The 72,089-nt window shown below is 37.1% G+C and overlaps 2 long non-coding RNA genes across 3 annotated transcripts in view; both read left to right on the plus strand.

Moving 5' to 3' along the window:
* The first annotated feature begins 10,066 nt into the window (after positions 1–10,066).
* Positions 10,067–32,812, plus strand: LOC121674295. The gene is made up of 2 exons (XR_006019518.1): positions 10,067–10,107; positions 32,736–32,812. It is a non-coding gene; the product is annotated as an uncharacterized LOC121674295 (long non-coding RNA).
* Positions 32,813–69,929: 37,117 nt separating this feature from the next.
* Positions 69,930–72,089, plus strand: part of LOC121674313 — a 29,126-nt gene continuing 26,966 nt past the window's right edge. For both annotated transcript variants that reach the window (XR_006019542.1, XR_006019543.1), the window contains exon 1: positions 69,930–70,029. This is a non-coding gene — a long non-coding RNA (uncharacterized LOC121674313). The remainder of the gene's footprint in view (positions 70,030–72,089) is intronic.

Raw genomic sequence — 72,089 nt, forward strand, 5'->3', positions numbered from 1 at the left:
GTGGGATAAGAAAGCATCAATGTCTGCACAAATGAGAAAAGGTGTACATGCTGTGAGCACACAATGTAAACCTGCAAAGAAATGGTCCCAAATATATTGAAAACTAGAATATTCAGCTATTTTCTCCCAGCACTTTACTCCTAATAAATCACCAAGAGGTTATAGTTACTAAGCAACCAATACCTGTTAATTTATTGTGCAAGATCATGAATTCCTGCTGACTTGTAAGGAGGACTAAGAATTGAAGGATGCAACTTGGGGAGAGGGAGGAAGAAAAACTGTTTTGAAATGAGATTTTTTTCTAAAATGTCACACTGGTACTAAAGGAAGCAGCCAATTCACATTCTTTTTGCATTGTATTGCAGTGAAAATGTACTCATTCAGGGAGGCCCCAGTGATTACAAAAAGCCTCGAGGGAATTGAAAGCGGGGTGGGGAGGGGTGTTTATCTCTACTTACTCAATGTCTTCTGTAGCCTGGGACTCTGGGTGGGTTCATGTTCCTCTGGTATCATAAAGTGAGAAAAACAGAGCAGGGAAGGTGGGAATCATGCTGTGGCTGAACAAGACATTTACTGGATTAAGCTGGTTTGACACCATTTACTGACTGGGGACTTTGCCTGTAAGATTATCAAAATTCACTTGAACCACAGGGATTTGCTGATGAAAGGTGGAAATAGGTGGATAATATGACATTTCATGGCTTCATGACATAGCCCTTGTACTGAAGTTCCCAAAATGTCATTTGAATGGTGAAGCTTGAATTTAGTGTCTCCTCATTTTAGAGATAAAAGGAAAGATGCTGTGCAGTGTGAAAGTCAGATTTGATGCAAATTATGAGCTGGAAGCACAGAAAAGTCAATGGCAAACTGAATAATAGATCACATTGCAATCCAAAACCAACTGAGAACTGGTTGCAACAAGGAAGAAAATTATTTCATTAGCAACAATATTTTTCTCTAAAGAAAATACATAAATATAGTCTCTCTTATTATGCCATAATAATAATGATAATGATAATAATAATAATAACAATAATAAAAACCACTTAGCCAGTAGTTAAAATAAGCAATTATTCCCATAATAGAATTGGGACAAAGTCTTTTCTTTATTTCCAATCTTCCAAAAACATGTGCAGATAATTTCAAATTCCTTTCAACTTTCTCTAGTGCTCAGTGGAAAACAAATATTGACCACTTTCCTCGAAATTACTATAAATTATGGAGATATTCAAGGCAAGGCTTGATGGGGCTATGAGTAACATGGTCTAGTGGAAGGTGTCCCTGCTGTCAGAGACTGAAATGATTCATGCCTTAAACATTATTATGAAGGAGTTTTGCCCGTTATAGCAAAAACTGTATAAAAATATTATCCATTGAATTCTATGTTTTTTGGGGGGACCCTCACCACCAAGAAGACCAGCTGGAGAGGATCAATGGAACATCGTTGGGATCCACGGAGTGGTGATATTTTCTTTAATCTCTCTGTCACTCTCTTTCTGTCCCCCTGCCTCTTTTCTATTTCTTTCTTTTTCTCTCTTTTTTCTCTCTCTCCCTCTCATATTTGCTATCAAATAAAATCCATTCTATTGTCTTTGGCATATGGTCTTATTTGCACCGTAATTTGGGCAGAGGCATTTCTAATAACTTTAAAAACCAGTCAGTAACACCTGCCCATGGCAGGGGGTTGGAACCAGATGATCTTTAAAGACCCTTCTGACCTAAACCATTCTATAATTTATCCATGAGTTGTGTTGGTTATCAGAGCATTTGGTCCTAACTCATGTTTTATCTGAAGTTTTTCAACTATTTAAACTTTATTTTTAAGTGATTTGTGAGTCCTTACAGCAAGCTTGGCAGTGGGCAAGGCTTGTTAAAAGAAATAGTAGAAAATTCTAAGTGAAAACTTCACCGCTTGTCTGTCAAAGACACCTGGAATTTCCATGGCAGGGTTAAAAAGGAAATATGGCCTGCTATACAGTCTCCTGAGGTGCAGAAATAATCTCACACAGCATCTCAGAACTGGCAATGGGCTCCTGTTTAACCTGAGCTAATGTGCTCCTGGAAGGAAATGATTCCCAAGTGTTGCCCATAGAGACTGCAGCAATTATTGGGTGAATGCAATGTCTATCAGGAGCACAAAACACATCCACACACCACAGACTGAGAGATCTGCTTCTCATGGCACAGGAAGCTCCCAAGACCTGTTTTTCAGATAGCTTTCTTGGTTCACCTCTTGGGATAAGAATGCAAATTCTTTCCTTTCCATCAGAATAATGTTATCACCAAAGATTTGTATAGAAAATGTCTGACTTATAGCAATATCCATATAAATGAGATTTATCTGAGCTCTGAAACTAATATTGGAACTGAAGCTCTATTGACCCTCTATTTCTGTGTAAACATTGAAAGAAATTCAAGACTTATAAAAAGAAGGTAAAATGATACAATGTCAGACTAACTGGCCTTAGGAACGAGACATAAAGTGCAATCTAAAGAATTATATTGGTGAGGCTCTATATTCTTTTTGGGGTAAAAGAAAACCCCATATAGAAGTGTCACATAACAGAGTTTTTTCTAAAGGAATTAAAATAATGAATTAGAACTACATGCTGAGGAGCTGGAAACATTGTTTAGGAAAAAACTTTTTCTTTTTTCCAAGGGGAACACATTGTTCCAGCAACTGTTTTCTTTTAGAATGGGACAAAAAATTATTTTGAAAATGTGGACTTTATTGTGGTGGAAAAGTTAATTTTTATGCAATGGTAATTGGGCCACTTGTCACTGACTTCAAAGCAGGGTTTATTGACCACAGGGTGATCCAAAATGTGTTCAGATAATCTTCATTTTTATTTGACTAATACACTGTCATAGGTTAGCAAGCATAGTCCCGGAAGGGACGTCCTTGCTAAGGGGTGCTTACAGTTTCCTCTGGGAACTGATAGAACCTATCAGCTGGCCAGTTTGAATATGGACAATTCTCTAAGCCACTTAAAGTTGTGATCACCTCTGTGATCCACATTTAAGAATAGGCAAACTCCCCCTCCAGGCTCTCTCGTTTCCGGCGCTGGCACAGGTGGCTGCAGGCCCCGTGTGGGGGCCAGCGGGCCCGGCCAGGCCCTGCCTGGGCCAGGCCGGGCCGGGCCACGGCCATCCTGGAGCCATGGACCTGTTCCAGCCGTGGAACCCCCCCCACTGCCTTGCCGTGGGCAGCCGGAGCGGCTCGGCTCTCCCCCCCTCTCCACTGCGATAAGAAAAATTCAACATTCCAGCTGCAAAGCTGCAAGGCCGAGGTGAGAGTAACCCTTTTATTGCTGTGAAGAGCTGAAAACCTGAGGGAAGAGAGAGAGGAGATGCTTAAAGCTGAAATTCTGTTGTGAAGCTATGATATATCAGAGTATCCTGTTGTAATTTCATGAAGATATGGGGGGGTGGAGTGTTCAGCTCGTAAGCAAAAGCACCTGCGCTGAGATAGGCAGATGCTGACACAGGTGTAATTTCATGAGAAGTTTGGACAGGGAGAGATGAACCAGATGAGGACTTTTGCTCCAAACGGGAAAGGAGAAAACCTCAGTCCGTAGAGATGAACCAGATGAGGACTTTTGCTCCAAATGGGAAAGGAGAAAACCTCAGTTCCTAGAGATGCTCCCAGAGATAGTCCTAACGATGAAGATGATGAAGACCCTTTGCTCCCAGGGAAGGAGAAGGGCCTCTGTTTTTGTTTCTGAACGGCTCAACCTTAAAATTGTACCCCAAAAATCTTCAAGAGTGGACCCTCGAAAGCAGTTGCGGGAAAAGCTGCAAGTCGGGGGAAAGGACTCACACGCAGGCAGAGACTCCTCTTCCTAAATGGACTGAACAATATTTGGAAGTGGGCGGCTGTCTCGTTGTGATAATGTTTTCATAGCATGAGCAAGAAGAGACTTCTCTTTCTAAATGGACTGAACAAGGTTATTATGGAAGTGGTAAACAGACTGAACATCTTAAGGGTTGTCTTTTCACATTGTCAGTGGGAGAAGGGAGGAAGGTGGGGGGGAGGAGGAGAGTTCTGAAGGTGGTATAATTTTTTTTCTTCTTTTAGGTCTGTTAATAAACTTCTTCATATTCTTTCAAGTTTGGTGCCTGTTTTGCATTTCTCCTAATTCTTATCTCACAGCAGATAAACAGTAATGAGTATTTTGGACCAAACCACTACATACACAAAAGCATTTTTCTTGTGGCTTTAGCATAAGCGTAAAGTTGTCTTACATAAAGTACCTTCTTCCAGTTTTACCTTGCTTAAATGCATATTAAATAAAGCTGACTGTAAGAAAAAAATGATAAAACAGCATATAATCCAGCAATCAACACAAGAATATCTAATCACGATTACCCAGATAAGCAGTTTAAATTCAGTTGTTATTGCTATAATTCAATCCTACATTGGCAATTGCATGGGAAAAATTCAAATTAGGCTACAAGGATGTTATTGGGAAAAAAAGTTATTTGAATTTTAAAGACTTGTAACAATTTGTAATTATTACCCATAATTACAAAATATTTGTACTTACAGGAAAATTTTCAATGGAGAACAGTTAATGTTGATTTTTAAAGTTATGGATTGTATGGAGCTGCACACAGACATATATCACATAAAACTATCATAAGAAGTCATAGGTTAAAAATGGAATTCTTTCGTTCCTATTATACTTGTGGGTTTTAGTACTTCAAAGTAAAACTTTGTTAGTTCCTAGGGGAAGATGCTTAATCTGTTGAAAGCAAACAAAATTTCTTTCAGAAAGCCTAATATTGCATATGTGAATAGTCAAGGGTAAATTTAATGACAAATTAAGACTGCATTATGTTGCACAAGATTTAAGGAAATAGTTTCTGAGCCACCGTCAGTTTTCTCAGGTGTGGCTACCAACATTTCACTGGGAAAATGATAGACTTTAGGTTTCCCAATGACTTCAAAAAGCAAAAGTTCATTTTGTTTGGTGGGCTTGTTTTTTTTTTTAAGCAAATCCCAAACAACAGCTTAAGTATCAAATTTTACTTTAGTCTACTAAGAATTAGGCTTTTAAATGAAGTTAAATATTTTAAAAATCTGAATTTTAAAACAAGATAGGTGAGATTCAATTTTCGATAGAAATGCCTAAATTTATATTGTGTATCCACGTATAACAGCCTAAGTTCTTGCTATGTCTCTGGTGATATTCAACTAACAATTGACACAAAACATGCATATGATTCAAAATTAACTCATAGTGGCATGTTTCCATTGATCTTAAATGAAGCATGAATTTTTTTTTTTTTTTTGGTAGACTCAAATCTGAAATAAAAGCAGTTAAAGTTTTCATTCAAATCAGAAAAGCTAAAAACTAGGGAAAATGGCTTTGCCCTATATGTTTCTTGTATACATAATGGATATACATACATCTCCTGATATGACTTTACATTCTGGGTTTACAGGTGGTTTACACTGGTTTACATTCTGTATTGCTGGCCTTTCAGTAATGGTTCTTTCATTACTCCCTAGTACAGGTTACTTCCCTTGTTTATAAAAATAACAGTGCAACACTAAAACATACCACAGTTTCTAAAAAGAACATTAACTTTATGCTATTCTGTCACTAGCTTCAGATGCTTGTGAAATCCATGGTTTGCAGCCTTGGAAATACTGTCACTGTTGGTTCTTTGGAAGATCCTAAATTTCTATTGCCTTGTTCTTATCACTTTTAAAATTCTTTCCCTGTATCTCTTCTGGATCTTTTCTGGTGCTTTTTGTTTGTTTCTTAATAAGGCAGACAGTACTAGAGAATTATTTAGGTTGGAAAAGACTTCTGAGATCATTGAGTCCAACCTATGTCCAATCATTACCTTGCCAACTAGATAATGGTACTCAGTGCCATATCCAGTCTTTTCATCAACACCTCCAGGGATGGTGAGTCCACCATCTCCCTGGGCAGCCCATTCCAGCCTTTCCTTTTTCTGTGAAGAAATTACTTCTGATGTCCAACCTGAACCTCCCCTGGCATTTCCTCTTATCCTGTCACTAGTTACCTGGGAGAAGAGGCCACTCCCCACCTGGCTACAGACCCCTTTTAGGGAGTTGTAGAGAGTGAAAAGGTCCTCCCTGAGCCTCCTTTTATCCAGGTTAAACAACCCCAGTTCCCTCAGCTGTTCCTTGTGACTTGTCCCAGCTCCGTTCCCCTTCTCCAGACATGCTCCAGCACCTCAACGTCTTTCTCGTAGTGAGGGGCCCAGAACTGGATACAGGACTCAAGGTGTGGCTTCACCAGTACTGAGTACAGAGGGACAATCACTGCCCTGGTCTTGCTGGCCACACTACTGCTGATAAAAGACACCTTCCCTTACTTCACTGAAATTAATTAATACCCTGAAACACAAAGGATTAGCAAAATAGTTCATGTGGTCTGATGATAGCTTATTTAAGATGCAACACCTTACTACATTTACTTTCCCTCCATTGTTCTAGGTACTAAATGATCATTCAGTCATTGAATTCATTGAAATGATCATTCAGGGAGATTGACTGAATTGGCCTGGGTTATTCAGAAAGATAGGGTTTCTGCTAGTACTGTGGTACTGCTTAAGAAGCCATAGTCACTTGCAAGTTTTAAATTAATTGTATTATGCAGGAGGCTTTTTTAACAGGACAAGTGAAAAAAAAGTTAGTGCAAAACAGTACAGAAGGAGCAATACCTCCTGACACTGCTGTCACAAATTTTTACATTTGTAGATACAGGTTTCTACTGACATTTTAGATGTCCCAGGGTATTCCACCTGGCTGCCAGATGTTGTTCTAAAGATAATGAGGCTCTTGGTTCTCTATCACATTTTCCTCTATGCTGAGGTCTGAAAGAAGCTAGAACATCTGAACAAGCACTAAACACCTGTGAGAACCCACAGTGCAGAGAAAATTTCTCTGCCCATTTTGAAGGTTTTTTACCCCCCTGAACAACACTGTTTTTGACCTCTGTCCTTGGAAAAAATTGCCTACTCTTAGAGAAGAACTAGAAACTACGCTAGTGTATATTAGGTGATAGACTACTATGTAAGACTGTCACAGGGTGAAAAATTTAGGGGTTTTGGGTTTGTTAATGTAGTAAATACATAAAAGCAAAAAACATCAAAATGGAGGGTTGTTGTTGTTCTCCAAACCTCCTCCTCCTCCTCCTCCTCCTCCTAGTAGTACTACTAGTGCTAGTACTCCGTATTCTGCAGTAAAAGTAGTTTGGGATGATTGGACAAAGAATTCCGCAGTTCCTGGCTGTGTTACTAAATAATTGGTAGAAAAGTAAAAATAATGTACTTTTTTAGTAACCATTGGTTGATTTACCTTTAAAAAGGCCATGTAATCTTGGTAATTCAGCTTTCTCCTGCATTCTCTGCTTTGTGCTATGTCTGGATCATGCTAGTTACTCTTTTTCTCTGATAAGACTTAATAAACAACTATCAAGAAGCAGCGAAGGCTGAGAGTCCCGTTTGTCTCTGGAACTCCTAGCGAGGACTTTAATGATCTCTGCCACCAGGAGAGGCATAATTACAGCACGATCAGTGTCAAACACCTATATTTAAGGAGATAAGTTGTTCCTGTGTATATTAATACCCTCCTTTTTAACAGATAGATAGATACCGTATCGCATAGCAAAGTCTATTCTCGCAGTCTCTTAGCGGGGGGGCCCCCCCCCCCCCCATAAAAAACATAAGTAACTTGGACCTCCTGTGAGCTTAGCTAAAGATAGTTCCCAAAATTGCAAAGACAAACTGTGGCAAAAGAGATCATCTGTTGCTCTTCCAAGTGAAAAGGCAATGCTGGAAGAATCAGAATGTTGCTCCTATCATGGGTTTAAATACCTCAGAGCATCATTTCTCACCACAGTTTGGTCTTCTGATAAAAGTCATTTTATTTCAATACAAGAAGGCCAGTAAGATCTACAGATATAAAGTAGTCACAAATCTGAGTTTTCTTCTCCTGAATGGTGTTTTCTGGTGTCTTCAAAGTAATTCTCATAACAATCTCATTTGGGAATAATGAAAAGAAACAAATGGAATGTGGTACTTTATCCAAATTGCCAAAGCCAAATACATTGGTATTTGCAGTTCTGCTTTGCACTTATCTCTGTGTTAGCTTTGTGTTATGACCTGATTTTAGAAGGAATTGTTTCCTGAAGCTCATATGGTGAGAGCTCATTAAATATAAATATAATAAATCTTAATAATTGCTAATAAAGAGGTAACATTAATTATCCCTTCCCAGGACTGGCTGGTAAGATCAGAAAGACTTACCAGATACATCTTTTAGATTTCATCCTGCATTGCATCACACCTGTTTTCAATTGTTACAACAAAATTGCCACCCATTCCATTATCTACTGCCCAAATATCAGGAAAGAACAAGCCTCTCCATGTAATATTCAGATCTATGAGAAGACAAAGTAAATTAAATCCTGTCACTGTGCTAGTAGCATCTTGACTTCTAAGGAGATCATTACTGCATCAAATTTGAAAATATCATGCATATATTTCTGGGTGATTAGTGATACCCATGTCAGCACTGCTGCAGCAGAGAGCCTCATAGCTCAGGAAATTGGGGAAACACCACTGCACATCATTTTTATGTATAAATTCTATTATATATGCAAGGCAGAAAATTTACTGTTTTTTCTCCAAAATGTATGTACTTTTCCCAAAACATTGCATTGGAAGAGCAGCTAAAGAGCAGCTAAATACTGACCTTATCTTTATAAAACTCTCCTAATTACCTACTCTTCCATGTAGCTATGAAAATTTGCCAAGAATGTGCGCTTTTTTTGGTGTGCATATCTTTCTATCAATATATTTACTATCATGTGTTGCAAGTCTAACAATGTTCAAGACTTACCAGGCTGCTTGGAGCTGCTTGTTTATTCATCAGGGTAAAATTTAAATATGCTATTTCTAATACTTCTTCTCTGCTGCATCCTCTGGAACTTATTAGTTTTGTATTTCTGAGATGTTTCCTGAAAAAAGAGATAGACATATGACACTGCAGAAATGTTCTGTGCTTTCTTTCCAGCTAAATACATACTATTTGCGAATAATTGGGACAGTATGGCAGAGATCACTTTGTAACTCTGGCTTGAGAAAATAAGAGCTATATATAAGAGAAGTTCTAAGGGTTTCAGTGGCATTTTAAGATATTTTTCCGTGGTGGTGGTGTGTGCATGGATGGTATTTTTTTGAATTGAGATGTCCAGAAAGTATGTTAATTTGCAATAATGGCTCAGAGAAACAGTCTCTGATTTCAGCTTTGACTGCAACCATTTCATAATTAATTTGGCACTGACTTGCTTCTGCTCTTTTCATTGTCATGTCAACTATCTGAACATTTAAATGTCCAGAGAAGGTTTTACAGGCAATTCTTCTCAGTGAAGCTTATCTGCTCAGTGAATCTCAGGCTTATCAGCTAAAATGCTCCCACTACATTTTTACATGAAATGCAATATTGTTTACAACAGCTCTTCCTCGGAATCATCATCAGCAGAAAAAAAATTCTATCTGGGCAAGGATCTGAAAATACCCATTATAGTCAGGACAATGCGTCCATAGGCAGTTGTTTGTGATCAGGTGTCTTCCGGTGACTTTATGATGTGTATCCCATATCGCTGCCCTATGCCCAGAACCTATGCCCAGAAATTAATTTTTGTACCTTTCTATGCCTTTAGACTGAGACCGAGAGCGGGAAGGAAAAGCTGAGCAAAACTTTTTCAAAGAAGTTTGCAGCTTGTTCAAGGTCACACAGAGATAGAGACTTTTATTTTCAGCTGCGGCAGGAGAGCGGGAGGGAAGAGAAGCACTCGGCTTGCTTTTCTTTCCAGCCAGCTTTCGGCAGTTTTTTTTCTCAGCTCTTTTTTTCCTTCAGAGAGTTGAACCTTTGTTTTCCTGGGACTTCATTTTTTCCCTTTTCTCTCTGCTGGATGGTTTTAACATCAGAATGCATTGGGAGGACTTTCCACCGAGGCCTTGGCCCTGGAGGTGGGCCCACCACCCTGTCCCAGCTCCAAGGAGGGGGAGAGAGAGATCTACGGAAGGACTCTGAAATTTTCCCAGGTTTCTCCCAGCAGGGTGAGGGGTTTTATTATTTAGCATTATTATCCTTTTCTCGTGTATGTGTTAAATAAATAGTTTTTATCTCTTTCCCTTTCCTTCGAGGAAAATTTATTTTTCCCAAACCTGGTGGGGGAGGGGTGGTTGTGCCCTCTCTCAGAGGATATATTTCTAAATTTGACCAAGCCGGAACATCAGGGAAAATTAAATTCTGCACATAATATAGCTTCAAAATTTGTACCTATGAATTTTTGCCTGACAGCAAGTTCCTCACAGATCAGAATTGAAATTCTTCATGTTCCTTAAGATGTATTACTGCTCTAGAGCTGCTGCCTGACAACACAGATTGAGACCCCAAATTACTTTATCTTCTTACTCTAATTCTTACTCCTGTAATCAAAGGAAAACAACATTTTACATAGCCTATATGAACAGTCACATTTAAAAAACCAAACTGAATATTAAACATTTGAATGTCAGATGCTCAGAACAAATGTTTGTTTTCAGTCCAAAGATTAAAAAAAATAAAAGGCCATGCCAAATTCAAGTAACTTCAAAAATATTTCATAACATTCCACTAACAGAATGAGGCATTTAATTTTAATTTTATGCATAACCACATGTGTATTGAGCAAGACTGAATCTACCTAAATATATAAAAAGAAAAAAACGTGGCATTAGGGATTTTGAGACAAAATTATGGAGCCCATGTAAATTTTTCTTTCAGTTCTGTATGCATAACATTTCAAGTCTATCTGTATAATTTATAGTATATACCCTGGTTTTAATTTATCTAAACACAAGGTCTGTTTCATAAACATCAAAGATAATGAAAATGCCTTTTAAATTAATCTGTTGGAATCTATATGTTTATTCCACATTAACTTCCTTTATTTGTAAACCTCACACATGAGAAATGACCCCTCCTGTGCTGTCTCTGCTTAATGTCAAAGCTGTAGGGAATAATGCTTATAACACTAGCTGCATTCTCTCACTGATGTCTGGCAATTAACGCTGCATCTGGAATCAGAAAACTTCAAAATGTCTTTCATTACTACCTGTCTGGGTGGCAGGGAGGAAATGAAAAGAAGTTTTTTATTCTTGTCACATCTAGTAGCAGGATTTACTAGAAGCACACCTTGTTCCAGTTACATGGAGTAAGATTACACCAAAGCTGCTGATCTGTTTCCAGAGGAATTGTTACAATTCCTGAGAGAAATAGCCAGGAGTAATAGAATTTTAGTAGAAATGGATCTGTTAACAGCTAGGAAAAAAATTGCTACAGCCAGATAGACCTGTGGTGTCATACTTAAAATTTCAAGCATGGTCGATAAATTAAGACTGAGAGGAGGCAAAACATATTGAAAGAAAGTTCTACTAATTCAAAACTTAACTCCCTGTGATTTGCCCCATCTTGTGCTTTCGCTGATAGTTCCCATCATGTGGCTGTTAGACCAGGGAATGAACCTCTCTTTTAAATCACTTTATGCTCAAGCCCCGGTGTATCTTAGCTAATCCACTCAATGAGGTAGGAGATATTTCATACTTCCCTGCTGCAGCTTGGCAGAAAGCATTTTACCTGCTGGGACCAAATCTGAAGACTTGAGGCATTGAGAAAAGCTAAAAAAGAAAAAAGAGGGTGCTTGGATGTCGCTTGGATGAAGCACTTGAGTTATCACTATCCAGATCATCAGGGAAATGTTGAATCTGTTTTCTCTGGTAGTTAATGTCTTTCGGGTTTACACAAGTAGCCCTGGCATTTGAGGTGTTAAAACAATACCTCTAATCCAAAAGACATGTTGCTGTGGTGGTGATAGCATGCGTTTGGTAGGCCAAGAGATTGTCTACTTCTCCAGGTAAATATTTTCAGTTCTAACTAGTGCTCATAAAAAAAAAAACCCTGAAGATTACATTTTTCTGCATATTAATGTCTAAACACAAATAACATGCCTCAGTTATATTGTTTGGTGAAAGGAAAGGGAAGTAACAGTTATCCCTTGTGCTCTTGAAAAATGGACATAGACATTTCCCAAAATACCTCATTTAGCTTCATATAGAACATAGCACACTATGAAGGAAGGTATGGGTTAATCCCAAACCACAGGCGAGTTCACTAGGATGAGTATAGAAATTTCTAGTTTGAAGACAGTGAGTCACTCTGACTGATGTGCCCACAGAGTTGCAAACATGTAAAGCCAGGAGTGTTGCCTCAAACCTTGTGCCAAAATGGATGTGCTGCCACAGTCTGTGCACACGAGATTTGTTATTGACTGAGTTATATCCACAAACATGGAAGACCTGAGTTTCTGATACAGCTGATGATCAATCTTTACATCAAAGAAGTCTAGATAGATAGGTATAGATATAGATTAGATATAGATATAGATGATAGATATAGATGGATAGAGACAAGAAAATGGGGCTAATTTTCAAAGAGATGCCTAAATTTTGGTGGAATTCAAGAGGAAATCAGTAATGTATGGTTGATGTACACAAGAGCACTGATGATTCTAGAGCTCAAAGCTACTTTCATCTTTAAAATTGCAGGGATTAATGGTACTTCAAATCAAAATATGAAATAACTTCGTTTCCAAGATTCTGGGCTTGGGTGAGGATGTTTGCTTTATTTTGTGTTTGAAATTGTGCTTAGATTTGCCATAACATGATTTTTTTTTTTTTTAAATTGAAATAGTACAAGTCCCATAGTTAAAAGCAATACAAATGTTAAAATGGAAAAAAAAAAACAACCAGATGACAGATTTCTGGATCCCTGAGCATCCCCAACCACTGTTCTGCTGATAAAATATCCACACCCTACTGAGTGGACATGAGCTCCGTAAACAGATATTCTTAAAGAGAAAAGGAAATGTTGCATAGCTGACTTATTTTGTTGCAGTTCTGCTCTGACTGACAGTTAGGGGTTTAAAGGGTGGTTGCCATGACCAGAACACCCAGCCCCACCTTAAGTGCAGCTAAATCCAATAGAAACTCTCAACTTTACTCTTTTGCCCTAGAGACAGCTACAGGTCAATAGTTACTTTCTGAGTTATTTGCGGCTAATCAGAAAAGCATGTGCAGATGTTGAAAGATTGAATTTATATCTCTGGGAGTGATTCAGGTACTTTTAAAAATATATTCCTTTTTAAAAATTATTATTATTATTTAAAATGGCACTAAGACTTTGGCAAATCTTTCTGACTTCTGAATGAAATTTAAGTGTTTGTTGACTTTCTGTGGTCTAAACAGAAGCATCTTGAGGCAAAAGGAACAAACCAGGATATTTATTATTTAGCCAATCAATACTGCTGTACTTTTCTACAACTTTGTTGTAATAAAATGTGTTGCCTTATAAATATAACAGACATTGCCTTGCTCGTTTGCCAAAGCTAGGATGTACTTCAGTTTGAAAATAGATTCCTTTACTTTCTTATAGAAATGCCTGCTTTTAGAGAAGGCAAATCAAGTTACAAACATGTTCAGTCTAAATAATTCAGAAATTATCGTAGGCAGCCCTTAACCATACTCCAGGAGGAAATACCTTCTGTATATTGAAATGCCATTTCTCTCTGACCCTTACAGCAGAATTCAGTCATGCCTTTTTTTTGTTTAACTAAGGGAGTCCTAAGTGGTTGCAGTAGTACAGGGTGTATTCATTCTGCCACAAAAAGTCATTGAGGAGTGCATTTAGCCAGCTTGAAGTCTTGGGGAGGGTGAGGGGCAGAAAAAGCCCAAGCTGTGCTTTGAACACAAATGCTGAAAACTTTGTCAGCGTTTTAGAATTAAGTTTCAACTATTCATATGTTAAGACTTTAGGGAGATGAATTAGGACAGCTGAGAAACTGATTACAGCCTCATGTTGCATTTTTTCACTTTGCTGTTCATGTAGCCAAGTTGACACAGCCCCTACTGAAATACTTCTATCTCATGATACATGTATCAAAACCGAATAGATAGGATGGTTGATTTTGTGCCTTTCTTGTTCTGCCACATGCTTTTACTTTGAACCACATGTCATTAATAGAGCTAATGGGATTTTGGCATGAAGCCAAAGGGGTGAGAGAGGAGAGGGGGGTGGGGGGAGATGGATGGGAGCGAGATGAACTACTGAGAGAAGCACTGCTGCCTTTCTTTACACTAAAGCAATGTCAGGTTTATTAGGCTTCCCTTTAGTCCTTCCTGACAGGACTGGAGGCACTTCTCTATACTTGTATGTCTCATGCATTCATGAGCCTCTTTGACACTATTGCATCTTTTGTTAGAGCTGAAAATGCAGATCATTGCTCTACCCTTCCTTCAGCTGCCATATGGCATTGTGGAAAGGAGCCCACAAAGGAAGGAGAGGGAAATGAAAAAAAAAAAGGGAGGAGGGGGAAGAAGAAATGAAACTACCAGCAGATGAAATTGATTTATTTTCACCATTAGGGAGTAGGGGGATGGAAGCCTTTTGGAATATGAAACCTTCTCCCAGAGCAGGCAGGCAGGCTGCCTGCATGACAGCCCGGGTAGATGTTAAAAAATAACATGGCTTGAAAATAGAAGCACCATTGTTTTGCTTAACTACTGTAACAAATTTATATGAAATGGAATGCATAATCTAAACTGCCAAAGTTGCAGACTTCTATTTTTCCCCCCGCCTGAAAGAGGTAAAATCCATGTAAACCCAAATGCTCCATAGGTGTAACAGTCTGGCATCACTGTGTATTTTTCTAAAAACTCTCAAAATATCTTTGGTGTACTCTGCATCTTGCAGTGCTAAACCCTTCCTAAAGTAGCAATTAGAGCACTTTATATAATTGCTTTAAAAACAAACCAAAAATGTATTGGAGAGAAAGAAGCTTCGTATTTCAATTCTTTGGTTAGTTTTCTGTGGGGTCCTTGCTTTATGAAACACTAAATAAAATGTTTGAAAGAAAAACAGTACTGCATATGCTGTGTATTAGCTGAACTTGATACTCTTGCTTACTCCACCAGGTTTACATTCCCTTCTTATATAAAAGCACAACTCAGACTGGATACAAGCAAATTGTGTTTTTATAAATAGGTTTTACAATAATCAAAATTTAAAACATTACTTAGATTAATCTAAACATTTTAAAGAATTTGCTTCCCTTGTTCCCGTTGATCTTTTGATTTTAAAGTGGATATCAGTAAAGAGGTGGCTTTAAAAATTTCCATTGTGTCAGAAAAATTTGTCTATATTTTCTGAAGTTTGCTCAGAAGATTCTGTTCAAGAAGTTATACAGTATTAATTTAAAATTATGGATGTAAGTTTGCTCCTTTGCTTTCAGTAATCTCAAGACCAGATAAGTGACTAAGAATCTTGCTTAATCAAGAATTAGATGCACAGATTCTACAGTTAGTTCACTCATATTTGGAACAGTGTTTTCGTTTAGTTGTTTGGAAGGTCCTTTTTGATGCAACAGTTTACCTCTGTACTGAGTTCTGCTCTTCTGGATGTGTGATATGTGCTGCTTCTTGGGTGAATATTTTTTTGTGTGTGTATGAAAATATTCCTGATGAAAATAATACACTATTCAATCTGTTCTGATGCCTTAGGTTTTAACTTTCATATTTTTCAAATCCTGTACTGCCTAGTGTGTAACTCTGAAGTTTCCTATAGCCTGTTAACTTCCGCTCTCTCATGCTAGGTAGACATAACAAAGCCTCTCCAGGCCTGCTCTCCAAGGACACTCAGACCATCCTAAGCCCAAAATGTAAACCAAAGCCTCTAAAAGGAGGGGCAAGCTTGAGGAAATTACATCATTAACTGAAGCTTTAATTGGAGAATTAACCCTGATATGCAAATTAACCAAACTTATAAAGGTGTGAAGAACTCGTGACCTGTCATCCATCTTGGGGTCCATCTTAGCAGTAGCCTCTGGCTCCCCAGGGTATACCTTTGAAGGCCTTCCAAATAAATAGCTACCTTTATTCCCTTATTCTTGTCTAGTCTCTGTTTTCATGTGGCCTCTCAAGGCATCAGTTCTGTTTATTAATGTCCAACCACAGACGTTTCAAGGAAACAATGCCTGTGACATGTATTGGCAGCTGTACATGTTGTATTCCTTCATAACTTAGACATTTAAGATTATTTGCAAGAAAGAGGTTCAATTGCTGTCTCTACATAGCTGTGCTGAAAGTACTAGTTTTTCTAGTCTCTACTTGCAAAATGGAGTTTTTCCATTCCTTCTTTCCTGAATGTATAAGGTCCTCAGCCCTGTCAATGACAGGAAAAAAGACATAGGCAAGCATCTGCCTTGCAGTCATATACTGGAGTCTTTCCAGGTCTCTGTTCCCCTCTTCCATTGAAATGTCTATCCAAGCCCCACTGCACTTCCAGCTTACAGAATTTCTATGGGTGGAAAGCTAATAATGTCAGGATGTAGTGAAGAAGTGGACATATATTGCATATGAGTGAGCCAATTGCTGGATATGTTGACTGGGGGCCTTGGAGTCTCTGAGCAGGTGCGAGCCTTGTCTTTACATTTTATACCACAATTAGGTGAAGAGGTCTTTTTGGAACACTTCCACTTTAAATTACTAGTGCTTGTTAGTTAACTTATGGATGCCTAAGAAGTGTGATGAGGAACAGACAGTCTTTTGGTTTTGGCTAAGGCACTGAATCAAGTCACAGAATCACTAAGATTTTATTACCTGGGGTGACACTGATTCTAAGGCCTTCTTACTAAAATAATGTTTACACTGTAGAATTGACCAGAGTGTTGGAGACAGATTTGATTGCTTTGAAGCTTGGAGCTGTGTTATTCGTAACTCACACACACTCTGTCAGCAGCAAAGTACTCATGAATATTTTCTCATATAGATGGATTTTATTGCAAACTTCTACAATATCAGACAGGAACTGGCTTATTCATCACATTTTTATTGAATAATACTTTTTTCATTTGGTAGAACAAGGAACATATTGTGACTATCAGGAATAATCCATACCTTGGTAATTATGCATGGTAAGTATTCACTGGCTTTTGTTACTGATCTGAAAGCATTCATGAGTGAAAGAACAAACTCTATGGTAAATGTTAGTCATAAAAATAATTTACTACTAGTAACATTTACAAGTCTTTCTGCATCATCAATAAGTTCAGAAATTATTTTGTCTATAGTCCTCCTCCATTCAAAGTTTTATTTGATGTTCCTTATGGCTGAGGGAGCAGGACTGAAAGAGGAGACAGTGTGGACAAGGTTGAACATATGCTTATAATATTCTGTATGGGAAGACTGGGCATGGTCCCAGCTTAAAGCAACTGCTTTTGATTTTGTTAAAACTTTCTTTTGTGTCAGTTTTCTTCAGAAACAATGAAGCTGCCAGCTTCATGGATAAAGCACAAAACACTAGGAGGTAAAATTTCGAGCAACCTCCTCCAGACTCGAGAGTTCCCTTCAAAATGCATGACAAGTTTGGTTACACATTTCACTTTTTTCAAAACAGAACATAAAGCTCTTGTCATTGGTTTAATCTTCAGTTTAATATCACAGTAAAAATCCCTCACCCTTTCCTTTACATGCTCTTTTCTTTCAACCCAGTTAAAAAGAAAAGAGCATGAAAACACCAGTCCCACCAGTAATTTTAGAGAAAGAAGGGACTACACAAATCCTACCTGTATCTCTCTGGTACGAAAATATTCATTTGTAGTATACTTAAGTGCTGTCTGCATGGTTAATTCGAAACACCAGTTCTCAAAATGCATCTCAGGATGAAGATATTGTGCCCATCTGAAGACCACACATTGACTAAAATAAAATATCCAGATTTTGGGGGAGAAATTTAAAACTCATAGTCCTTACCTGGAGGAAAATTCTCACAAATTAATTTTATACTAAGCAAAATGATGAGTAGTCAAAACTTTTCTATTGGGAACATACAGTTAACACTTTGGATTGGCAAGCAAACACAACTTGATCACGACTATCTGGTTAAAGCACTCCAGACACGAGAAAGGGGGAGAGAGTAAGGATTTTTGAATACCAGACTTTCCTGATGGAATGTTTTTTGCATTAATCACTGGAAGAAACACAAAACCTGAACTGAGGAGAGAGGGGAATGTAAGACCTGTTCTCAGAAAAGTTTCCTAGACGTTCATGCTCCACTTAACTATTTCTCTTATGCAAAGGGATACAACCACAACAGGAGAAATAAAGATCACCTCCTTGCAGCAATTATAGATATTCCTTGGAGGTAGGGGTTTGAGTTCTGCAGGTTGAAGAGAACACTGTGTTCAGGGCTTTTGACCCCCCTGGAATAATTTAGCAAATGAATAAAACAAAAGTGGATGTAAGTGTAGGAACAGGAAAAACACCTCTACTACGATTTCTGATAGTGATATTTTAAAGAAACCAACTCCTGTAATTTTCAAGAGTGGTACAAGACAAAGAATATTGAGGCACTGCCCTTCTAGTGACATGTCAGACCACATAAATTTTCTGTCATCTAGACCTTTTTAGTTCACCTAATCACAGTAACTTTGGTGTTGGTTTTACAATTTTACTGACAGACTATCACAAAAAAAAAAAAAATTATATTATGTTGCTGATAAACATTTATGCTACTGTCTACAGGAAGACAGATACCATTCCAACTCCTCTTATGTGCCTTTGTATCTTATTGAGGTGTCATAACTTTTTATACCCATTTCAGTGAGTTGAAGGACTGATGTGCAAAATCAAGATGTTCTCTTGTAAAACTGGAGCTCTGAGTACAGATGTGCTCTGAATAGGTAAAATGTACAGATTATGTAGAATTATTTAGGCTTAATCAAATCAAATGAAACTAAAGCATTTCAGAAGATGTTAACAAAGCAAGATCTAAGAAAACCTTATAATTTTTGCTTATAAACACTTGGTGTTATGAATGTAAAGGCTTAATTTGAAATCCTATTACTCCTGAATGGGATGTAGAAAAATGGATCCAGGAATTATTGTCTGGTTTATTGTAAATCTCTGTCTAGTGTACACAGAAAGGGAGAAAAGTATATGTGCGTGGAGGGGGAATGAGACTAAATGAGTTTTGAATCAATAAGCTTTGGATAGATCCTCCAGTGGGTAAATATAGCATGTATTTAAAAGTAGAATGATTACACCAGCAATGTCCTGGGTAGAGACTCCTGTTTTTATTTATCTTTCAATTTTGACTATTGTACCTCTTTACGTAAAGTTTATTTCCTCAATGAGCAACTCTCATCTTCTTTTTTCACTTCTGCTAGTTTGTTTGCTTTTTTACATATTAATATACTAAGCCGCCACAGAAAGTACTTTGGAAGTGGAGATCTAGTGAACCACAGGGTTATTTTTCACTAGATGCTATTTCCTTATGTTTGGCCACTACACTGTTTTTACTGGATGTTAACAGGAAATCTAGTCCTGTATACCTGACAAGGGGACAAAACAGTCTCAATGTCACTTAAGTAACTGGCCCATGACACTTCAAAACTCCCCCATTCTAGCAGAAGTTGTAAGGATTCCATGTTGCAGACTGTTGGAAAGTTCCTAAAAAACCTCAGAAAATGTAAAGTTTAAGAGTGTTATGAAAGGCTAGTTCTTAAGAAGCATATCTGTTCAAATGCATTTTACAAGGCAGGTCAAAATGTGTATTCTGCACTTTAAATAATTTCTTCTCCTTGGCTTGAATGAGAAGATAAAACTTTCTTGAGCTTCTCCTTCAGGCCTACAGTGAGAGGACAGGATGTGTCTGGGAAGGTGGCATGTCTGGCCCACCGACAGATGACTAGCCAGTATCAGCAAGCAGGAACATGATTTGACCTTTGCTTCTGATGCAACTGTTACATCAAAAGATTAACCAGGAAGAAAACGACCATTCAAGGCAGGTTTCTGACTTAGCTTCAAATTTATCCCCCTTTTCTCCTTTGCTGGCTGAGGGATTTGTGGTCATAACTGAAACATACTTTAAAAGTCTTGCCGTTTTAATCTTTTGAGAATTCTGACATTGAATAGACCTGGAAAATTTAAATAAAAAAAGGATGAGAATATATCCTGTACCAGCTAAACCTCTGGTAGATACTAGATCACAAAGCAGTAGGAGAAATGGAAAAAAAAAAAAAAACCTCATATCTTTTATGATCTGTAAATGCCCTAGAGTGGAGAGTGTTGATAAAAGAAATCAGTGTTATAAAAGAAACCAATGCTTGAAAAAATGTAGAGGTTTTTACTATAATAAATGAAAAAGCCACACAACAAAACCAATGAACTTTCCATCTTAAAACTGGCCAAAAGACTTTATCACTCAAATAACAGCATTTTGTTGCTTATGATCAGTAGGCTCCATGCCCTTTTTTTCTCTCTCCACTGTGCCATTAACTAGGAAAAGTCACCCTAGTTAGTCAGCCAAAAGGCTGAACCAGTGGACAGCATAAGGAATCTACAAGAGGAATAATGTCCTTACACCATTTATTTGTATACCCCAGTTATGAAATTTTTGCCTTCAGGCTAGTAACTTGCCACACTAAGTGTGAAATTATTGGTATATCCTTTTCTTTTGCTCATAGAATGTCTCTTTTTGAGATCATGCCATATACCTGTGTTTGCATATTTTCCACGTAACTGGTATTGCTAAAAATATTGTCAGTAGTGTTGTAGATTAGAACAGCAAATATACAGTGCAGCCATGTAGATGCTCACAGCTTTGAAAATCAAACCCCCTTGATTAAAATGTGTAGGAAAAAATCATGAAAGTCTGTCAAGAACTAGTAGGAAATATATGTCTACGACTCAAATTTAGGAAGTCCATCGTCTTTAAAACCTTTGAAATGGGCATCGTATCCTCAGGGAACATTGTTCTATTGTTGATAAGCATCTGCTCCTGACCACTGCCAGAGACACATGCATGTGCAGATGGAGCTTTGGGTAACTTATAATTTTGAGGAGTTACTTTAAGTATTTGTGGTGGTGTTTTGGTGGTGCTTTATTGTTGGCTGTTATTCTTTTCCTGAGACTTTAATAACCCAGGATACTGGTCACTAACTAAAGTGAAATCATGCACCAGTCCATTCAAAATTTTTCTACCACAGCAAAACATGCAGAAAAAGACGTTTTATGCACGGGGGAGTCACATTCACTGTCAAAAAAGCTTTTCGTTTGAGAGCTTTGTTGAAATACAAAACATCCACCAAGATACTGCAAATGTCAAAAATTATCTTTAAAAAATTTTCATGACAGTTTCCTAGGTCTACATCTGTAGTAGGAATATGTGTGTTTTAAGGAAGGTTATAATTTTTAGTGCATAATTAAAATATACATGGATTATTTTAAAAGTTTCAGATTTTTTTTTATTAAGGATATTCAAAATATTAGCTGCATTACCTAAACAAAAGGCCTTATCAACCAATTGTGACAGGATTCCTGAAAATACGAAAGAAATGGAATACATTTAATACATCTTAAGAAAAAAACTTACTAAAAATTATGTTTCTTTTTTTCTTTCTTTCATGAATATCCCTCTGTTTTCAATGTTACTGGTGCAAAATTATTTGCCATTGAATATTAGCCCCTGTATACTGTGTATTTGGTCTCAAGTCCCTTCCTTATGCTGAAACAAAAGCCTTAGATTTAGCTTTGAGCATACATACATCTGTAGAATAAAAATGCTTTTGTACCTGAAAAGAGGAGCAAAATGGGAGATTCAATCACTATAAATTTATGCTTTGTACAACCTAGAGAAAGAAACTACTTCCAAGAATAACACTTTCAAAGCTAGTTTTGCTTTACGTACATACCAATGGTGGAATTATTGTGATCCTGCTGTAATGTCTTGTGAGAAAACATGTGAGATAATGCAACAACCATGAAATTAAAATGGACTACTTCTGTAGGGCAGACCATTATTACATGGTGTCTTATTTCTCAGAGGGTCCATTATCTCTTCATCAGCAGAAAAATCAGGCTCTGCAATGAAGGGCCACAGACTGAGCATTAGAGGAGGCAAAACAGTAGAGGAAAGGCCATGGGAGAATAGAATGTGCCACTGTCACATCTCACCAGCCTTTATTTAGTGAACTGAATTTTGAAATTCAGCAGTTTTAAAAAATTGTGTCATTTATAAGTGCCAACTGCTGAAGAAGATAAGGGAAGAAGGTAACCTGTCTAAAACTCAAAAAAACCCCAGCCACCAAACTTCTATACCTGAAAGTAGTTTATTTTCCAGCACAGCCCTTGAATTTTAATGAAACATTTGGGGAAACTTGTAAATGAAAATGGAAATGTTGCTTTCTGAGAAGCTGGCCTGGCACAACATGTGAATTATTTAGAGACAACTTATATTGTTTCTTCTTTTAAAGAGCTAAGAAAATGTTTGTGGGTTGGTTTGTTTTTTTTTTTCTTGTTGCATTAGTCTTAATTGGTTTTATTTCCTCATCACTTAATTCCAAATTCTTAATTCCAAAATCTCTTCAAAACACAATAGCTGTGCCTCATAGTAATTAAATAACAGTACCTAACATAATAGTATTAATGAATTTTTACCTGCTCAACTGCAACTCAGGAGAGGAAAATTAAACTTCTTGATAATCCTGATTGCATCACAAGATGTGAAAGGGCCTGGATTACAATGTGTCAATTCTAAAATCTTGCCTCAGACATAACCTCAAATACCCAAAATACCTCAAAAGACAAAACATGCAAAACTAAAGAGCTATTAGTCCAAGAAGCAAAGTCTGTAACTGCATCAGTATCTAGATTTTTTAAAAAAATTACTTATTATTTGCTTAAGATTATTGGACTTTAGGCCCAATTCTAAACAACTTCCTCAATGATGTTTTAATAGTTAAGTAGAAAAAGAATCTACATATCTGGGATATTGCCCAATTTTAAAAATTTCTATTGGTTTAAAAACAGACTTTAGCTCTTGTTATTTTCCAGACATTTAAAAGAAATCTAATCCTACAACAACTAGGCTTTCTCTTATTTTTAATTTACATTATTATTAATATTTTGATGAAATATATATATATAGGCACATACACACCATAAATGAATGGAATTTCTCCAAATGTTGAAGGTAACTAAGGATATTATGACCAGGAGGCTGTATTCCAAATAATACTTAACAATTGAAGTATTTTGCAAAAAATTAATATGTTATCAGTAAAATTAAAGGCATCACAGACCTTTATGTACCTTATACTTGCTCCATTGGTAAAAACCATTGGAGAAAGGTTTAAAATATATTTAAATTACAGAATTACAAAATCATTTAAATTGGAAAAAAACCCTGAGGTCTTTGAGTCCACCTTTGACTGATCACCACTTTGTCAACTTGACCCTGGCACTGAGTGCCATGTCCAGTCATTTCTTGAACACTTCCAGGGATGGTGACTCCACCATCTCCCCAGGCAATCAATTCCAATGCTTAGCAATTCTTTTCATGAAGAAATTCCTCATGCCATCCAGGCTGAACCTTTCCTGGTGCAGTTTAAGGATTTGTTCTTTTGTCCTGGAGTCAGCTCCCTCCTGGCCACCACCTCCTTTCCAGAAGTCGTAGAGAGTGATAAGGTCCCCACTGAGCCTCATTTTTCCCAGGCTAAACACCCCTAGCTCCCTCAGCTGCTCCTCATCAGACTTGTGCTCCAGACTGTTCCCCAGCTCCACTGCCCTTCTCTGGATGCACTCCAGACCCTCAATGTCCTCCCAGAACTGGACACAGCAGTTGAGGTGTGCTGAGTACAGGGGGACTCACTGTGTGGGTCCTTCTGGCCACACTGTTCCTGGTCCAGGCCAGGATGCCATTGGCCTTCTTGACCACCTGGGCACACTGCTGGCTCATGTTCAGCTGCTGTTGACCAGCACCCCCAGGTCCTTTTCCACCGGGCAACTTTCCAGCCATTCTTCCCCAGCTGGTAGCACTGCCTAGGGTTATTGTGGCCAAAGTGCAGGACCTGGCACTTGACTTTGTCAAACCTCATACAGCTGGCCTTGGGCCATCCATCCTTCCTGTCCAGATCCCTCTGCAGAGCCTTTCTGCCTCCCAGCAGATCACTCCCACCAAGCTTGGCGTTGTCCATGTATTTACTTGATCCCCTCAGCTAAATCATCAGTAAAGATCTTATTAAACAGGACTGGTCCCAGCACTGATCTCTGGGGGACACCACCAGTGACTGGCTGCCAACTGGGTGCAGCACTGTTCACCACCACTCTCTGGGGCTGGCTGTCCAGCCAGTTCTTAACTCAGTGAAAAGAACACCTGTCCAAGGCATGGGCTGCCAGCTTTCCCAGGAATATGCTGTGGGATACAGTGTCAAAAGCTTTGCTGAAATCCAGGTAGACACATCTGCAGCCTTCCCCACATCCACCAGGTGGGTCATCCAGTCATAAAGGGAGATCAGGTTGGCCAGGCAGAACCTGCTTTTCCTAAAACTGTGCAGGCTTTGCCTAATCTCATTGTTTTGCTCTATGTGCCAAGTGATTGCACTCAAGATCTATTCCATAACCTTGATGGGCACTGAGGTCAGGCTGGCAGACCTGTTGTCCTCTGGATCCTCCTTCTGGCTCTTCTTGTTGGCCAACCCGCTCATGTGGGACCTCCCCAGTTAGCCAGGACTTCCAGGGATGGAGAACTTCCATGACTGAGCTGTGCTTAAAGGAACGCAGAAGAAACATGAGTAGAGGTAGACTCCACTGACTCCTCCTGTTGGCTTTATTGTGTTACCCACACACAGGGAAATTTGAGACCAAAAGTACACTAGTCACCTCTACTCCCTGTATTGCTTCTGCCAGTTTCATGCAGAAGTCTTAGGTGGTGCTTGGCTCTAATGTTTAGGCAAATAAGGTGAGTTCTCGAAGTAAATCAGCAAGCTTTTTTTGCTCGTGTAACTTCTCACCCTAGATAAAGGACTGTGAAGTATAGCTTTCAAAGCAATAGCACTTGCAGAATCCTCAAGTGGCCTAGTAACTGGAACTCTGGGATGTTCTTCAGTGAGAGATGGAGCTGGAGAAATACTGTATATATCCTCAAGTTTATAGAGTCCCTCAGGTTTCTATAAGCACTGGGTGATATCCTGTCATTTTTGTAGCTATAAAATTATAGCAAGAGTATCTATTTATTTGTTTTTTAGCAACTGAGCATAGAACTGTTGGGTTTAAGTGCTTTTTTTTTCCTGCTTATAGAAGAATTATAGCAAGGCAAGACAGAAACATAACGTCCATTCTTCAGAATACATACAATAAGAAAAAATAAAAGTGCACTAATTTGGGATTTTATTAAATAAGGTTTTCTGGTAGAATAACATTGTAATGATGTTTTTAACTGAAGATTTAAAGATTAATGCTTTTTGTTAAATTATGTCCTGATAAGATTATTTCTCGCACATACTGAAAGATCAGTCTCTCATTTTAGTGAGTAAATTGCCTTATACCACCTGCATACCCCACAGCTTTCTTCTTCATGTTTCCTTTCTATTTTCATATCCATGGGAATGGAATCTGCTCTTCATATTCAGCAAATATGCCTCCTGCTGCTGCCTCTGCTGCCTTAGATTTAGACCTGAGTTACCATGTCTTTTGCAATGATGTTGAACCATCAAGAGTGTTTTTTGCAGTCTGGAGATTCTGGCACAATCCTCCCAAAATAGGTCATCTCACTGTCTTCTTTCCAACTCATTTCTGACTGGATTTTTGGGTTCACATAGACCCATTTAAATGTACTTATGATAGAATACATCAGGATAACTCTGCTCAACTCAGAGAAGTTTAGATTCATGCAAAGATGATCAGAATAGCAGGAATACATGAGCTAATGCCAAGTTGGGGGAATTTTTTTCCTATGTTTGACAAGGATGCTCTACTTCTATGACATTTCTAACTAATTATTCCTGTTATAATGCAGATAACATTCCTTGTTCTTTTAAGTTTTTATAGGTCAGAGATGTTTATCTCCAGTACCCTGGGACAATGCATGCAGAATAACTGTCTATTTGATTTTTAATGCACTTAGTAGTTACAGTGTCACTAAAACCTACCTACAGAGGATCAGAACAAAGTCTGAGTTTTCAGTGAATCAGAGTTATATTTTTCTAGTGTCAAGGAAGAGAAATGATTGCTCTGTTTTAGATATACTAAAGGAAGATTATAGTTTCAGAACTGCTGTCTCCAGCTGTCTCCCATTTCTAGTCTGTTTTGTTCCTTATCATCTTTACATTCTGAATGTTTTGCTCTCTTGCTTTCAATTTAAACATGGTGCAGACGTCTTACAGCATATTGTTGGATGTGAGGCTTTAAACTGACAAATTTTCTCTTTTCATATCCTCTCCAACCCTTTCATTGGATTTCATGCTTTACCTTTGCAAATATTTGTGAAGATCATAAAGAGATCAGGGAGAGGAATGTTCCAGACAAATGAGACTAGTAAATTTTTTCAGCTTGTGATTTGTTCTTGGTGTAGTCACCATTTATTTCACATAAAGTAAGAAAGTCTGGGCATTATGAAGCTTACATGGAAACCAAGATATATAATATCAGGTGTTGTGAACGAGGCTGAGACTTTTGAAAGGAAAAGTCAACTCGTTTATTTATTAACTGCTGAGAGCGGGAACCCAGGATAAGCCCAGGCTCCGCACAACAAGCCAGAATAAAACAATACACAAAAAAAGACAGCGAGACCCACTGGGTGCTCCCTTGGACCCCAAGCTCTGCAGGAGGACCCCCCCTGGGTGCAGGTAGCTTTTAAAGTCTTTGGTGCCACCGGACTGGTGCATTTCTTAATCCTCGTGCTGATTGGTCCCTTTCCTGTTCGCTGGTTGGTCTATACCTCTGTGCATTCCTAACCAATCATTTTCTAACAAGTCCACTTCATTGGTTGGCTCGTTCTCCAATCACAGTCTAGGGCATCATCCTCATCCCTTGTACCCTACGAAGCAATGCACTAGAAAGTTCCTTCTATTAAACCCATTGGGTCCTTGTTAGATCCCCATCCAGTGGTTACATTCCAGCATTACACCCGTACAGTCTTACAACTTCCCTTCAATTAACATGTCCATCTATTCCACCCTCAACTCCCCTCTTTTATATCTCATTTAAACAGTAATAACCAACACCCTGAAACCAATTCATTTATTACATCAGGAAACTCGGTACTGGTGAAGTTACCAAACAATGAATGTGATGAAAAGTGACCACCGGGTGATAGAGGGCAGGAAATTAAAACCATCGACACCCCAATTGGTATCATGTTCAGTATGATGCTGTAAAAGAGGACTGATGTGATAACACAAGAAAATCAGTGCAATCATTACATTTGAATCTAAACCTACCTCTGCCTCTTGAACAAGTTTTTACTAAATGTTTTCTTTCCTGAAATGTTTGAATGACGTATGATTGTTAATCTAATAGTCAACATGTATATTTTCCTTATAAGAGTTACAAACACAGAGATAATGAAATAAAAGGTTATTTTGTCAGAAAATGGAGGTATTGGAAACTGTAGAAAATAGGATATGTAGGCTGGAGTCTCAAGTTTAACACATTCATTTCACACAAGATTTTCTATAACACGGAACCAAAGCAGTCAGAGTGCAGCACTGCAAAATTCCCAGTGGGTAGGGGAATGATCACAAAGCTGGTAAAGGTGACTGTGTCAGAAGCTCTTGTATCTCAGGGATGAAAAGAGATTACAAAAGGAAAAAAACACACTGAGGAGCATGGTACTGCATGGAAGATCCAGGGCTGTACAGCAAGAGATGGCCTCAGAAAACTAAGAGTGTAAGAGTTACAGATTCAAATTCATATTTCAGTTCTTTTTCTTATTCTTGTATTAAGGAAGGCAAAATTATCTCTACAAAAAAATGTTATTGCTTATTTTGGAGGATTTCTTTTAAGCCAAAACTTTTTTAATGTTCAAAGTTGTAGAAAAAATTATATTTTGTATGTTTAAAAAAAATATAGTTAATCCCAACTGCAAACTGTAAATATATATCTCTTAAAATTAAAAAGGCCACCAAGAGAGGTTATTCAGAATGGAGATACGGGCAAAATTTCTATATTCTATAGTATATGAGAAAGTGCATAGGCAGAAAATAAGCTGTTACAGAGGGAAATGAACTAAGGTTTAAAAACCTTAGGCATTAAAAAGTGTTCTTGAAGCACTTCTTTACACTAATGATGAATGTGGGGATAAAGTAAAACCTATCCTTAGATCTGCAGTGAAGTAGACATATGACATATCACAGAATTTCAGAAATACATACCATTTTTGCAGTTTAAATAAAGTGACAATTCACCAAGGAGAATGGGAAAAGCAGTTCAGCTGCTGTCTCAATAACTGTAAGAAACTGGCAGCTAAAAAGAGAGAATCTATTTAACAGTTACACCATTAACCAGTAAACCAATCGTGGTTAGTCACCATGCAAAATGCCCTTGACTTATGTAGCCACCTCAAGGTATGTGCTGCCATATATTGACCAATAGTAGGCTTACATGGGGTGGTATTACACTGGGAAATCGAAAAACGGAACCTGCATGGATAGGCTCAGACAGAAATGAGAAAACAATCCAAGGTCTAAAACTAATACCCCATGTCCCTTTGCTTAGAGACAAAGGAATCTTAAAAGGAACCTTGAACCTTAAAAACCCCACCAAACAGCAATCTACAAAGAAAGCAGAGACAAATCTAAAAAAAACAAAACAAAAAGAGGATGGATTGAAGTTACGTTTTTTGTATTCCTTTATGTTCCATGCACAAACTTCACGGGACTGCTAGTCTTGCAGTTCCTTACTGTACAACAAATTTCCATAACTATAAAGAACACCTTTGGTGTTTAAAACCAATAATAACAGTACTTCTAAGTTTAAACCTCTTTTAGTTACAAATAGACAGCAGATCATTCCTTCCAAGAAAATACAGTTATGTGGAAAAGTTATCAAAGTCAGGCTGCTATATGCTTATACTGTGTTTGCACGTGTATGCATTAATGTTTTGAAGAATTTTATTATTTTAAGAAGGACCGCCTTTTGAACAGGAACTACATGAGCCTATTTTCTATACCGTTTAATATTTTGTGATGAAAAAAGTACAGTGATTTTTTTTTCTTCTGCTGTGTAAATGGGGCTTTTAGGGGACCATGACTCCAATCAGAGACTATGAATATCTGTGGACAGAAAATTGGACCAGCTGTTGCCCTTGCCTGATACTTTTTACATATTCTTTAAGGTGCTGGTTGGGAGGAGGGGTGGCAGAAAATGGAACACAGAAGACAAGAAACAGAAGTTGTAACTGGAAAAAGACCCAGAATTGGCTACAGCAGCTCTCCACCAGCTGCCGTTACAATGTGCATTGTGTACATTTGCACGGTGTAGAATCTAATTCAGTTTTACAGTCGGAAAAGAATATGAGGCAATCACCAAGCATCCATCACCAAACAGCATGATAAATAAGCTGTTATTTGGATCATGTATTCAACCCAGTCAAGAGATTTGGACTGCAAAAAAAAGGCAAACAGAAAAGACAGGACCAAAAAAACCCCTTCCATAAAGTAAAACAGAAAAACAAAGAAGTATCTTCCCTGCTTCTTTTGGCCTTGAACACTGGCAACTATAAAGAAATAATATATGATTATAGTTTATGAGCTTAATCTGAGACCTGAAACTGCACTAATGTGAAGTAAAAGAGAAAAGCAACACTTTTATGAGGGTTCTTTGACAAGTTTCCAGGAAGGTTCTTAATGTTTAGAACAGTGAAGTATTTTCTTATTGGCAATACTTTGAAAATCATCTTGCATTTAAGTAAAGATAGAAAGGGACAGAAATGTCTAAAGAAAATAAGTCTATATTTCAAAGTAACCTCTGATCATTACATTGATACACTTTGGCCAATTTGATACACCGCTGGCCAATTTTTAGTGATATTTAGCTCTTGAGGGATTCAGGGAGGTTGCTGGTTAAGTGTTTCAAAACTGCTTATAAAATGAACTCCTAAAGGATATAGGATATGCTTAAGCATTTTATATTTGCTTTGTGGTATCCCTTTGTTTGCAGACACTTAAACAAAGCTTTACTAATCCAATCCTATGCATGCATAGAGTGGCCAGACTAACTTTTAAAGGGCTAAACAATCCACTCTTTTAATATACCCTTATGGAATTTTCAAATAATCTGTTTACTCCAAAAGGCTCCAATGCATTTTAATATCTTGCACTTGACAGCCTAGCTGAGGGTTCAGTCCCAAAACTGATTAAATAAAAAATCACTAGATTTGACTTTAGGCACATGACTTACGCATACTTTTAGCAGGTCACAAATTTTAAGTAAGAAACATTAACCTCTTTCACTCTTATTTAAATTAACACATGAAATAGTCATGTGCTCTGAGCTTCTTAAAAAAGCATATGATTAATCACAATTAATCTGTTGCAGAATAATGTCAGAGCCCTGAGGATGCTAATGGGATTTACTGTCCCTGACTAGCCTCACCTGGGATGCTTGGACTATGAGCTGAGGAGCCCCATTTAAGCTCAGCCTATGATCTCTACCCCTGCATTTTAGAGGGTCTCTGGGCTGTTCTATGCCTAGCTTTTCTCGTGTGAGTCTCTCAGGCAGAAAATATATCTTGTCTCTGGCTTCATCTCCTTCCCTTCCTGGATGCTGTGAATGGCCTTGCTCCATTCCTTGCTGTCCTGTTCCTGCTGTGTCCTCACAGATGGTTTGTTAGAAGTCACTTACTATCTCTGCAACCAAATATACAAGTTATTTTTGGAGCAGACATGGGGATCTTAGATAATTTCAGAACTTGTAACAGCTTGTTTGTTTTTTCTTTGTTTTGGTGTTGATATAAGGATGAGAAGGCTGGTGGGCAGGGGTGGAAGATGGAGAGATGCTTTAAACTATTCCCAGAGCATGTGGGTTTGCTACCAACTGTCTTCTCTTTCTAAATATTTGCAAATACTGGTATTTTTACTTCAGTAGCCAGAACAAAAAAGTCAGAAGCCTTTTTGAAGGGTGGTGGGAAGCTTTCTGACCCAAAATAATTTCTTTATCTTGAAGTGTTCAATAACTGTTTTAGAAAAAGTTCTATTTTTAAAAAATAGTGCAGCTGAAAATTAAAAGGATCACTCTGAGGAAAAAAATACTTTAGCTGTCAAAATATAAATATTCTTGGGTTTGCATGGAAGCATTTTTTGAACTGAAATAGTGCACCAATTTGAATTTAACAGAGATTTTCTTCTTCTGAGGCTGCACTCTTCAGCAAACTTGCAATATTTACTGTTGCTTTCAGTGCTTTGTTGGGCATGATTAGAATGCACTCTGTTCACTTTTAAAAGAAGCCACAAAATACTGAGAGTTCTCCATTATTGCGAGTCTGAGACAAAGTAAATATATCAGGTGCTTCAAGGATTGTGTTTTTTTATAAGATGTTTATAAGATCATGCCGATGGTGAATGTGGCTCTGAGGTTTACAATGGAGGTTGTATATCCTTATCCACACTTCACATTAAGTTATTTGGGTATAATATCTCAGGGCTTTGCCTGTATGAACTTATGTCCAGCTACCCCATTGCAGACTCTGAAGCCTTTTATACAGAGGCTTTATATAAAGCTAAAATAATTATTTAAATTCTTATATTAAAAAAGAAGGCACTGAGGTAGTGAATATACAAATCCATCTCTTGGTCTCATACCATTTGGGCCCCAAATCCCAATCCTTTCCTTGTTCTATTGAACCGGGTCTTAAGTACCCCAGCATTTCCTGTCCTACCTGTCCTCTATTATGCCCTTTTTCTCATCCTCATTCCAGCACCTCCCCACACAAACTTGCCCACCTCAGACTTCCTTCTCACCAGCCCTCTTGTGAGCTCATAAATCTCCCCTCACTCTTCAGCACTTCCTTCCCATATTTTTGTCCCGTATTTCCTCCCATGCTAATCAAATCAGTTTACAGTTTCCAAGCCTGCTCAAGTTACATGCTTCCCTCTGCTCTTGGGGGCTGTATGCAGATGTTATTCCTTCAGATTTTGCTAGCAACACTTCTTCCCGTGGCCTTTGTAGCCAGCCAAATTCTCCATTTCCAGGATCTCAGAAAGCATAACCATTTTCTCTCCTGGGTTTTCAGAAATCCAGGTGTGTTTCATATACAAAATTCAAGACAGAACTCCGAGGGTAGTGATGGGTAAAATTTTAGTCAGAAGTGGATCTACAAAACTTTAAAGCCAGTGAATCTTTTAATTATTTATTGTATAAAATTTGCGAATGAGTTGGGGTTTATGTTTTAACAATAATTTGGAAACAAGATAAAACAAGTTTGTTAATAAATTACTTTTAATTAAAACCCCATTTTTTTTGTAGCTAGTTTGCCATTCTAATGAATATTGCTGCTGTCAAACCTGTTCAATAGAATAGATTCATTAAATAAAAAAATAAGCTTTATGGAAATGTGAAAGCCCCATCCTGGTCTGTCACATTACTAACTCTTCCAATAGTAAGAACTACATTGAGAAATACTACAGAATATTTACTACTAAAGGCTATCTCAGCCATGCTGGTTGAGGCTTTTTCTAGGGCATAACTACTGTAGTACATACTCAGCAAAAAGCTATGAAAAAGCTATTTCCCCAAAATTTCTGCTATGGTGTTTTGAAAAGACTCGGGAAAACTTGAATTGTATGAAATTACATTTTATTTATCTGTATTTCTAGCCTTACAGAAATGAAGCTCACGGTGTATGTGCCCCTTCTGCACTCCCCACACGACAATCCCTATCGACGCGGATATGTACGTGCATCTCGGACCATGGAATCGCAGTCCGCGTATAGGGGAGACACCTGCTGGTGCCCGGCTGGATGGCACCTCACTGCCTGCTACAGGGATTGCTGGAAAGCGAGGAGAAGGAAAGGGAGAACAAATTAGCCTGTAAAATGGGCTTTACCACCTTTTTACCACGAAAAATGGAGGGGTTTTTTTAGTAGGCTGGGTGCTGAGAAAAATTTTGCTTTTTTTTTTTTTTTTTGGGATGACAACCTCTCTGGCACTTGATATAATCAAATCACAAAATTAACTTAATTATATGATGGAAGAAGAAGTAATTAGACTGAAATTAGATGTGCATTCAGTGAAATCCAAGGCACATATATTTTAGAGGCAAGTGCTTGTTGTGGTTTCAGCCCAGGCAGCCACTCACTCACTCCCCACAAGAAGGATCAGGGAGAAAATGCAGAAGGGTAAAAGCAAGAAAACTCATGGGTTGTGATAAAGAGAGTTTAATAGGGAAAGCAAAAGCAATGCACACAAGAAAAGAAAAACAAGGCATTAATTCACTGCTTCCCCTGGGCAGACAGGTATTCAGCCATCTCCAGGAGAGCAAGGCTTCATCATGCCCAACGGTGACATGGGAAGACAAACTCCATCACTCCAAATTTCCCCTGCTTCCTCCTTCCCCCCTCTTTATATACTGAGCATGATGTCACATGGTCTGGAATATCCCTTTGGTCATTTGGGGTCACCTGTCCTGGCTGTGTCTCCTCCCACCCTCCCAGGCCCCCTCAGCTTCCTCACCAGCATGGCCGACACAAAAAGCAGAAAAGGCCTTGGCTCTGTGTAAGCCCTGCTCAGCAACAGCAAAAACATCTCTGTATTATCAACCCTGTGTTCAGCACAAATCCAAAACACAGCCTCATAGCAGGCCCTGGGAAGGAAATTAACTCTACTCCAGCCAAAACCAGCAAACAGGGTTAGGAAAGAATGTAATGCAGAGATTAACACTTGAGGCATCCTAAACTTGTATGCTAGGAGCAGCTAATAAGAGAATTCAGAAGTGGCAAAACATTTCTTGCTTAAACTCTGCATGAAGATATGCTAATGAAAAACCTAAGAGTGATTGTACAGTATTCAAATTAAATATTTTTGCCAAAGCAATAATGTCCATCTAGTAATGATTCCAAGTAAATGTGTGAACTACATCAAAATTAAGGGTATTTTTACAGAACATTAGAGGATCAGCTAAAGCAGGTAATTTTTTCAGGCGTCATGCAGACATGACATGTCCAGGGGAACATAGCAAGAGAATTACTGCAGAGACATTCTGTACAAACAAAAAGGAGGTAACTAAACTGTCTTTGGCAAAGAATGATACAGTCACCAAAAATATAAATGGATCCAAACAGTACCTATTTAAAATTCATGGAAAAACATGCTAATCAAGGGCTATTAAACAGTCATCTATGTAACAAAAAAATAAATATTCAGAATCGTTATTTCTCGGCAGCATCAGTAGAACAGGAGAAACTAATAAGATTCGTTATCAATTGCTAGACCTGAATGGTGTTCACACAGAAGTTCTACAGCTGATGATATATCCCAAAGAAAGTACTCTTCTTCCTCTATAGCACAAGGTCCTCTTTCATGACCAAGCTGTTTGTCTAGCAGTGTGCATGGTTAAAGGGTGTTTAGGTCAAAGCCTGCCCTCTGTAGACCTCCTGAATATGCCTACATTCAGTTGTTCGTTTCTGCCTTAGCATCTGGCAGCAAGATGCTTATTCTGTTGTCCCCACCATCACATCTGCACTCACTCATTCAGTAAAAGGATCCCTTTGTGGAATAAGCAACAAAAATGAGCACCTCTTATATTAGACTGGACTGAAAGTTTTGGAACAGGCCTTCAATATTCTCTATCTGTTCTTTCATTCAGTCCTAAGAATAAGATTTAGAGGTAAATGAAGCTTCATTTATGAAACTTTGCACATTAGCATTTCTCAAAATCTCTAACTTTGTTATACATCTACAAAGGATTCTAAGCATTCTAAGCCTCTTTCAGCAATACTTAAATATTTTTGTTACTGAATATTTGGTTTAATGTGTCATGAAAATTACACAGTGAATGTTTATGATTGATAATAGAGCCTTTATACTTTATTAAAACACATTCTGACCTGCAAATAAGATAAAGAAAATCCAAGCTTATAAAAGAAGAGCTCTCCTTTCCCCCAGCCTGGATCTTATGTAGTGCTCAGTTAATTAACACATGCTCTTTCTTTTTATCTTGAGGTTCTAGTTAGTAACTACCAATATCTTATGAAAAAAAAGGCATACAGCAGTAGCTAAGGAAGCCCAGGAGAGTCAAGGCTTCTGGAAGCCCAAATAAAGTTGACAATGAAATGAAAAAACATCTCTTTACTTCTCCAGGTGGTGGCAGAAGCTTAAGAAGTAATTTTGCTTTGCAGAACAACTCCGTCCCCTCACGTTATATTTATTCACAGGAAAGGTTGTTTCTCAGACTTGAAAATATCTCTACCATTCCCTTCCTAAAAGCCCACTAAGAATACAACATAGAGCACTCATGATAAAAGCTGTGTTAAGTCCCCTGACTTACTATTCATTTTCAATCATGCTATTTTTGAAGAATTGTAACAATTTAGATTAATTAAAGGAAGTAGCCTGTGAATAACTTGAAATGGAGGAGGGAAAGAATAGGGAAAAAGAGGGAAATTCCTTTAGGTGTTAAGGGATTCATTTATCAAGAAATGTTTTGTCTTTTATGTTAGTACATGTAATAACTTCATGGCAAAATTGCTTCAAAGGCGCATGCATAAAGCAGTTTCAAGATAAACCTTGTCTCATTAAAATTTTTCAAGTTTTAAAGGCAAGAGTTAATAAATTATGCAATGTATGCATAACATACAAACAAGATTTTGCTGATAAAAGATATTTGAAAAGACTTTAAAAGGCACACAGGTCTGCACCAGCTCCTATTGACTTCTCATATGATTTAACATGCATTAAATCTCTAAAAGAGGGAAGAATTTTTAAGATTATTAATACAGATACTTCATAAATCTGTTCACATTTGTGAACTTTGCTATGTTTTGAGACAGCTGGCATAATTTCCAGAACTCTTCATCTTAGCAGTGCTGAATGGAACTTAATATGAATATTGAAAATTCCTCTTCTCTAAGGAAAACCCATTATTTTTTTAGGCAAAAAAACCCCAAACCAATATTATCTATATTATTCTTCTCTGCATGAAAAACCTTTTTTTTTTTTTCTTACTATAAACTCTTTATTGTTGATGCATATTTCCTGCTGTGTAAGTGTAAATTCCAGTTTGGGGGCAAATAGTTCAAGAAGCAGGAGATGAACTCTTAATCACCTCTGCATTTTCTGTCTGCTACAGTATGTGAATATTAGCTAATTCAGCATTATTTAAGATAATGTAGCAGGAAGTTTATGCTTGATGTTTGAACTAGTTTCAAATTACCCTGATAAAAGGAATTCATCAGACTTAGCCAGCAAAAATCCAATGCTTTATATTTGTTTTCCCCAGGAATAAATTTAAAAAAGAAAACTACCCAAAACAAAACAAACCAAAACGATCAAAAAAAGTCCCCAAACCCAAACAAGCTCTCCCTTCCAAACAAAAAACCAAACAAAGAAACACCCTAATTTCCTTCCCCTTCTTCTTAGATTTTCACTGTAACTCTTACATTATGTAAAGAGTGTTCTTCAATTACAACCTCTATTGCACTACCAGAAATGATGCTGACAGCTGGCTAGGTTTGCACCAGTATCACAAATAAGTAACAGGGTATGAAAATAAATTGCTATTCATCTTGCAAAAAGATCAGCCACCAGTGAAGATTTCAATCTATGTACTGTAGAAATTTTACTTATTTATTTTCGACATTATACCATAGAAGAACAAGAAGTAATATAAAAGGGGGTAGCTGTGTGGGTATTTAGGAGTACTTCACAGGAACAAGACAGAATATAACATCCAATCATTCTCAATAGGTATAAGCTGATTTTTATCTAAGTCAGGGAAGAAGAAATTTAATTAATAGAAATTCAAAACTAAGCAGATCTGAAAGTCTGTTAACTAAATCAATAAGGAGAAAAGGGATATTTAAGTATAGAAATTACTTTTTCCCATTTTTCTAATACATCCAGCTGAAAAAGATATTTTTCACAGGGCATTTTCTGCATATTGATTTGAAGTTAATCTGTATTCTGTTTTGTAGCAATACAGAGATTGTGGTAAAAGTGAAAAATTTTTATAACATCATTTCTACCCTGACAGTTATTTTGTGATCATTAATTACATGCCTTTGAAGTAAATTCCAGCCTGATAGGCACATTTTAAAAGTTACCTGAACAATTGCAGGAAGTAAATTTTGTTGTCCTTGATTGCAAAAATGACAGAACTGGCTAAGAGGGAACCAATTAGTGTGAATAGGAACAGGATATGAGAAAGGTTTATTGTTGTAGAAATGTTAACTTTTTTTGTAGCTCCTTTTTCTGTAAAAATCAAACAAACACTTTTTTGTTCTGAAATCAGAGAAATTCTAGTCTGAGTACATAAAAAGTATATCCCTTCTTTGCTACTCGTTTGTGAAGAAAGTTTCTAGTTACAGAAAATATAAACTTTAAACCCATTTTGTTCTAATCAGAAAGTTTATACTCATTTTAACCTTATATTTTTATGCCACCCAATAAGAGAAGTTTTTCATATGATATACTAAGAATTAGGTCGCTTTATTAGAAACATCAGTAAGTTCAAGATCTGAAGTCTTGAATCAGTCTGAAAGCCCTTTATAATATTCTGCTCAGATTCAGAAATAAAATATCAATGGCATTTGTATTCCTGCCTGGGACAGTTTTTACAAAAAACCCAAATGTTCAGATGCTACAACATAACCACTTTTTGTGTATAGTGGAACCAAAGGTACCACCACTGTTACGTACCTTGAATAAGGGCATCTGTATAGCACTGTAATAAGACTGGAAAGAGCATGTTACCTTTTACAATATCTATTATTTCTATAAATGGTCATTTTTCCTTATGTAAAAAACTGCAGAAATAGGACATTTTGTTCCTTTTGCATGAAATGAAGAATGTGATAGACGTATTAATAGCATTTCTTTTTTTTGTCTGAAAAGGAAAGAAAAAAGTCAGCATCTGGATTCAACAATATAATCAAGGAACTCTATTCTCAGCATGTATAAACTGGTATCATACTGAGTCCTAGACGAACCTATTGCTTAAGATCACCTTTCCAAGAAAGTGACTATGAATCTTTCCATACTAAAAGAGGAGAGAAAGGCAAGGAATGTATCGACTACAAAAGATATCTTACAATCTTTTAGTAATAATCAGCATGTTTTTCTTTGCTATACATCTGTTACTATTTGTGTACACTTTTTCTGGAATGCTTGTTTTTTTCACCTCTCCTCACTGTTTAATGTGCAGACTTCTCAGAAAATTCCATGTTCACTGAAAGATCTTTTAGTACAACCTGCATATTATGTTCAGTAAACTTACGAAGCTTTGAAAATGAGAAATTTCAATTATGCAATTGATAAGCAAAATTACAGAAGGCAAACTTCTAGAGAAGTTTCACCAAAACATAAAAAAGAGAATACCTTAAGTAAAATTGCATCAATAATAAGGGGGTTAAAAAACCCCCAAAACACCCTGGAAAGCCTATCAAAATGTCAAAAAATGGGAACCACATCAAAATTTCATTTTAAAAAACCATAATTTAAGAAGAAAACCAAAAAGAATTTGATTAGTAAATTCTTAAGGGAATTATTCTGATTTTTCAACATTTCAGAAGCGCAAATTTCTTTATATCTATTAATCTGTGTCATAGTAATAATAAAGCATATTTTAAATTGCAGAAAATATCCAGGTTTTTCTTTTGTTCAAGGAGGATAAACAAAAATTACTATATAAGAAAGATTATCTCAATAATAGACACTTACGATTTTTATTTCTACTTTCATTACTATATCCCACACCAAAAACATACAATCTCTTGCATATTAAGTAGCTCTTCAATGTTTACATATCAGAATTACCTTTTTTGTATTTACTTAAATAAAGAGAAAAATATTTTGGAAGGTGCAAGCTGCCATTCCTAGTTTCAAAACAAAATGTTGTTCACAGAATAAAATATTTTGGCTATGACTATGAAATAAAAACATACAAAACAATACAGCATTTTCAAGAAGAATGTCCCTCAAGCCCATATGTGAGACTGAGATAACTCCAGCATTTCTAGCACTTGAAGGTACAAATTAGCTTTGCTTTCTGCTCACCATTTTACCCAGTATTTTATACTGCCTAATGGTCGCATGGAAACGGCTCTTCTTCATGCCAGGAATTATTAAAGAGATTATGTTTAGAATGGATTTGTACCCTATAGAACACCTTGCTTAAGCAGCTAAATGCTATGCTGAAGTTGGATATCCCGTGGGAACACATGTAGCCACTGCCTCAGAGTGTTACTGGAGTCAAGTATTTTGTAATGTGTCTGCTTTTGAACAGATTTTCTTGTTGGCTTTGACAAGGTCTGAAATCTTTGACAGCATGGTTGCCTGCAGCTTTATAACTGCTTCAGTCATACTCCCACATCTCAGTTTTGTTATCTAATTTCAGGGAGTGATATGAGACCAAGTTGAGAGAGAGGATTAATGTCTGTCAATTTCATAATCTCATCCACTTATTTAGAAGACGTCTTTATTCTCTTGGCTAGAAGTAAGGGGCATATGGGCAACCTGTGTCGCCAGTTCAGAACACGTTCTAAAGAGTTTGGCTGTTTATTTGTAGCCTTCACTGTAAAAGCTGTGCTGTTCCAGATAAAGCAATTGTTGGACTGTATAATCCGGCACTCTCATGAGTGCCATAATTGCTGATGCAACAAGATACCATGGATTAAAGCCTTAACTGGTGGGTGATGTTCTTGCTTAAAGAGAAGAAATGTTTAGTTTCAAGGACTATAACATTTGCTTGATGCTGTCTTTTGTAGAGACCTTGGGAAGGATTTTCATTAACATATTTTGTGCTCTGACATTAAAATAAGCATTACCTGCGCCTTTCAAAAGCAATTCTCAGTCCACTGCTCTACCAACCTATCTCCACCTCTGCCTTGTTTTTAATGAGTGTTAAAAACATGTGCCAGTTATGGCTTCTGTATACAAGAAGATCAATGCAGAGTTTGCTCCATCCAACAGTGGCTCTAGCCACTTGTAACCAGTTGAGTAAATTAATTTCAACTCAATGTGTGCCCAAATTATGACACCTTTGCTATGCCTTCTTTTACTTTCCTGCAACAGAGAAGTTCTGGAAAGGTGAGCCAAGACCCTTTTCTTCATTTACAACACATTGTAGATTTGTTCACAAATCTGATTGTCAAACTGTGTTCATTTGTAATGTTGAAACCTGATGCAGGATGTCTTTGATCCCAGGATGATGTTAAGATCATTTTCATAAGCAATATTTTTATTCACAGCTGTTAGTGCCTAAACAGAAAGTCAGAAGCAAACTGACCATTCTGGAAATTATAATAATAGAGAGTTTTTGAGCTTCTGAGGGGTGAGGAACAAAAAAATAAAATCAAACAATTGCTGTGGTAATTTTGCAAAGTAGGCAACTAAATGTAGAAATGACAGAAGTCAAATCCAGCTACAAAATATTTAGAACCTATCTTTTGTATGCAGACTGGTTTGAATACTGTTAGCAAATTACAAAGACTTTTACTCTCAGCAACATAGTTAACTTTAAAATCAAGAAAGATTTTAGCTATAAGAAAAGCAAATATCATTCATGTTTCAGGAAAACAATTAACCAATCTGTTCTTTGAGTGTTTTATAGTGGATCCATCATAATGGAGTACTTGCAGTATATGACTGCACATGTGGGTATTTCACAGAGTCTGCCCATGTTTGAAAGTGTCCTACATGGCAAATGGGGACTTAACATTTGGCTTTAGGTAAGACACATCATGCGTAGGAAGTAACTTAAATGTCAGAATGAGTGTAGTCTTGAGCTTTTAAAGGATTTAGAGGGTAAGATGGCATCCTTGGAGGTTTCTTTTCCTTTTGTGCATTGGGAAAGTGTTTGAGATACGCTGTGATTCAGCCATACACTGCAGACTACGTGCTCTGGAACAGGATAGCTCCACAAGGGCTAATTCTTGCAAATGCTGCATCATGAAACAAGAACTACCTTAGCAAGTGTGTCTTTTGTACTGTGCCACTGCAAGAAAACACACCATATAAATAGTTCTGAAATTTGGTATTAATGACATAGTGTAAGTCACTTTCAAAACCCAACAAAAATAGGTACCTCTAGAGATCTTTTTTATTATGTATTTTGCAAGATTTTCAGGGATTTTTCACAAGATCAATAGTGTTAGGCATGGAAAATAGGAATAATTGATTTCTGCACCTGCAATGAAGAGGACACTGTACATATTCTCTATGTCACATATTACTATATTGACACCAGATGGAGAGGTAGAGCAGGTATGTATGACAAGCATACAGAACACTTATTCTGGGATTTGTTCCCTTGCCTCACATTTTCTCATTTCTAACATAAGATGTTAAATATATGAAACTGTCACATATATGATTAATGGAACCCTATTTGTCTTCCACAAAGAGATTATTCAAAACGTATATAGAACAAAGAACCATATATCTTCACCAATGTTAGAAAAATCTCCTTCAGGTAATGAACACTTTGAGAGCCATTTAGAAAAGAAAAGCTTTAGAACTTTGCTCAGTCATCAAAATTGGGTATTTTTATAACATTGAAATAATGGCCAAAGTTAGGCAGGGTTACATAACAACGTGCTTGTGAAGAGTTTTCTGGCTTCATGCCTGACCGTCTCTTTAGGCTGTTTGCCTAAATCTCTCTGGCTTTTTAAAGCAAACCGTTTCAATGTAGGTTTCTCTTACTACATGATTTACAGAGCAACCACTCAGTATAACATTAGGGAATCCAGAGCCTCAGGATCCACGATGTAAGGAAAACTTAAAAGTCAAGGCTGGACATTCCGATTTGCTTAATGAAATATGCTTTTGTCTTAGGGCAAATGTTTGAAAGCTCCAGTGGTTCTCTGACTTATATCCTGAACTGAATAAAAACAAAGTCTCAAATGTAAAAATTCTGTAAGAAACAACATGCTATAGTCTAAATGAGTTTCACAACACTGTACCTGTTAATGAAGGAAAGACCTTGGTAACTGGAGTATTCCACATAACTGAACCTTTAGTTATAGATAAGTATTGTATTCCTTTAAGTATAAGAATTTCTTTATTTTATATATGGTCCAATTAATTAATTAATTAATTTTTTTCCTTAGACCCCTGCTTTATTTTTTGTAAACTATAAACAGAGAGAGAAGTAGGATTCCTGTGTAGAAGTAAAAAACTATGATGCTTCAGGAGAGTTTTGATCAGATGTTTACTTGATCAGAATTGTGTGCATAAATGTATGTCTAGTTAATCCAAACCCAAATATAAAGTTGTTCTCTGCATGTAGCCACTGTGTTTCTTGGTCTGGACTGCTAAAAAGGCAGGGAAATAAGGTATCTGCCTCTGGCCATCATGCTGAACAGAACATTCTCAAAGGTTTTAATCTCTATAAGCTATGTCTCTGGTGAGATAAACAGCATGTTCTTTGACAATTTTTATACTTCAGAATTACTATTGTAGTAATTTTCCTAAAATTTCTGTGTTGTTGTGGTCATCTATTTTGGGACATTATAAACAGTACCTGCTGATTTATGCCAAAGGCCAGCAGAAAAACACTACCATCCTTTTACTCAGGCAACCCTTTTCAGCTGTTCCAAAAATCCCATGGAAGTACAGGCTTCCAAGTACACAATATTACTTCTGCTTCTTGGCCTGCCCAAGTTCTAGTTACTCTCCTTCAGCTGCTCCTCCCTCAAAAGGCTCATTAAAAGTCCTGTTGTTAGTCATTAAATTTGCAGTGAGACATCTGAGATAAATGCTGGGCACATATGGTCCTTGGAAGCCTTTACATACTCTAAGTACATATGCTTTCCTTTTTAAAGTTTTTAAATAACTGTCAGTATCAACATTTTGGGATGAAGAAAAATATGCAAATCACTGTATTGAGTACATCTAGCTTGTCCTTTGTGACAGGTCAAAGTCAGTAAAGGGAATTGCACATGAAAGCTTTTATTTTTACTTCATAAAACAAGCAAATAAGCAAAGATACTTCCTCTGTGAAAGCTTTTCTTTCATAAATGTTTTTAAAGGAAAGTAATGTTTTTCTTCCTGTAGGCTGGGTACTAGCCCCAGTTTGATCTGTCATAAAGGCAAATAAACAGAGGATTACTAGTTCCTAAAGAGAGATTTCTCTGCCTCTCCAGATTCTTCAAAATTAGTAACATCTTTCCTGCTCATATGCCAGACCTCTGGGCAGTATTTGCAGCTGTCCTGGAGATGGCATTTCCCAGCCCATAAAACTGCTTCACCTACAGTACTCTAGAGATGAGAACGTCTGTCTGGGCTTGGTCCCTAACCCAGATGAATTGGTTTTCACAACCCTCCAAACCAAGCTATTACAGTGAAGGTTTTGTTTTGTTTTGTTTTGCTTTGCTTTTTTTTTTTTTGTATTGTTTTGCTTTGTTGGGTTTTTTTAACAGAATTAGACATCCTAAAATTATGACATGCTGTTCTCTACTTCACTGGAGATGGTATACATTGAAATAGACTGCAGTGACACATGGCATCTCAAGCATCAAGCATTGCCAATATACCACGCCTTTCATCTTGTTCACAAAGCTCTTTAGACGGAACATTTCTGGACCTTGCTCTTTAAGGAAGCATATTTTTGGGACATGTGTTGAAGATTTATTTTAGGTTTTGAATCTGCTCTGAATTTAATACCTTTTATAGAGGAATTATAGAATGATAACAGACAGTAGGAAGATTAACTTTCAGGAGCCAAACTTGGTATCTTGCAGGTATCAAAGAGTTGTGGACTGGCCAAGGACGTGGTGCATTTGTCTACCTGCGCTCCACATTTCAAAACTCTTTGCTGCCTGAGGAGTGAAAAATGGGGTGTCCATAGACCTAAAGCATCACATGCCACCTCAGTTTCTGCTTTGAGAGCCCAAGGTTGTACACAGAAATACTGCGATATTTCACCTGATTTTTTCCCATTTATTTCACCATACATCTTATCAGAATTTCTCTAACGACCATGGCTGATTATTAGGAAACTTTTCTCTGTTCTAATTCACCAGTGGTAAAAAATAGGTGTGTATGTATTGGGAGACACTGAGTTTAAATAGTCCCCAAGAAAAGCAGTACACAAAGGTTAAGAGGACGTTAACTTAATTCCTCCAATGCCTTTCATGTTTCTGACTTAAAACTGTCAGTGATTTAATCGCAACAGAAAAAAAAAAGAACATCATTCTATAAAACCAAAAGACATCTAAAGTAGGGAACAGAAAAAGTTTCAAACTCCTAGCACATTATATGACTTCATCATGCTTAATTTTATTTGAAGTCATTAAATACTGTGGTGTCTGATGGTAACATAAAACTCAATTTAAAAGATGCTTCAAACTCCTGATAACTTTGGATTAAATGCTTTCATTTATGTCTCAGTTTTCTTTTAAACAGTGACCAAGAAAAGACAATGCAAATTTTTTAAGCCCAATTTAATAGTTCATCTTAATAATAGTAATATTTCTCAAGAAGTAGTATTAAATTATTTGAGTTTATAATTTATAATATACCATCAAAAATTTGCATCATTTTACAGCAAAATAATCTTCCTTTGTCTTCAAAAGTAGCATTTGTTTAAGAGATATTGTCAAACTCACCACTTTGGTTAAAAGTAAAATTGAGCTCCCGGCTCTGTCTGCTGGGCTAAGAGCTGTAGGAGTTAACTCTGCTGATGATAATGAGATTGAGCAGGCAGCAGATGCTTGTGTGCCTGTACAATCCAAGCTTACCAAAAAATTCATCTCACAGAAAATTTAAGGAAGGTCTGGCACCCTGGAGATGCTGACAGACTCAGTATTAGCCATATGCTACCTGCTAGAGCCACTGTTAAACAAACCACAGGATTTTAAAGCAGCATAAGAAGTTGCTTACTCACAATGAGACTTTGTTCTATTCCAAATCATATAATCTTCCCTTACAACAACTTTTAAACCACTAGTCATGCTAAGCTCTGAAAATAATTAATTTGTTGAAAAATATTAAATAAATTAATTCAAGAATATTCTGTAACATATTCTATTTACAACCACCCATGTGTAGGAACACAGTGTTCATTATGGTAGGTTATTATTCCCATAAAATCTCAAATACTTTACACCTACTCCTTCACATTTACAATTTTAACATCTGTTTCCTTCAAGGTTTTGCCAGGCTCTGTTACCATTTTCACGCATTAGCATATTTGATATTCTGAGACAAAAATATATTCTGTAAAATATGCAAACATCTTCATTTAAAAAACCTGTAAAAGAATGATACCTCACTGTAAAGAGGAACACTTCTGAGAGCTGCAGAATGTATAATGCATATCTGTGATGCCTTGCATGGTTAATAAAAGCATATTTTTCCTCTAGTCAGCAATTCTGGAATGAGTAGGTACAGAAAAAAAAAAAGGTATCTTTAGTTGTGACCTTGGAAACTTACATCTCAGAGACCAAATCATTGACAATGTGGCCAAAAATGCTCTTGGACAGTTAGTACATATTCCTGGACATATGTGTGAGTTTGTTTTGAAAATACCACAGGAAAATATATTCAGTTAAGGAAATAAATGCCATTCAGTCAGGCTCCTATGGTCTTATTGATCCAAGCGCCCTCTTAATTAAGCCATAAAGACAAAAATCTCTCATGACACATGGCTTCAGATGATCCAACAGCCCAATTTGATTGAGAGGTAGAAAAGGTTTGAACCTGAGAATTATGCAGCAGAGTCTCACTGGAAAAGCAGGAGAAAACATCAACATTTAGAATTACTGTAGGAATCTATGACAGTGAAAATGTGTCTCCTCTTCCAAATGGCTGAAAGTTCCTAATATCCAAACATGTTGAATATTCCTGTCTCTCAGAAGCTGAATTTGGCCCTGTATCTTTGGTTAGTCTTTATTTTACTGTCTTGTAATAGTAAGAATTGTGTTTCAGGAAACCAAACCAAATCAAAATTATAAACAATTATGCTCGATTGTAGTTGAAACTCAGAATGTCTCTGATTTATGTACAAGGAGACAGGTTGGGGCTAGGATTTAGTGCCATGGGCAGTTCAGATTTAGTGGAGAATTCATAAGGTCTTTTGAAGGACTAAACTATATATAGCTGTTTATTTTATATTTAAAGCATCAGCCACTTCTGAGTTACCTTAACTAAAAGAAGAAACAAAATATGCAACTCCTGTAATTCTTTACTCAAAGAGTCATGAAACTCGTGTAGTCCTTGCTAAATACAGATATATAATTTCTCTTCATTTCCCTTACTTAGATTGCTGTATTAATCTCCCTTTCTATATTTGAGATGCTGAAGATTGTTAGAATATATTTTGCAGGATATTTTTGCTCCAGAGTAACTCATTCAGATTCAGGCTCAGATTCATTTCAGTAGGAAAAGATTGAGGCTTATGTATATTAGAGTTCTATCTCCAGCATGAAAAACAACCTGTTTGTTTTATAGATATGTTCCAATGTAAAAGAATTTTTTTTTTAGTGGGAACAGAGAGAAAATTGGAATGGATGAAAACCAGAGGGAAAAAAATACTTATTTATCTCTGGATTCATTCTCATTTTTAATACTCTGTCAACTTACTATACAAACAGTCTCAGAAGCTACAACCTTTGCAAGGGTTCATTTCCATTTTTTTTTCTGTGCAAGTTTTTCATGAATAAAAATGATTGCAATTCTGTCAGAGATGTAGAATGCAGATGTAGAAAAAAAAATTATTCTTAGTACTGACTCTGTTTCTGAAACATATATCCATGACTTACCATTTCCGTCTCCAGTTGCACAGTTCAGCAAAATAAATAAGAAGAGAGACTGTCTCATTGTAAATCTACCATAGCACTTACAGCTGGGAATCACGATATTGTCAGAAATAGGTGTGGGTTTTTTTTTAACATATTTAGGTTGACAATTGGAAGATACTGTAATAATATTCCTAACCATCAATGCAATCAGGTATAGTGCAGTCTTTCAGCAGAATTATTAGGAGAAAAATTCCTCTTATTAATTGTAAGATTAAGTTGATGTGTTTTTGAAAAGGTTTACACAGTGCATTTACCTGAGATAATAAGGTGCTGTTCATTAGACAGAAAGCTCCTGCTAATTCTGTTTTTCTAAATACACTTGTATTTCTTTGAACTCATTCTCTGATTATGCTAAATAACAACTACAAAGAACACATTTTGTCTTTTGAGTAATGAGCTGGATGCTGCTCCAGAGCTTATCGTATTCACTTCTGAACATGCAATGTGATATCCATAGCACAGAACTGCTCATCCTATGTCTGCCTCATTTGGAAAGCAGGGAGTACTTCTGTCATTAAAAAATCTTGAGAGACCCATTTCTAAGGTTTGCTTAGTTGCAAGACAACCAGATAGGTGCTGACACCAGCTCTAGTTTTGCTCTAATAGAGATGTTCCACTCTGCAAAGCACCATTATTGCTTCCATTTTATCTCTTCACTTTATGCCTACTTTGCAGAATGACTGATTAAGGAAAATAGAACAATTCCATGATCAGGTAAATTTGTCACTTGCTACCTTCACATCTGCTCATTCACTATATTACCAACAGAAAAGGATGTAGAGTTAAGACTAGAACTTATCTTCAGGATTCAATGCTGAGCTGTGTTGGTATTTTCTTCATTTATTATTCACACTAATTTCAATATGCAGAAAACTATTTCTGACCTCCTTTCACAAAGATGAGTTTCTGCACATTGATTCTTGTCTTGTGGACTGTAACAGGTCACCCCAGTTCCTTCAGAGACAAAAGAAAGCCTTGGTTAGCACAGTAGCCTCATAAATGCATGTTGTCCCATTTTCTTTGTTCTCTCACATGTTCAAAAAATCCTTTTGCACTGTTGACGTTCTAATGCTTTCCCTGTTTCCCACATACCATATCGAGAGCCTTTGTTTTTGTAACCACAAGCAATTCTTCCTTTCTGAAGGTCCCCAAGGGCTAAATAAGATAATTAAATGGGGAAAATAACACAAAAGAAATTTTTTACTCCTGACATTTTTTATATGTGGTCTTTTCAATAGAAGTGCCAAACAATTTTTTGAATCAGGCTTTAAAACATCTAGACTGTGAATGTTCATTTGCCTATGATGAATCTATTCACCTTCCTTCTGGAGTGGGAGAACTGTGATAAAATATTGAATACTGAATGTTGTATTGCCTTACAGTAGTTTAAAAGATCTCATAAAAATTTATTAATAAATTTATTAATAAATATAAATTTATAAAATTTATATAAAATTTTATATATAAAATTTATTAATAAAATGTCTCTTTTAGTTATGGTTTCAGTAATTTCTCCTTGGTTTACATCTATCTTATCTATTTATGGTTTCATTCTGAATTATACACTGCTTCAGAAGCTGACAATGATATTGGTACCAAAAATTTTTTTCTTTCAGTTGAAACTATGATGACATAAAAACTCTCTAAATAAATTGTGGGTTTTTTCACTTTTTCTTCCATTTGCAGTTACAACAGTGACAGGCTTGGGTTTTTTTAGGCAAAGGTATTGTGAGAGGACATTTATCACAGCTTTAAGAAAAGCTTTGAGGGATAGAATTGTATTACCTCTGAAACATCTCTTCAGCTGGCTACCAACTTGCTTTTTATTTTCTTGATTTTTGCAAACTTTCACTGAGAGTATTGAATTGATGACATTATTTCAGTTTGTTAAGAAGGTAAAACTGATAGTTGTAGCTATTAAAAGCTCCTGTTTTTCCTGGCAGCTTTTCTTGTTTACATGTTGAATTTCAGACTCAGGAATTGAAGAGTACTGGGAAAAAATAATATTCATAGCACAAGGTTTTGGCTTGGATTTTTTTTTACCAGGCAAATTTTCACTGAGTAGAGAACTTTGCTATCTTACAGAATTATCTATATTTTTGCCTTGTAAATGGATTCTAGTTCAATTTAATAAAAAGCATGTTTATATATATTATTTCTTTTGAAGTAAGAAGACTAATGAATTAAAATCTAAGTCATATTTGCTACAATAATGGTTCAGATCTTAGTAGCTTAAGGTTTAGGAGTGGGCAGTTGACTCAAGCTCAATGTGTTGCAGCTGTCATAACACATCCCACTACTGACAGATACATTGTTGTCTAGAATCGATGGTAAAACTTTTAAAACAATATTAAACGTGGTAACATAAAGAGTAGTTCTTTAATGAAAGCTTTGAGGTGCACAAAATCTAGATAGATGCACATGCAGCATCGGATTCTCACAAGTTTTATAAGTTTTATTAATTAGTATATCTAGCAAGTACATCCAATAGGAGACCCATTGCCCGGATGTCCCACCCTTGGGCCTGCCCCTTAGAGTCTCTCCAGGGGATCTTAGCCATATATTTTGTTATGTCTCCCAAGTGCTGGTGCAAAACAGGGTGTCCTTGTTAGAAATTCTTTTCTTGAAAATAAGAGTAAAGAGAATATCGAGAAAGTGGTGTAATGTGTGAGAAAGGGTAATCTACTATTCTAAGGTGTGAGAAAGTCTTTAAAACTATACAGCTATATATTAAAAAACTACAAAGCAACAAAAATATAAAAAATACATAAAAACCTAAAAATCTTTAGGCATCAATATCACATAGGTTCTCTTGTGGTTCAGCTAGTCCAGAGAGATGCAGTGCATCTACAGGAAATCCTGATCATTCACTTTCACTGCACATATACGCTTCCACAGAATTTGCATGTTTATGCACAGTAAAAACATGTTTATGGATATCTATTTTCTAAGAAAATGAATTCTTACTGATGCAAAAATGCTATTTTGAGTACAAGGAATTTTTAGTTATAAAGAAGCCCAGAACATTCATTTTGCATTTTTAAATCTAGACATACAGTCTAGTTTTGTTTCTCAGTAAGACTACCCCAAAAGAAAAACTATAGTGCTAAGAGGAAGATTGACAGGGAAAAAATGCATCAGTCCTACAGATTACATATTCATAATATTTGAGGAAAAAAAAGGGGTTTGCAAGAAGCACAAAAAAAATCTTAAGGAAATGTGCCTTCTCTACAATTGAAAAAAAAAGTTATTTCAAACTTTTTTTGTTAAGTATCACTCGAAGTAGATGAGTAGACTACTAGAAAAGTTAGCAAGGAAATTGCTGTTCACCTTCAATTGGAGCTAGATGTATATAATTTTGGTTTGAGGTTTAAAGACAGATAAAATTGGAAGTTCTTGCTACTGCATGAATTCAAAGGCACAAAAGGCTTTTTATACATTATGATCTCACAGAGCTGATGACAACCAGCTTGGTTTTACAGGTTTCTAACATCATTACAGCACCCTTCTGCTAATAAATGAATGGTATTTGTCTTCAGAAATGTATTCCTGATGGATAAACTGGAGCAGAACAGTGAGGCCAAGGTCCTTAAAGTTAATCCTAACCATTGAGAGCTAAACATTTTAATTTCAGGAAGTATTCTGTGATTCTTCTTACTACAGAGGAAGATCTCAAACGAGTATTTCCAATAAAATGTTATTATTTCAAAAATGAGAGTTCCAGCCATTGCGTAAAAACCAAAAACATACTTTGACTTGATTTCAAACTGCTAAGATATAGCAAGGACTACAATATCCTTCTCCCTTGCCTTTCATTGCACACAGAAACCTAAATTCATATCTAAAGAAACTTCAGTGCTGTTCAAAACTGCAATTGGGTAGAGATAGCCAAGCAGCTTTTCCTGCCACAAGGGCATATTTCTGGCTTGTGTTCGCTTGATACATCAGCCTTTGGATTAAATGGTTGTTCATTGCTTATTCTGTCTGATATGAGCCTGCATAAAATATAGACAGGACAAAGAGAGCTCAGCTGACTGAGCAGAGCTGTGAGCAGTTACTGTGTAAAGTAGCATTGAAAGAAAGAAAAAGGTTTGCATAGGCAATTTACAAGGTCTTATAAAAAAAAATTTAGACACGTCTAAATTTTGCAAACAGAATCAAACTTAGAAGTTAGCTTCAAGTACCAAGGGAAGGTTCTGAGTTTGAGCAGGTAGCTGACATCCTTCAGGTATCTGATCCATGCCATGGTCACCAGCAAAAGCCAAAATATAAGTTGGATTGTAAAATGAAAAACTGGGAAGTTAGGAGAACACGTATTTAATTTAAAGACTTCTGTCACTGTGTGCATGCTTTATTTTGTTAAATACAGGATGCCATCACGTCTTTGATGTCATTGCGCCAAGTGGGTGCTGTATATCCTGCTGAAGGTCTGAGTTCCAGCTGCTGCAGGAGTAACAGGCTTTGTGCTCCCCTTACTGATCTGCTGGTATGGGGTGCATTTTTGCTGAAGATCATGAACAACAAAAGAAATATGAAAATTTTTAATCTCAGGAGGTGCTGGTCAGAAAAGGTGCTTTGGTAGACCAAAGACATTTCCAGTCTACTTGCTACCAATAAGAGAGTTCTTAAAGCTTTTTCATGGAACAGGATAATCTCTTTTAAAGGAAAGTAGCAGGCAAATTACATCAAGGGATTGCATCTCAGGTTCCTGATATGTTTTGTAACATTTTGCAGTGGAATGATAAATTGCAGTTGTTACAAAATAAGTATCAATGTTAAGAGGACATTATTTCAGACCTGGAGGCCTGGATTAAAACTGTTTTTTCAGATATCAAATTGGGTGTCTAATTTTTGTCACTCATTGCATAAGTAAGTATCACCCATCACCATCAGTACCTTAATGAATATCTGAATGCCTTTGTTTTAGAGTGACTTAACAGCAGTATTCTTCGTAAGTAATGCACGCAACTTTTATTTATTGAGCAAAAGTGAAATGATATAATGCTACAAAGAACTGTCTTGTCATATATCATAGAATACATTTCAAACGAGTTTGTGTATTATAGTAAGCACACAGCAAAAGCTTAGAATTTTGGCACTCAAGGTAAAATATCCCACAGTGGATTATTAACCCTACTTGTAGCCAATGAATTTGGAATTAGAGAACAACTAAAGAGGAGTAATAAAACTTATTCCTTTATATTGGGAAATAACCATTTCTATGGAAAAAAAGGCTTTATCCAAAAAAGACATTATGAAAAAAAGCAAGTAAGCCTGTTTTTCTATGTATTGTCGTGGCCCCAGTTACCCACTGTTCCTCTGCTCATGTTCATTATTTGTGTGTCTGGACAAGCACATACTTTATGTGGTTCACAGTTATGAAAATATTGACTTGCTAGTCAGTTCAAGCATGCAGAAATGAAATGTAAGACTGCTTTAGACTGTTTTTGGCATTTCTCTGCCAAATTAAAGTTTTTACATTTAATGAGCATTTATTCTGCTCTCCTGAAAGTTAACCTTATAAAAGGGCAGATTCCCTGAGTTGCTGACTTGTGCTCCCTTTTTTTTTAAACTTTTCCTTTTCTGAAGGTCAATAATGAAATTCACAATATTTTCAGATTACTTTGATTACAGTTTGTCAGTGAGACCTGTGAATGATAAGAATCTATAAGAAGGCCTCTTTAGCTAATATTAATCCTTTTTATTTACCTTGAGTTTGAAAGAGCAGACAGCAATTTGGTTTAGGACAGCCTAAGGAAGAACATCAGAAAGTAATTCACTGTATCATCAAGTTGTAGTACACACTCCAACTTTCTTATGGTTTCATACGTTTTAATAATCAAGCCTATTATTGATATATTTCCTGCAGTTGGAGATTTGAAACTGTGGAAAGAGATATCAATTGCCATTTGAAAGAAATATATCATGCTTTTAGCTAAGGGAGCTTTTTTTCCTTTTCTGTGGTAGAATTTTCTACTTCAGTAGTTTGAGTTTCTTACAGCACTATGACTTGATTGCATAGTTCACTGATTGATCAACATGTGTTGTTTATCAGTGTTTCAAAATGGCTTGTTGTGAGTAGCAACCTGTTAGTGAGATTGAGCATTTTGTTAACTCACTGTGTTGCTGATTTAGCTGCATTTTTTTATGGCTTGCTTTTCATTCAAGTAGATTGACTTTTTCATTTAAGCTTTTGATTCTGTTTTTTAAAAGCAACTAGGATATTTCAGTAGGTGAATTTTCAGATTCTTCTTTTTGACAATATCACATACTTAACTGATTAAGAGATTAGTCTGAAGTATTTGACTGATGGTATTTTACATATTAGTTAAGCTGACGATTTAGACATTTCAACAGTCAAGCAGCTAGATAAGCAGGAATCAAGACTGAAGTGTTTCTTGAGTGAAACCTCTTTTGTGTAAAGATTATCTGTTGTATTAAATGTTCAGAAAATGTAGCGGTACAGTTTAATAACACATTAAAATAAAATAAGACTTTGTAAGAGTAGATTTTATAAACTGACTTTCTTATAATAACAAAATTTTAGAAATACGCAGAAGAGAGGCTATGTGATAAAAGACTGATAATACACTTATTGTTGTTCCTGGGGAGGCAGATAAAAATTCATTGCATTGAAGCATATTGTCCAAACCTGAGGCTAAGGCAAATAAACATAAAAAATTAGTTTCCTTCAAAGGTATTCTCTAAACAGCTACTTACTATGAGGTTCTTGCTTCTTTTGTCCTGCTTAGCTTTATGATATTTATTTATTTATTGTCTTTCTGATATCTCTAATACCCAACTCTTTGCATCTCACCAACTTGAATATAGAGATAGCATGGAAGACAGTGGCAAAAGCCTCACTGTCATCATGGTAAAAAATATGTATGTTGCATCCCCCATATCCACAAACCCATTTGTCTCATCATTGGAGTCAGGCAACATTTGAAGCTGATAATCCATATTGGCTGTTCTGAACCATCATTTTGTACTATATGTGCTTAGAAATGACTTTCAGATTTGCCCTGTAAATACCCAGGGGATTAAGTGGAGGCTGATCCACCTGTAGATCCAGGAATCCTCTTTCTTTCCCTTCTCCAAGATAGGTATGTTTTTCCTGTCCCCATCACTGTGATGTTTCAAAAATGATGGAGAAAGGTATGACAATAATATTGACCAGCTCTCTTAACATACTCAAATGCATCCCATCTGGTCCCTTGGGCTCATGTATTTTACATTACCTATGATGCTCTCTATCCTGGCAGGATACAGCATCCCTACTACACAATTGTTGCGCTCTAAGGGTCTGGATTTTGACAAGGCTACAGATCCCCTTTAGCCCTAATGAGGTAACAGCACTTCACTAGCCCTTGAGTTTTTAGTAGTGTGTGGTAAATTTGTATTAGATACATATCATTGAATGCTGGCATGTAATGTGATTAGTATTGTGATTGAATTTGGATGGAATTTATCAATGTAGGGTAATACATGATTTTGTATTCTACTCTTACTGACAGTGAACGGGCAGTAGTTCTAAATGCAGTAACAAATGAGGCATTACAGCAGTACAGGCTATGACATGGAAATGAATTTTCAATTCTTTGTCTTTTCATCATTATTTATGGAAACTACCATCACTCAGTTTCAAATAGATTCTTATTTTCTATGAATGTTTAAAGATCTATATATTAATTCATTTTACATTTGGTTATATAATTATGTACAGATATACAGCACTCTCAGAATTAACACTTCTCTCAGGAGTTATGTAGTGATGGTAATATGGAGATACATGCCATGACTACAATGAGAAAAGTATTGAATATGGTAACGAGAAAGAAAAAAATATTGAAAACAGTTTTTATGAAAAGTGCAATTGAAGAAGCATAAAGATTGAGCCTTGGATATGGTGGACTAGAAGCAAACCAACCACTGGAACAGAACAGCTGTGCATGCACAGCACGTGCAGGAAGATCAGCTGTCAGGAGATTGGTTTTATATAAGCTTGATTCTTAACTACTTGGTTTGATACATTTTTACTTTATAATTCTTGGGATTTTAGAAGCTTAAATATTTTTGATTTTGCCATTCTGGAACGCCTTAATTACCATCACAAAATGCTATCTCTTAATGCTTTCAAATCTTTAAAAGGCATCTGAATTTTTTCTTAGGGTTTATACAAGAATAGTTACAATATAACTATGTAAACTACAGTAAATTCCAGAGAAAAGCTCTAAAAAAATACACCACAAATTAGGCTTATGTTGGTGCATATAGCTTTTATGATTAGAGAAGCTACAGAGTTGAAGAATGTAGAGTTCTGATGCTTCTCTAAAAACAGAACTTTTACAAACACTGTAAATTACATTTTACTTAATATTATTGAGATTTTGTGCTGATACCAGACACTGCTTTGACTGTAGTAGTGCATTTACTTTATCTGCTTTGATACCAAATCTGAACAATGCATACATGAATTATTTATTCAGGGAAGAATTCTGATTTATTTTAGTAGGATGTTTCAGCATGTCAGAAAAGGACATATGGGACTTATACACAGAAATTGTGATTTTTAATGTAATGAGCCAGGATATGTAGAGATAGGGCAAATAACGATTGGAATAGTTGTACAATGACAAGGGGCATATTGCAGATGGGAAATATGACATTCAACTGGCCTGAATAATTTGAGTGCATAGTGAATCCCGTATCTTGATAGTAATGATGCAGTAATTCATCACTGGCTGCACTGTGCTTACTGATAACATTTCAAATCAGATACTGTGTGGCATTTGCTATTTACTGCTAGGGATTTTCCATCAAGGAAAGAAGGCAAGCTGAGAAAATCTATATAAATCTTGCACTGATATAATGGAACTATTTAGTACAAGAGTTCTGTAGATTTTTCTATAAAAAGCATTTATATTCTGCTTTTTTCCTCTCTCTATATTTTAAATGTTCACATGTGATGTTTTCAAAATAAACCAAGAGTTTAGGTATCTGAAACACTTTGGTATATATTACTTGAAGAATGTAGAACTTTTCTGTGTGTAGCCCCTTGGAATCATTACTGAGATTGGGAAAATGAAGAATATATAATTATTTCAGTGAAAATTTGGTTTGCAGCAACACCTCTTCAGATGTTACAGATGCCTACCTGGATTCCTATTATATGTAGGTGAAGGTGTTTAGTATAAATGTACCGCAGTTCGCAGCCAATTAAATATTTAGTAAATAATGATGTGAAGGCAATATTGCAGTATTTTATATCTTGGATACCATGCTCCTTATCAAAGTAAACATTTGCAGGAAAGGAGCCTGGTTGTTGCCATATTAGTGCCAGCTGGGGTGATCTGTACTGACTGTTAAATCTCAACAAACAGCAAATTTTCTGACGCCTCTGGCTTTTGAAAGATATTTGTCATATTGTCACACATAAGATTTACTTTCGACAACATCAAGATTATTGTTGTAAAGTGAATAGTCAACATCATTGCTAATTTGTTATATCACATAATATAGGAACCTAGAAAGTCATAAAGTATGTTTTTTCAAAAGTAAAATCTATCTCTACTTCCAACTTACAAATTTTTAAGCACCGTGTTCTCCTTCAAGCAAATGATTAATTCTTTTAACTTGCGTTAAAAGAATAGCTCAGTTATTAATTATTTAAACTGCATTGAGTCCAGGCTGGGGCATCAACAAGGTCTGTGCAAAACACATAAGTGACCTGAGGGTCGGAAGTAAGACGAAATGGAGATCCAAGGAAGGGAAATTGAAAAGAATTAGAGGGAGATGAAAAAAAACCCCAGAATCTGTATTTTCATTCATATAAATGCATCTCCCTTACGGGTATATGGAGGTCTCTGGCCAATTTCACTAGAATTATTTCTTTACCTTCCAGCTTAGATTTGTAACAGTGTTGTGGAAATGTAGACTTTGGAGTTACTCTTCCTGTTAGAGACTTCTTTGTCAGGGAGAAGAAGAGTTTTTGCTAAAATCCGTTAGTCTACCAAGTTCTTGACATGAAGTTATGTTATATTTGATCCACATTTAGAAGAAAGGATCTGCGTGAGAAGAAATCTATAACTAAATTTCTTAGCCTTTAACTATGCTGCTGGCATCACTAGGTAAAGTCTTCCTAAACACACATGAAAATTGACTTCTCCACTCCACCACTGATGCTGTTCAATACTTATGAATTTTCTCTTTGCTCTGTTACAAGCACAGTGTCTTCATGGCAATTTTTCAAAATCTGACTTGAGCACATCAAACTTGTAAGGTAGGGAAGATAGTGTCATCATTAATTCAAGACTTTTTGGCCCAATGTGAGAGGCCCTCTGCATAAACTGGGGAGCTTAAATCTCCATCATCCAATGTCATGCCCTCCAGCTCATCTCTCCTTATGTCCAGTTTCAGAGCATGATGGAAAGTGTTACTAATTCTGTGTCCCGTTGTGTTCCACCAAACCCTGATTTAAACCAGCTGCTTGGTTTTCCAGCAATGTTGCTGTGTGGAAGGATTCCTCCTGTGTAGCTTTTACAATTGCAACTGGGGGAAGTTCTCAGCCTCCCCCCCGCACCTTCCCCCATGTCTCCTTACCCCTGTAGAGAAGATGCATTGTCTTTCCCTTCTCTATTCATGTTCTCAGCCTGCTCCACTACCATAGAATCCAAACACCTAAGCCACTTAATACTATAAGAGCTTCTAATGGAGTCTTTCTAGGAGATTTTCTGCTAACACATTGTAGCAGAGATTCTTATGCTCCATGGAAAATAACTGTGACATATATGTGGAAAATGGGGGAGAAAGTATCAGACACTGTGAGAAGTGACAACTGAAAGGCACTTGAAACTTCTTGGATATATGTAAGATGGCAACAACGTTTCTCTTTAGCTGCGTAAGAGAATTCTTACAAGCACACCAGCGTGAATCTTTCAAAAGCAAAATTATATTATGGAAAGAAAATGAGCAGTGTAGTAACAGATTCTTTTGCTCACGGCTACAAAGTACAACAGCATTACATGCTGTATCTATATTTGGTACTAAAAAGAAATCAAAGATCCCCCTTAAAGCATTTTTTTCTGACAAGATTTTCATTAAAACCCAGCTCTTGTTATTAAGCACATTATAACATAATTAAAATTCAGTAAGTCTTGTGGGAAAGTAATAATATGACTCAGAACCACCCTTAATTAAATTTCTTTTTTTTTTTTTTGCTTTGAATGGGTTCATTCAAAAGAGATTCAGTCTGAGAAACAATATTACTAGTTAAGCATGTTTTAATTATCTTACTTCTTAAAATTTATATACTCAGAAGTACCACTTTGATATAGTAGTTTGAAAAATTTTTAAATTATTAAAGAAATCATATGCCAAAAGCTTTTAGGCCTCCATGTAATCACAGTGTGTTGTCATGTAATATTGAAGAAATAGATTATAGCAATTGGTCTTTGGCTTGCTAACTTTGCCCTCCTTGAAAGTTGTATTGACTTTTTAAAAAATAGCAGACATTACAATTTAGTTAACATTGTTAAAATGTCTTCAAATATCACACACTGTTAGAAAATCAGGTACATTTGACATCAAAGATTTTTCTTTTCTTTGGTACACACAGGTCTAAAATGTTAGACTTGTGGAGGCAAGGAGAAAACCAACTGAATATAGACTATTTTAGGGTGCTGGACTGTCAGAGACTGAAATGTTATAGTTTATGGCTTAAGCATCTTCATGAAGTACTTTTAACTATTATAGCAAAACTGTATTACAAAAGCTGCATGGAAGACCACCACACCCTGAATGGGGCCCTGACTGAAGCCCTGGACTGCACGTTGATGGAGATAAAATATTCAAGTCTGGGCTGGGGGAGGAGAATACATTCACAGGAGGATTAAGCCTCATACCTTTGGAGTGGAGACCACAGCCCCAGGCTTATTTGCTGGGAAGATTGCACAGACTCCTACACCAAAGAGGGCGGAAGGAGAGGTTTTGGGTGTGTGGTAAAAAAGCCTCTGGTCAGAGACAGTTAACACCCATCCTCCACAGTGCAGACCAGCTCAGCTGTGGGGCCCTTCACCCCAGGAAAAGCCGCATCCACATGAAGGACAGAAGAGGGGATGTCATGACCCATCAAAGGCCCTCCCCAAAGGGGTCCCCAGACCCTGCACCCAAGCACTGCACATGCTGCAACAGATCCACAGTGTTGCAAGGGACTGTGTCAAACTTGCCCTCCCCAGGGGAGGCACCTGGGCGCTCCCACCTGGCCCACACGGATGTTAATCCATGGCATTCCATACTTTTTGGCATGTGGTGGGCAGGGGACCCTCACCACCAAGAAGACCAGATGGAGGGGAGCAACGAGGTACGACTGGGACCCTCAGAAGGGTGATATGTTTCTGCCTAAACCCTATCACTCTCCCTGCTCTTTCCTTCTTTCTTTTCTTTCCTTCTTTCTTCTCTTTCTTTCTCTTCTTTCTTTTCTTTCTTTTCTTTCTTTTCTTCCTCTCTTTCTTTCTTCCTCTCTTTCTTTCTTCCTCTCTTTCCTTTCCTTCCTTCCTTCCTTCCTTCCTTCCTTCCTTCCTTCCTTCCTTCCTTCCTTCCGAATTCCTTCCTTCCTTCCAAATTCCTTCCGAATTCCTTCCTTCCTTCCGAATTCCTTCCTCCTTTCCTTTCCTTTTCCTTTCCTTTTCCTTTCCTTTTCCTTTCCTTTTCCTTTTCCTTTTCCTTTTCCTTTTCCTTTTCCTTTTCCTTTTCCTTTTCCTTTTCCTTTTCCTTTTCCTTTTCCTTTTCCTTTTCCTTTTCCTTTCCCTTTCCCTTTCCCTTTCCCTTTCCCTTTCCCTTTCCTTCCGGTGTGTGGTAAAAAAGCCTCTGGTCAGAGACAGTTAACACCCATCCTCCACAGTGCAGACCAGCTCAGCTGTGGGGCCCTTCACCCCAGGAAAAGCCACATCCACGTGAAGGACAGAAGAGGGGATGTCATGACCCTTCGGCTCTGGTATTCCAAGCCTCAGGTTATATACAGGTAGGAATGTTCAGTTTCTCCCCCCAGGGCAGGGCATTTCACAATGGGATGATGTAATTCTATGAGTCACTCTGTGAGACCTTGATGGACCATTAGCAGAGATGGCCCCCTCAGGGTGGCTGCTGCTTCCCTGGAGGGAGTTATCAGGGTTGAGTCATAGAGAAGATAAAGAACACTGCTCCACCTATTTTAACAGCTTATGTAGGTGGTAATAGAATACATAGTTTTGGTTACACCTTCCATTTTAACCCAAAACAATGTATGAAGAACTGAGTGCAAAGCACTCAGTATGCTTTCAAAATAGCTTTTAGTCATCATTCTACACCTGCAATGATGGTCATCCTTGAACTTTTACAGAATAGTTCATGTTTATAAGGTGCACCCTTTCCAAGACATTCAAAAGACCTCTGTCCCATTCCACTATAAAAGGGAGAGCTGGGAAGGATTCTTTTGATAGATTTTTCTGATGAAAAAGCAAGCACTAATGTGGCAATATTATATCTGAAAACTGTTTATTGAAATAAAGTTTAAAAAACAAACAAACAAAAACAACTAAGTGTTCTTATTAAAAAGGGAGTGGGGGAGAACAGGAAAAAGGAGCAGAGAGAGAGAAAAGAGAGGGAGGGGGAAAGAAACAGAAGGCAGGGGACAGCATTACCACAGAACCCTGGCTATTTGTCAGCATCGGTTTGGCAGACGGAGCATGAGTGTTGTGAACTGTGGTGTGTTTGTGTAGTTTCCGTGGCAGGCTGAGCACGATTTTTAAAGAGCAGCAGGCTGCGTGTCCCTTCCGTCAGCAGAGACAGGCTGCTGCGGTTACAGGCATGCTTCTGGAGCAGCTGAGGTCTCTCAAAGTTGGGGTGTGATGGCTGCGAGTAGCAGTGGCTGCAAGTTGGGTGCAGGTGGCAGCTGGAAACGGGTGCGGGTGGCAGCTGTGGATAGCAGCTGTGGACGGCACACAAGCTGGGTGCGGGTGGTGGCTGCCAGCACGAGATCCTCACGACAAGCTAGTTCCTGGAATTGGCACAGCAGGGAGAAGCAGGCACAGGCAGGGAGAGAGGACCACAGGGAAGAGGGCGTGCATGCAGGAGCAGAAGGGGCCAAGCTGACCTTCCAAGATACACAAAGCAAAAAGACAAGACAGACCTCGTGGTGTTGTGGCTAGCTGCTTTAATGTGCCCCCAAAATCCTCCCCCGACTCGGCTTTCTGGGCCCATTTTTGGCTGGCATCTTTTGCAGGCATCCGGATACTTACCTTCCCTAGCAAGTGCGTGTGGGGGGGGCAGGGAGCTGCTCACAGTCTAATCATGGAAGTTTTCTCTGCCCTGATTGGCTGCCAGATGAAGCATCTTTGGGGACAGGGCAACACAGTTTTTTTATAGAAATTTTCGTCACCTCATTTGTGACATATGTTGAGGCATATATATTGGTCCCTCTCAATGTCTCAACCATGTATCAGGCTGTTTGAAGTGTGGTTATATATTAAAAAAAACATATAACACTTTATAAATCAATGCTTACCTCACTTGTTTCTTGGGAAATTTATGCAATGTCAAATGTATATACAGAGCCTTCTTTATCAAGTTTAGGTAGGCTTTTTGGGTTTTTTCCATGTAATTGGTCTGCAGCTGTTTTAGTCTTTCTTAGCTATGTCTTTTTCGGAAGTTTTTCTTGTTACATACCTTGAAAACATGGTCATAATTTTTGTGAAGTGAAACAAAAAATGCACAGTCTGAATTAGTTCAGGCATTAGATTGTTAATGTAATCCTTTTTGGAGAGAGATTATAAAACTGACTGCAGACTTCTCAAAAATGAGATGCATATGTAGTCCTGATTTTCCTCCAACACAACTTTACTAGTTCTCTCACCAAAGAAAACACATTTTATCCAGCACATTGGATAAATAACCATTATAATTTATTAGTCCTATGCTGCACTGTTGTTCTGGTACAGAGTAATGGACCTTTGTTGTAGAAAACTGTGGTGCCAGATGATAATCCTGTTCTATGGTAGATCACTTAAATAAATTTGAATATCCATTCTTACTACTGGTTGTTTGTTAACTTATCTTGATTCAAAGATTACTTAGAGTAAAAAAAACCTGAGAATCATGGTAGGTGTAGCTCAAGTGATCAAGATCCCCAGGGAAGAAGTCACGGCACCAAGACTGCCAGAGTTCAAGAAGCACTTGGACAATGCTCCAAGGAATTTGCTGTGATTCTTGGAATGGTTCTGGGCAGAGCCAGGAGTTCAGTTCCTTGTAGATCCTTTCCAGCTCAGGATACTCTGTGATGCTATCTGAGTCAGTCACATTAGTCATTGAGTGTGGCCATCAACCACATGGGAACAATGTTTTGTCCTTTTCCTTTCCATCTGTAGTTGGCAATTTTTTAGTCTTCAAAAATTGGTATATAGTACTGCACTAAGCTTCACTCATAAAGTTTCTGAAAAGGAAAAGTTTCTCCTTCAGCAACCTCAAAAAAGATCTTGGTCTTTATCCTCAATGATTTGGAAAATTCTTACAGAGTGTCTTGTAGGAGTTTTTCAAATGACATATGAAAAACCAGCAGATCAGAAAAGTTGAGTTGCCTGAATATATAATTCCAACATATTGAAAGAGAGTTAAATTGCTTTTGCACGCATCATCTCATGGCTTTCTTACCTTGGGTACAGTCAAGCAGTGCAGCAGGCTGCCCAGAGGGCTTGTACAGTCTCTGTCCTCCGGGGGTTACAATGCAAAGACAAGGTCAGCCTGGTCTGACCTCAAATATGTCCTTGCTGTGAGCAGGAAGTTGGATTAGACACCTCTCAAGGTTCCTTCCAGTTGGAATTATCCTATGATACCAAGAGTTTTCTTAAATGAGTTGCGTTGAATGCTAAAATTACGACACATGAAAATTTTACAGTCCTAAACTGCTTTTGCTAAATCTTCCTATTTAGGCTACTTCTTTAAACCAGGACATTTTGAAAGAGTGAGACCTGATGAAAAGCATCATCTCATGGCAAGATAAACAATCTTGCATATATTGGTAGTTTGCATATTGCCTATCTCAAAGCACATCAAGGACAGTGACAGTTTATTCTCACAGATGGTGGCTGTGAGAAGACACACAATACTTTGCTGACAAGTTAGGCACAGTGAGAAAACAGTTTAGCTTCTTGGAATATGCTGAACAGAATGAAGAAAACAACACATCCAGTTTATGCCATTGAATCTGGAATGCTACAAAAGAATAGTTGTCACTTGATTGCAGTGAAACTTTCTGCTATAGACTACTTGTCTAATTCTGGGAACACCAACATTTGCAATCAGAGTTGTCAGCCGTTACTCCTTTCAGTAAATAGAAATCCCCTTTGAAAACAAATAAAAGGTCAAGACTAATTAAATAAGCATAAGGTCTGTGTTGCTCTGATTTTCTGTTGCAACCCAGAACTTCAGTTGATCTACTTAGCAAGGAGGAAAAAGGACTCCTTTAAGAACAGAGGGAATTTGGCTGAGACAATTCGAGAAATTTGAGACTTCTTAATGTTTTTGTAATCTTAGCTTGGTGATGTGGAAGTAAGCCAAAAATTAAGGTAGATTGTGCTTGGCATTGTAATGTAGCAATAGCATGGCTGTCATCACAGGAGTATCATCCAAAGATTCCTCAGGCAGCATTAAAGGAGGGTAATATTTGATACCAGTTTCCCACAATGTTGTGCTCTGAAACAAAGCAGAGGGTTTAGTCTTCCTTATTTCTCTATATGTAAGCACAGGCCAGGCTACAATGTACCCTCGTGTGAATGGAAAGCACTTGAATTTTCACAGCATTTTTTCTTTTTATACAGTTATTTTGAGTTATAGAGGATAAATATTTACAAGCTGGAATACAAACTGGATTGATTAATTTCTTTTTTCTTTCTGCCTATAACTAGTGTCTTCCTTAATTTTATTTAGAGCACAGCCTTGGTGACTTCTTATGTTAACTTATTTTCTGTTTTTCTTGGCCCTCTATGTGTTGGTCAGATGTAATTAAAACTGCAGTCTAAGACAAAAAATATGAAAACATTTCTGGAAGTTGGATATGAGCATTGTGTGTCCTCAATTGATCTTATTTGCTGCAGAACCTAGTGAGAACCTAGTATCTTATTTGACAGAATAGCCAATGTTATATTTTGTTCCCATATCAGTGGATAAACATAAGAAAGGTAAAATCTTCATTGATACACCATCCTGGTGTATAAAATCCAAATATAATACATTTCTCTATATTACTTTTTTCCTATTTCTACTGTCTCTAAGTGTACAGTTAAGCAAGATGTTGAAGAAAAATGTGGTTTTAATTCAAACATTTAAAATATTTAATTAGCATTTAACACATAGTTTTTATGTATGTCTTTAGAAAAATAAAATGTGTATGTGGCAGCTTTATAAAATTAATTTATTGCTCATTATAAAAATATTAAAATAAGCAGCAAATATAGCTCGCTCTAAGCTTAAAGTGTGCTCCTTAATACTTCAAAATAAGGGTAGCCACACTGCATCATAAGGAATAGGCCATTATTTTTTAGAGATTTTCTTTATTAAGAAAAGTGGAGAGTGATGGAACTTTTCAGTGTATAATTCAACTACTGTAGTACTGAGAAAGTTGTTTACAAACCACAGACTTATGAGAGAGAATTTCTGAACAAGTGCTTGTGGCTCCCTCCAATGGTAGGAGGCTACTATTGCTGGGGCCATGCCAGAGGAAAACCTGGAAACATCCTGGAGTATCAACAACTCTAGGAAATGCTTGATTGGTTTCCTTATTACACACTTAAAACAAAGCAAAAAAATCTTGTGGGATTTTTCACTTGAACAGTACAAAAATTCATGAATAGGGAAATCTCTTTCTGTTGTAAATTAAATCTATTTGAGTGCAAGAATAAATATGTGGATAAGACATATCTCTCTGCTGATGAAATGTATTTTTCCCCCATCAGAGGTGAAGAATTTAGAGAATATTTAGATGATGAAGTTTCTACAGTAGGTCAGTAGTAAAAAGATAATTTTTAATGACCTTTTTTTTAATCACTTAAGGTAGGACAGTTAATTGCTCTCTATGAGAGAAAACTTCAAAAGTGATGTATCAAATAATTTTATTAAATACTAAACATGTGTACAAACTCTAAAGTTCTTGTCTACTGTTGAGACAAATTTTGCAATGCCATTCACACTACATAGGATAGAGGATTTTCCTCATCTTTAAATAAATCTGGTCAAAGACAGAGAAACTTAATGCCACTGTAAAACGTGAGAACAAAAGCTATTTATTATTTTCAAAGAGACACTTCTTTGCTGGCAATAGGGTGCAGCATTTTACAACACTGAATGTAACTAATTAAAAGAACCCAAAAAACGAATCAAACAAAAAAACCACCAGGTAACATTAGGAACTCCATTAGGAACTCAAACAAATAAAAGATCAATTTATGTAAATATGATTTTAGCTTTCTTCAGGAGAGCCTTACACTACTTACAATGCATTCTTCTCCTTCAAAGCTAAATGTATTCTAAGAACCTTACCAACTCCTGAACAGTATTGTGACAGAAATTCCTGGTGAGTTGCTAAAATGTGAAATCCTTTATTAACATGAAGTCTATGGAAAAAAAGACTATTGAACTTAAGATTATATCTGATTTCTAGTTATCAATATGTATAAACAGTCATATAATCAATTTCTTAACCCAAAGGTCTTTACTACTATTTTTTTCCTTTAAATAATATTTTCTAACAATCATATGAGTGCTAATATTTCACTGATATAAATGGACCATGGAAAATCCCCACAGAAAATATCATTTTCACCTGAAATTGGACAAAACATGAGATTGATAGTCTTGGACCTCTTGAATTACTTTCTCTGCCAAATAATAAAACTCATAATCTAAATAATGCTGATGACCTGTGTCTAGCATTTTCAAATTTACTTCAGATTTTTATACTTTGAATTATACTGTAAATTCAGTATAATTTACAAGGTATTTCTGAATGTAGAGGAAAAACAAGCACCCAGCCAAAAATCCCTATATTAACAAATCACTAATGAAGACTGAACACTTGTGTGATTATTGAAGGATTCCTACAAGAGGAAGTGTAAGAACTATTTCTACTGTGTGTAGATTTCCAAAGGCTTATATTATTAATCCCTCTGCAGCCATATAGTAACAGACAATCCTTGCACAAAGAAATTAATATAGCAGCAGTGCAGAGATGGACAATATATTTTTAAACATATCAGTTGTCCTGACCTTTTCAAGAAACTAGGTACACATATACAGCTGGTGCTGTTGACACGCCTGAAGGATGGAGTGCGTCCAGAGGGACCTGAACAAGCTTGAGATGTGGGCCCATGGGAGTCTCATGAGGTTTAGCAAGACCAAGTGCTGGTGCTGCACCTGGATCAGGGCAACCCCTGGTGTCAATCCCATCTGGGGGATGAGCAGATGGAGAGCAGCCCTGCCCAGAAGGACTTGGGGATGTTGGTAGATGAGAGGCTGAAATTAGCCGGCCATGTGCACTTGCAGCCCAGAAAGTCAAATGTGTCCCAGGCTGCATCCAGAGGACTGTGGCCAGCAGGGTGAAGTTGGGGATTCTGCCTCTCTGCTCTGCTCTCATAGCTTTCTCCTGGAGTTCTGCATCAGCTGGGATCCCAAGTACAGGAAAGATGTGGAGCTGTTGGAGGGAGTCCAGAGGAGGCCACGAAGATGATAAGAGGCATAGAGCAGTAAAATAACAAGGAAACAGGTGCTAGTCATAGTTTTACAGAACAAACCAAGACTTGCCTGGTTTTATATTACTTGAAGAAAGAAGCACATTATTAATTCTCAGAGAAAAGAAAAAGTAAACTACAGCTACTAAAAGATCTGCCTTTCTCTGTTCTGTAATCCATTATTGTACCTGTCTCTTGCTTCCTAGCACCAAAGGGGAATCTAAGAGTACAGGCACACATGGTTTACTGGGAGAATTTAATCTTCTGCACACAGCTCAGTAAAGAGTAAAAAAAAATATAGAGTTCAAAAGACACCTCAAAGAACTATTGCTACTGTAACATAAATATATTATTTATAAGTCTATTAACATTCTTTAAGCTATAGTAGAACAGGAGGCTCACCTAATTTTTTCTTCACTTTCTAAAGGTTGTGGTACATGAAAAATAATGAAATCAAATGCCATCTTCTTATCTTTGCAGAAGCTGTGTCTTCAACAAAGCTGATTTTGCTGTTTGAATTTGGCTGCCTTAGCAAGTACCTGTTCTTCCAAGTTACTTGTGTGATAATGTGAGTGGTTATGAAGGCTGCAATGCCTGAAAAAGGTCTCAAGAATCACAAATGTCCTTGAGTATTGCCTGTATCTCATCTTACTTACTTATTATCTATTTGGTTTAATCAGTCCATAGGCAAGACTGGATCCTGAATCTAAAGTTGGTGTGAGGTATTGAGGAGACTCTAAGATCATAGAATCATGGAATGGCCTGGGCTTGAAGCACCTTAATGATCATCTACTTCCAACCCCCCTACCATGGGCAGGGACACCTTTCAGGTCGAAGAAGCAGTTGATTTCTTTGATTTTCCTTGGATTTAATGTTTTATTACTATTTTCAGAATCTCTTCTTCATATATATATAAGATATTTTAGTATGTTCAATATATTCTAGATGTAAGTAGTACTGCAGGGTCAATCAAGAAGGATGGACTCAGCAGACAGGAAGCAGATGCCTATACAAGAGTTGAAAGCAATGTACAGGTGGAAGATATGACCTATCCAAAAACTGCATCTACATCCAAATTACTGTAAATCAATTCTTCCATGGTTAGCTAAATCATAATAATTTAAGCCAGAAATATTCTTTTTGAGGAAAAAATCATCAACCATGAAGGCAGGAAAAAAAAGAAACCAACACAGGTGTGACTGAGGTTCCAGTAAAAAAGGAAATATTTCTGGCAGCAGGGCTTAGCAGCCATCCTTTAATATTGCTGGATTCCACTGTTTCTACGTGGATGCTAAGAGCTATGATTATCTGAATTCTAAGGACAAAATGTTCCTGCTTGTGCAATGCTGGTGTCAGCTAATGCAGCAGTATAAATCTCCCTCCCTCGCTTTCGTTTCTAGAAACTCCTAGGAGACTTAAATTCTCAGGACAGCGCTGTCAGAGTGAGAGCTGGTTCCAGCAGCCCTTTCACAGGCAGCTCTTCAGCCTCTCCCTCAAAATGCGTTGCCCGCGGAGCTGTCACGGAACTAAACCGCGATATGCAGAGACCTCTGGAGACTGGAAAAGCGAACTGCATCCAATGTAGTGCAGGGATTGCTCCGTGGTGTGTGTTGATGAAATCATCTGGCTTAAGCAGGTTTAAGAGTCAAGGATCTGATACAGACTCTCTTAATCTGTGGGGCAAAAGTCATGTTCTTGAAAGTGATGTAGTTTACCCCAAATGCATTCTATGCTTTCCTTATGTAAAAATACAATGTTAAATAACAGAATCTTCAAAAACACTGTGAGCTCAGTTCCTATGCTGCAAGTTCCTAGAATTTGGAATCCATTTGTGAACCCATTGCTATATTAATCTGCTTGTTTTTTTACTTGCCTGAAGTCTTTTTAGAAGCCACATCTCTCAACATTGTCTGAGAGATGCCACAAGGTTCTGGTTGAGTTCAGAGCTAATTATAACTCTGAAAGAGACCTTTGTGGGATTGTCATTAGCTGTACTTGTAATTCAGACTGAGGTGTTACCTCATTTATTTTTCCAGTGAGCACCTCTTGATATGTTTGAGCATGGAAAAACCGCACTCACCTTGAACGACACTGAAGTTTGAACTACAGCTCCAGCTTAATCTTTGTGTTGCTGCTTCTGTACTTTTTTTGTGCAATTCAGTGTTTCCAAGCCCTCAGCTATGTGTTAGGTATGTCTTTGCTTCAGTGGGTCCTCTTGTGTGTTTGAGCACAGGGAATTTGACTTGGAAACAAGGAAACACTTTGGCCTGAAGTGGTCTTTCTTGCAATTGTTACAATGCATCCTCTGTTTTCCTCTTAGGCCTTGATTGTGGCTGTACAGCTAATACCAATTATTGGGCATGTCAAAGTTCTGACTTCGTAGATGAAGCACAGAGAAAATTGCGTGTTTGGAAGTCGATGAAAAACCACCATGCAGATCCAAACGCAGATTTCAATTATTTCAACAAAAAGTGTTTCTGCATTCAATTTCCTACAAAAGTGGACTTGACTAAGCCAAATTACCAACTCTGTAAAGCACATAGAAAAGCAGAGTTAATTTTTGAATTAAATGATAGTCAAATGCAAGTAGGCAACTGTGTCTGGCTTTTCAGGTCTGAAATACTGGTAAGCTTATGTTTTGCTAATAGGACTTCTGGAGCTATCCTTGTCTCAAGCCATTTTGATTGCCAGCATGGAAAACTGTTGTTCCGGTTTGGCCAAATTTAGAAATATATCCTCTGAGAGAAGGCACAACCACCCCTCCCCCACCAGGTTAGGGAAAAAATAAATTTTCCTCGAAGGAAAGTGAAGGAGATAAAACTATTTATTTAACAAACACACAGGAACGGAAAAAAATGCTAAATAATAAAATCTTTCGCTGTGGAGGAAAAACCTGGGAAAGCGTTAGAGTCCTCCCTTTGGTCTCCTCGGAGCTGGGGCTCGGGCCAGGGCCAGGCCCTCTGTGCCTGGTGGAAAGTCCTCCCGATGTGCTCTGATGTTAAAGCAATCAAGCAGTCCAGTAGAAAAGGGAGAAAATCCGGAATTCCAGGGAAGGAAAAATTCAACTCTCAGTCTCTCTCCGGAGAAAAAAGCAGCTGAACCACTGGCCAAAAAAAGAACTGTCCTGGGCGCAGCAAGCCGGGTGCTTCCTCCCTCCCCTGCTGCAGCCGGGAAACAAATTGCTATCTGTGTGTGACCTTGAACAAGCTGCAAACTGCTTTGAAAAAGTTTTGCTCAGTTTTTTTCCTTCCCCCTCTCAGGCTCAGTTTAGAGACATAGAAAGGCACAGGAATTAATTTCTGGGCATAGGCAGCGATATGGGATACACATCATAAGGTCACCCCAAGACAACTGTATCAAAGGAAACAAAGATAACTCTTCGCAATATGAAAGCAGACAAAGTAACAAAAACCTAAATTCCAACTCTTGAAATGTTTTTTGACTTTTTTACCATATGTGTTAAAGGTATCATGTGCATATTTAATGTCTCCAATGTCTCTGATTTTATATTACAATGCAACTTTAAAAGTTTATTTTTTTAATTTCTTTGTCCTTCAGGCTATTACGTAGGTTTTAAAGTCAAGGATTCAACATTAACTTAATAAGTCAATATAAATGCCCAATGAAATGTCCAAGTTCCAAGAGAACTCAAGGAAATTAAGGTCTTGCTCCTAAAATTATACAACAAAAGCAGAATTTCACTTTTTGAGATGTAGCACTCCATGAATTAGACTTTCTTTTTTGCCTAGATTTTTGTCTAGAAAAAATAAGAAACAGGCCTCATAATCTCTTCTTAAATTCCCTTATGAACAGAATTTCTAAAAATTTCAAATGAACCTGCCAAATAAATGTTGACAATAAAATGCAATCTGTAGGAGGGAAACTAATCTGCTGGGCTATGTCTAAAATTATTCACTAGAGCTCAGTGGACCTTTTTTGTCCCAGACAATTTAAGCTTTGCTGAGGGCAGGCTGGAAGGTATTTTTGTGGAGGCAGTCTGCTTTGAGGTGTGTGTACATAGACACTGAAAATGTAGAGGTAATTTTCACAGGTTTTCAAAATGTGTTTCAAGAAATCTTGAAGTGTGTGCTGACATTCAGACTTTCAGGGTCACTTCCCTGAGAACACTCATTTCATCCTATCATTCTCCATGAACAACATCACTGTGCTTGGGGAGAAAAACTAGTTCAATACATGAAATGCTTGAAACTGGTGTTTAATACATGCCTGTAGTGATAAATAGTAAGGTGAATTGACTTTAGCTTTGCTTTGAGCGTCCAGTCAGAGGTACTGAAAAATATGCTCATTATTTTGTATGTTTTCATCTAAGTGCTGCTCTGGCAGTTGGTGCATTGCTCCCTGTCAGTTCTTGTGTTTATCACAGTTTCATCTGTAATGAACTTTAATCAGATGCACTGGGGCCTAAAGACTGTTTTTTAAAATGTCCTACCTGCATGAACCTCTGTTTTTTAATTTTCCCAAAAAGTTAGAAAAAGATGCACTTGAGGACCTGATTTCCACCCTCACTTCCAACCCAACACCAAACCATCTTTTTGGGTGTTCATTTCTTTAAGTTAAAAAATGGCAAGAGTTCAGATTTCAGGGTATGAAAGGAAGATCTGAATTGCTGAATTGGTATTCTTCTACCCTGGGGTGATCTTCTATGAAATCTGAAGATCTATGGTATAAAAATAAAAAAATAATATAATAAATATAACATATGGTTATTAAAAGGCTTTTCTTAAAGCAAAACCAAATTATTAGAGTGTGGAATTGTTTTCTCGTTTGTTTATTTCAGTGGCTTCTTCAGAGTTAATAGTTGTCAGAAATAGAGACTGAGTGAAAAAGAAAGAAAAACCAGAGAAGCTTAAAACCATTATCTAGTGAAAAAGAAACATCAAAATGCTCATCACCCCCTCCAAAAAAATTAAAAAATTATATTAATGAATTCCATGAATTTTTGACAGATTTCAATTCAGTATCAGCTACTGCCTATGCCAAGGTTTTACAATAGTCACACTGGACATATCTGGCTGGGTACTCTGAACATCTTATCTGGCTGTCGAGAATGTCCTAAGCAGAGAAAATTTTTCAACTGAAAATTAAAAAAAAAAGAAAGTGAGCTCATCGCTCCCATTTTCTTTAGATTTCCAGGCCACTGTCTGAAAGTATTTTAAGACAATGCTGTTTAATTTTCCTTCCTGAAAATACAGTATTGAAGTTGAAAGGCCTAATAGCACCATGTGGCTAAAGAGACTGAAGTATCTATGGCACTTCTGATTGTTTGCCAAGAAAGTCCTATGTAGGTAAGGAACGACTGATTAGGGGTCTCACTTCCTTGCGTGGTCTTTATTTTATAACTTATGTGGTTGTTTAAGACCAAGACTGTAAATAACGTATAGTTCCAGTAGCACAATCTGGAGAGTTATGGTGATATAACCAAAGTCTAACGTTGTGATAA

Source organism: Corvus kubaryi, unplaced genomic scaffold (assembly GCF_017639235.1).
Source record: "Corvus kubaryi isolate FWS band 111438036 unplaced genomic scaffold, C.kubaryi_AGA036_p1.0 67, whole genome shotgun sequence".
In the NCBI taxonomy this organism is placed as follows: domain Eukaryota; kingdom Metazoa; phylum Chordata; class Aves; order Passeriformes; family Corvidae; genus Corvus; species Corvus kubaryi.